This window comes from Durio zibethinus, chromosome 16 (genome assembly GCF_047325235.1).
Source record: "Durio zibethinus cultivar Kanyao isolate XHJ-2024 chromosome 16, ASM4732523v1, whole genome shotgun sequence".
Taxonomy (NCBI): domain Eukaryota; kingdom Viridiplantae; phylum Streptophyta; class Magnoliopsida; order Malvales; family Malvaceae; genus Durio; species Durio zibethinus.
In genome coordinates, this window is record NC_143177.1 from 7,470,302 (window position 1) to 7,542,390 (window position 72,089).

Below are 72,089 nucleotides of genomic sequence, written 5' to 3' on the forward strand. Positions count from 1 at the left end.
CTAATTCACCATTTAAAAATGTCATCTTTACATCCATTTGATGTATAACCAAATTATAAATAAAGGCAAGTGAAATTAGAAGTCTAATTGTAGCAATTTTAGCTACTAGAGCATAAAGTAATCTATCCCTTGCTTTTATTAAAGCCCTTGGCTACCAACCTTATTTTAAATTTATCTATGGTTCCATCCACCTTCATTTTCATTTTGAAAATCCATTTATGGCCTATTGAATTAGAACCTGGTGAAAGGTCAACCAAAATCCAAATGTTATTTCCCATTATTGGGTTCATTTCATCATTTATTGCTTCTTTCCAAAAAGCAAAATCTTAAGACTTCATTGCTTCTTCATATGTAACAAGATTAGACTTCGCATTAAAACAATAAGGAATTTTATTATTTATGCTTTCAGTAATCCCTTCCACAAAGAACATAAAGAAATCTAGTCCAAAATCTTTTGCTTTTCTAACCCTTTTATTTGTCCTCATTTTTTAACAAGATTTATCACAAATTTCAGGTTATTCTAATGGATTTGAAGTTTTTTTTTTTCCACTTGTGGGATGAATTGCTTGTAGTTGTCCCGAAATAAATTTAAATCTATTTTCATAAAAAATTGCATTTTTTGATTCAGTAATAGTGTCAATTAAAATTGAATCATTTGGTTCAATAACAATGAACTTATATGCTTTACTATTTTGTGCATATCTTATAAATATGCATTCAATTCATCTTTCACCCAACTTTTTCTTTTTAGGTTCTGGAATTTTAACTACAGCTCTACATCCCTAAATTTTTAAATACTTAAGATTTGGCTTTCTTTTCTTCCATTACTCATATGGGGCTATTTTTGTTTCTTTGATAAAAATTCTATTTAGTATATGACAAGCTGTTAATAAAGCTTCACTCCAAAATCTTTATCCAAGACCAAAATATGATAACATTGCATTTATTATTTTTGTTAAGACCCTGTTCCTCCTTTTAGCTATACCATTCTGTTGTGGTGTATAAGAAGCAATTACTTGGTGGATTATTCTAGTGGATTCAAAGTAACTTGGACTGTAATATTCTTTACCCCTATCCGCCCTCAAGCACTTGATAAAAGACTCACATTGAAGTTCAACTTCAAATTTATATATTTTAAACTTATCAAGTACTTTATTTTTGGAATATAACAGATAAACATAACAATATCTAGTATAATCTTCTACAAATGTGACAAAATATTTCTTTTCAAATATTATAGGAATACTATGCATATCACAAACATCACTATGAATTAACTCAAGTAACTTTGTATTTCTTTCAATGTTAGAGAAAGGATTTATGATAATCTTAGTCAATATGCATGTATCATAATTATTAATGTCTTGACTAAATTCAGAAATTAACAGATGCTTACTCATATCATGTAATTTTTTATAATTTAAATGACCTAATCTATAATGCCATAAATATGAAGATTCAACCATATAAGCAGAAATAACATTCTTTTTTTTATTAATAATATTGAGTTTGAACATTCCTTCATACATATACCCTTTCCCAACAAATATTTTTCCCTTAGACAGAATAAATTTATTTGCTTCAAATACAAGTTTAAAACCAAACTTGTTCAACAGACTTTCAAACATTGAGCTCTTCTTAACTTCTGGTACAAATAAACATCATTCAAAGTTAAAATTTTTTCAGAAGTGAATTCAAGGTCAACAATCCTTTTGCCTTTGATTGTTGCTGTAAAACAATTTCCCATGCATAGGACAGTACCATATTCACTTAGATTGAATGTTGTGAACATGCTTTTGTCTTTGCACACATGTTTTGTTGCCCCATAATCAACCCACCAAGATTCATCATTTTTAAGCATGTTGATCTTGAAAATCATGGCAATAAATTTTTCAGAAGTATTCTCTTTTAAGGAATCATTTTTTTTTATGTAACAACCGACATTCTTTCTTGAAATGTCCTAACTTACCACAATGGTAACATGAGCCTTTCTTATTCTTTTTGAATTTAGGCCTATTAGCATTCTGCTTGAACACGAACTTCTTTTAGTCAAGCATTGTAGTCTACCTTTCCTCCAAAACATGAACTTTGGCATCACCAAAACCAAAATTTTATTCTTGCTTTCTGTGTTCCTTTTCTATTTGAAGATAATTAGCCAAAGCTTCAAGAGTGATTTCTTCTTTTTTATGTTTCAGACTTCTTTGAAAATCCTTTCATGATTGAGGAAGTTTGTCTATTACAGAGGACATAATAATTGTTTCATCCATACTCATATTATATTATTTAAACTGATTAAGCATTCTTTCAATTTCACCCAATTATTCAATCACAAAACGTACATCAACCATATAATAATTATTGAAATGACTAAAAAGAAATTTCTTACTTGTTGCATCCTCAGTCATATATCTAGTCTTCAATTTGTCTCATAACTCCTTTGTAGTAGCCTCGTCTTGGTATGTTTCAAATAGGCTATCAGACATACCACTTAGAATATGGCATTTACATATGTAGTCTGCATTATCCCATTTCTGCCTTTCTCTTATTGCAACAATAGATTCTTCTATTTCATTTTCTTTTGGCCTAGAAATAATCAGAACATATACAACCTTTAAGGTTGAAAGTAGGAAATGCATCTTCTTCTACCATATTTGAAAATTGCTACTATCAAAATGATCCAATTTGACAAAACTAAAAGCTAATTCCCTGAGCATTACTTCAGCAGCAATTGTTGAACTAAATAAAACCTTAAAATTGTTGGATCAAACAGTGAAAATTTGGAATTACTGCTTCTAATAAATATGAAATTTTGAGGAAAGGCTCAAAAGCGTGTAACGGTGCCAGTTTTCTTAAGTTTTTAATTGCCCCTATCATATTATTTACTTAGTAGGTGTGCAAAAGGGTTATAGGCAATAAACCTTGAGGATACAATAAAGCTCAGTGACTACTGCATTTTGCACTGAAGAAATCAATCTACCATGCAATCACCGGCGTATCACAAGATCACTAAACTTTATAAAAGTTTTCTACAACAAAACTTTTATAAAAGAAATTTGGAGTTTGAAGGAAAAAAGTGAGTTTCAAAAATTATTTTCTATATGTTTTAAGAAAAACAAAAGAACTTTTATAAATAGATAAGTGCCCTTTCCTATAGACATGACTATCTATTTTGAATAGGCAAAAACTGTCTGGTTTTGAAAATTTGAAATTGTTCATTTTAAATAGACTTATCTGTCTATTTTGAACAGACTATATCTATCTTTATTTTTCTTTTTCAATGTGGGATTATTTCTAATATTTTATTTTAAAAATCTCTAGCAATTATTTCCTTAAGCCAGGTATGATTTTTTATTGTTGTAATGCTAAAAATTACCAATAGATTGAGAAAAGTAGGGAGGAAAGTTACCTATGTTTGATATAATTTCACTAAGAGTTTTCTAAGTATAATGGGCTGTGACAATTGAAACGTTGTTTGAGATGATTGATCTTTGCAATATCATTTCAAAATCCATTTACTTATCATGAAGTTTTTCATAAAAAATAAAATTTACTTTAACATGAATTGCAACTGCAAGTTTTTTAAATTTCATTGAGAGGTGGATAACAAGATCAACTTTAGATACAAGAGAACTAATAAGCACCAATTCATCAACTATGGTCTTAAATTGCTTTAGTTACTTTGCTATAGCTTTATCATCTTGGGAGGCCAAAGAAAGACTTTCTTTTAGAGATATGATGCGAGAACAAAAATGATTGGCAAATAACTTTTCAATTTTCTACCAAGCATCTTTAAAAGTGGTTGTCGAAGGAATCAGAGGTAAAACTGAGTTTGACATTGAAGTTATAATGGCATTTAAGAGCAATTAATCTTGGTGACACCATAAATATAGGTTAGATTTGGAATCTACTGATTGTTCTAAGTGATAGTTTGGGTAGGTATTTCTTTTGAACCATCAACAGAAATCAAATCATATCCAAGAAAAATGGTTTAGTGAAATGAGTTTCATGGACATGAGCTATTTCATTAATGCAAATAAAGCCAATATTAGAATTTAAATTCATAATATTAGTAGTAAGTTAAGGAATGAAATTGTTGGATGATAAGTTGGCCATTAGAATGAAAAATCAGAATGATGTTAAGCAATAAAGGCTCTGATACTATATAACAGTAAAGAAAATGAGTAAGACTCAAAATATGATTTTATTTATACGATCTCTGTATATATATATATATATATATATATATATATATATATGCACACACACACAGAATACAAGTCAAGATAATGTACAACGTTTACAAGAGTTATCAAATAAACAAAAGATAAACAATTCTTAGAATAGATTAGATTAAATGAAAAACTAAATATTATCCTCTATACTATTATTGTTCTCTTATTAGCTAAACCCATTATATTCCCACAAGTGTGTTAGGATAAGACTTCTCCATTTCATCTTCCCGATAGGATATCCTTTAGAAATAAAACTAGCTTTGCCCCTTACTATGGATGTCTTTCCAAATTGCCGACTACAAAGGTCTTGTTTAAACATGGCATCATGTACTAACGCATTGGTTCTTATAAGGAAATATATAATAAGATATTTTTTTGCCTTTTCAAGTGATTTTTTTAATTCTTCCATGTCGTATCTATAGTGTTGCAATTCATGTCTGTTAAGATACAAATTTGAGCTCTTTGATGCATATAGCTAGGTTGATAAAAAACCATCATGGATTCTTCACCAAATAATAGGTTTTCTAAAACATTGCAAGGTCAAGAAAGCTTGAACCATAGACACCATATTAAATATTAAACTCCTATCACTAGGATAGGATCAAACTAAGATAGGTTTTGGTAAGAGACAACTTGCAATAGGTGATTCAAGAAGAAAAGAACATGAGTCCAACATTGATGTTGGGCATGGGATAAACACACTAACAACTCACAATCGAGAATTGATGATCAAAATATTTAAAAGTTTAGATATTGTCATCAATAGAATTTTGATTAATAGATAGAAAAAGTTCACCACTAATGTCAAACAAGGAATAAACACACAAGAACAACTCACAAATGGGAATTGATGATCAAAAGATTTAAAAGTTCATAAATTGTCACTCAAATTTTGATTCATAGTTTAGAAAAACTCACCACCAAGATTAAATCACTAAAAGATATAGGAAACCATCACCCAAAGGATATTAATCAAGGATACAGAATTAATTAACTCACCACTCAATGAAAAAATAGCCAAGAGATATAGAGTTGAAAGATTACAATATGAAAGAGACTATATTCTAGAATTACAAAACAAAAGTTCTCATTCCTTCTACCTAAAACTTAAAATAAATATTACAACTTGAAACAACCCTCAACATATGATTTTTATGAGAATAAATCATTAAGCCATCATTGTAGCCTGAAACCAAAGGAATATAATGTAAACAAACATTTTCCTTAAATCTCAAGTAGGTTGACCAGATGATCTATCTATGATAAATTAGCCATAACTTTTAGTAGGAATGTCAAAATGACAAGCTTTAAAATGAGCTAGAAAGTTAAGAGACAAATCTTTCCAACCAAATATGGTAAACTTGCTAACTTATTTCCAATCAATATAGATTTAATCCCAAAGTCATAAAATGTGCAAAATTTTTACCAATGGACCTATCTATAATAAATCAACCATATCTCCCTTTAGGAATCTTCATATGACAAGCTATAAAATGGGCTATAGAGTGAAGGGATAGATATTTCCAATCATGTATGGTGCACCTACTAATTCACTCCAAACAAATATAGATTAATTTATCGATTTAGCCCTTATGTAGGAATCTACTACTCAACATATTAGAGTTAGGATTTGACCTCTTTTGCAACTTGATCTAAAGTCATGAGCACATACACTTTTGTGTCAAGCACCAGTTTCTTGGACACTTCAAAAGTTTTAAAAATTTGGTCTGCTTTCTGTTAAGTAGAACACTTTCAACATTGATCAACTGAATACAAATAATTTTGGTAAAAGACACACATTTAGGTTGCTTGGATGTCCTCAATTAGGATTATTTAGAACATAAGTCCTTTAGTTAACATGTTTAGAATAAAAGAAAAAAATACATTACCAAGATTGTTTTTCAGTTAGATTTAAAGCACTTGGGGGTTTACAACAAACCACAAGGTTCCAACTTTCAATAGCTACTAAGGAAATGGTTGTTGCTTTTACTACCTCTAACACATACCAAAATGTTACCTCATGTGAAAATTTTGAATTCATAACCTATATCTTTGCACCTAAGAGAAATGGTAAAATCTAAAGAAGATGGTATCGACAAACATTTTGGTATTTCCCTTGTCAACAATACAGTACCGATGGAACAATCTGGATCAAATACAAATTCAATGCCCAAGCCACTTAGGCAAACCATTGCATAAGATCTTTTACAAGATTTAGGTTGTAATATGATGTTAAAGTAATAAAAAAGTTCCAAGTGTGATGAGATTGCACTAGCAAATGATGAACATGGGAAGCTTATTCACACATCAAAATAGGTTTTTGGAAACATTTTAAGAAAATTTTAAGGTGCTTCAACTAGAACATGCATTAAGATTTTCTTTGATTCAATCAATTTCTCATTTTTGTTCAAGAAAATTTTATTAGCCTGCAAATTTAACTTGCATTTTCCTTTTTTTTTTTGTAAGGTTCACAAGCAAAGGATTGTTGTTGGGCGGTAAGTGGACCTGAGCTAGTTCAATGGCTATGATGAATTGAAAGCGAAACTAATGGCTATGATGAATTGAAAGCGAAACTAGATAGGATTTTTTAATTTCATGGTCAATTAATCAATGCCACCAAGAAGTGGTGGTTGTTTTTACTAACAATAAGGATGATTTAATGCTTGTAGTGATGATCCCTGTTAGTAAATACTAATAGCATGACTCGACTTACAGCTAATGATTGCCTTAAAATTACTATTTAAAGAATAATATCATTAAATGCAATTGTTCTTTTAAAGTTTATAGATACTAGGTGGGACATTCATGCATTACTATGGGTCAAAATTTTGTTTTGTCATTTTTATTCATCATTTTTTTATTTTAGTTAATTTAAAAATAAAAGAAAAAGACAAAACGTAAAAAAGACCTGAATGGAGGTGAACATGGATACCTAGATTAGCCTCTTATTCTCATAAAATATAAATTATAAATATAAATTTTTTTAATTTTTTATGTGTGGGATCCACTCAATTCTAAACCTTAAAAAACTGATGAATACATAAATAAATATAAAATTAACAAATAATAAAATATATACTTACATATATCACATGGTGGCTTAAGGTAAAAGACTAAATTCACTTTTGATTCATCTCAAATTTCTATTAAAAAATTGACTTATTTAATATCGACTTTTTACAAAAACACTCATATTGAATTAAGATAGATAGAAATCTGTTAGAACTAATTATTTTGTCATCCTTATAAATCGTCTCATTTTGTTGTAAAATTAATATAATTAAAAATACAGAAAGAAATAAACAAGCAACAATGCTACTTGGGCACCTTTATTAACATTATTTTTTACAAAAAATAATTTAGTTGGAAAACAATAAATCAAAAATAAAAGAAAATCGAAAAACAAAAAAGATAGAAAAAAATGCTTGCTATCATATTGAGTCGAGTTGAAATCCATCATATATGAATTATTTTGTCTATCCATCGACTCATTTTGGTGCAAAATTTAGATAACTAAAAAAACAAAATAATGGAATAAAAAATAAATTAAGATGCCATTTAGACATCTTAATCATAGTTTTTTAAGCAATTTTATTTAAACAATAAAACAAAAAAAATTACAAAAAGGTGAGTAAAAAAGTTTTTAGAAGGGAAAGAAACATAAGGTATAATATTGACATATTGAATGAGGGTGAAAAAATAAGTCAAAATAAGTAGAATTTATATAATGGATGAATGAATACATGGATTATACCTTAATTATTTATAAATATAGCATTTTTATCCCTAAAAAAGTAAAACAAAAAAAAAATAATGATGTAAAGTGGGTCATACTTTTCAAAATAAAATCTATTAGAAATATTTATTAAATATAAAAATTTTGACAAAAAGATAAGGAAAACAAAAAAAACTAAAAAATAACGGAGTGCCACATGGCACACCTTGGTCATGTACAATAAAAAAGGTAAAAATACAAAAAAAAAGCTTAATGTAAAGTGAGTCCTCTTTTAAAAAATAAAATCTATAAAATATTTAGTAAATATAAAAAACAAAAAAAAAAGGAAATGAAAAATAGACATAAAACAAAAAGAATAAAAAGGAAAAAAAATAAAGGAAAAAAATAAAAGGATTGCTAGTGACACCCTTTAGTCATGTACTGTTCATCTGTACATCAAAATTTAGTCTTTAGATTTGTTCTTTTGAGCAAATTTTCATTTTGTATGATGTAGGGAATTTTGTAGCATGGTTCGTAGGATCTTCATCTATACTCAAGAAGAGATAAAAATGACGGGTACATAAGGGAGAATATTAGTTGATTTAAACCAAATAAATCAACTTAAAATTGATAATTCAATTAAATCAGATTCAATTTTTTGATTTAGGCATTTTAATCAATTTAAAGGTCAGTTTAGGCAGTTTAATCGGTCGATTTGCGATTTTAAATCTTACAAATCGAACCAATCAAAAAATTTGAAAAAATAAAAATACCCATTTTTTGAAACCTTAAAGGGGCGTTTTGTTCAGAGAAATATAAAAGTTTCTTTAGAATCTTAATTATAGATATCTATTTGTCACATTTGGTTCAGGGTTATCTTTTTAAAAAGCAATGTTTGATAATTAAATGAAAATTTTTTAAAGTCAATTATGACATTTATAATGAACAAAACACAGTAATTGTTTTTTGTGTGGTTTATATTCCATATTTCTATTTTTATTACTACATTTTGTTAAAAGTACGTAGTAATTGTTCTATGTGTGGCTTTTGTACAAACCCTATTACTGCTTTTTTTTTTAAAAGAAACACAATAATTGATAATATTTACTGTGTTTATTTGAAAAAATGCAATAATTAATTGAAGTTTTTATTTCAATTTTAAATTTAGAATATTGTGTTTTTATTTAACGTAGTAATTCTTATTACGAATTACTATGTTTATTTGAAAATAAATGCATTAATTGAGTAATTTAAAACTTTTTTCCCTTTTGAAAATCGTGTTTCTTACATTATGAACGTTAAAATGTCTAATCAAAATCAAAAGAACATCTTTTTCATAACTATTATAATGTTTTTACATAAGAAATAGGGTAATTGATGTATTCATCATATTTGAGTAACAAAGACTACTTTCTGATTTTTATTTCAATATAGCAGAGCTTTAAGCAAATACTTTTCTATTTCAATCAACATCAGTTTCAATGTTTATCATTTAATCTTCGTGCTGTTCAATTTATCTATGTTTTTTTTCTTCAATAAGCGATATGTCTACTATCTATTATATAAATATCTAGTCTGCATTATTTATTTGATTTAAATGTTTTCTTGTTTTGTTTGTTTAGATCTCATTTAGATGTTGATTGAAATATGTTAATATATCAAATGTGTTATTCATTTTGGTTTTAACTCTTTCATCCATAAATGCTTTGTTGTTGGTTTATATTTTGGTTTTGGATATGTGATAGATTCCATTTACAATATGCAAAGATTTGCTTTCTAATTATGTTATGAACATTAACAAGAATCTTTCATGTAAACAGTTAAGGCTCTTTTATCATTAAGAAAGAAGATGCAATTAGTTATAGTGCTTGTTTTGCTTTTGAACCAGATGAAGTCTTTGTTGCATGTGTTGCTTATTATTGTTCTGATATTAATTACAATGAAACTTAGAAAATGACGTAGAGTATCTTATGGTGGAACCTCTTATGATAGGTTATATATTATAAAGTTAAACTTAAATGCAATAGTTTTTTAAAGCGATAGATAGGGTGTAGATAACACTAGAATGGATAAAGTAGTTTTTGCAAAATTTTGTCATTTGCTTCAAACAGAATGGGGATTATAGGCATTTAGACATATGTCAATAAAAGAACTGGTTATTGGCTTCCTTCACATCATTGCCTATTATACAAAAAATAAGATTATGAAGTATTAAGTAGCTAGATCTAGAAAGACAATTAGTAGATGATTTCATGCTATATTGAATTCTATTTTAAGACTGTATACCCTATTATTTAAAAAACCCAAAATGATACTGAAGAATTCAATAGATAATAAATGAAAATGATTCAAAAGTTGTTTATGTGCCTTCAATGGGACATAATCAAGGTCAAGGTAAACGCAGTTGATAGGCGTAGATACAAGACATACATTAAGTTATTTTTTAAAATAACATATTATAACTTTTATTTATTCGTTACACAGTAATTGATCATTGTAATATTTTTAACATTATCAATTATTACGTTTATTTAAAAAACAACACATAATTGTTCATTATTTTTTTTTTAAAAAAAATCTATTACTGTGTTTTTTTATATAAATGCAGTAATTGATACAATTTAAAGTTTTTAAAAAATTAAATATTGCTTTTCTTTTAAAGATAAAGGTGGTAATTGATTACTATTTCATTTTTTTATAATTGGCCCTTGAATACTGCATTATTTGTTGATTTTTTAAACAAAATATTATATTTGTTATATTGTCAAAGATATTATGATAAAAATACATAATTTAATAAACTTAAATTCAAACACAAGAATTTCAAAACAAATTGCCATGAAAATCACATTTTTTTCTAGAAATCACATTTTTTTAATATTATATTTTCTCCTAAAATCTAATATTTTTCAAACCAACCTCTCTTAAATATAAAATCCTTACTCAAATATTCCTCCCTCACTCTCTCTCAAACTCTTACACCTCTTTTTCTCTATAAAATCTAAAACCCATTTTCTCTTTTTTCAGATTTTTTCCCTTACGCTTCTTTTGCTACCACTCGAGCTCCATTTCGTCACCATACTAAAGGCACTTACATCTTCTCTAACCTCTTACAATCATGCTAAAAGCCACCAATGATGCTCGAATCCACCACACGATGGTCAATCCAAGTAATCTTTCATCATTTCCCTTATTCTTTTGCCAAGCAGCCCAAGCTGAAGCCAAGTGTGTGCTTCACCATTTTCCCTCACTCGAAATCTAACGTGTTACTAGTCATTAGTGTTCGGATTTATCTTAAATCTCATAATCCCACATTGAAAGTTAAGTGAAGTTATAAGAATTTAAATTTTTCTTGTATCCCATATTAGGAGTTTAGTATAGGTATAAAGGGTTTCACACTTATAAATAAGATATTTTAGTTTTCGTTTGGTAATTCTATACAGTTAGACACCAAAAAAATAGCTAAGTGGGTAGGTTATTAAAATGGTATAATTAGGTTTTGGGTTAAGTTTTGAGTAATGAGTTTTTTGTGACTTTTCTTATTCCAAAAGTCTCATAGTTGTAAAGATTTATTTGTTAGTGGATTAAGTTTGGAATAGGTCATTTTGAGTTGAACCGAAACAAATATATTTGTGTATTTTTATTCTTAATTTGAGATTGCTATTTTGTGTGTGGATTTTGCATATGTGTATTGATTTCTTAACAAGTGGTATCAAAGCTGAAGGTTCAAGATGTAGGAAGAGTTAGGAGTTTAAGGTTCGTGGGAATAAGAGATAGGCCTAAAAGATCGTGAAGCAAGTATATCAAGATATTTGAAGAGGTATGTCTAGTATGCCTATGCCTAAGTTTGAGATTACATTATTTGATGAAAATAGTAATTTTATGTTATGGCAAAATATGATTCAAGATCTATTAGTACAACAAGAGTTGGATCAAGCATTAGAAAGTAGTAAGCTTGAAGGAATGTCTAATAGTAATTGAAATAGAATTCAGAAGAAAGTTGTTAGTATTATTAGATTGGCATTAGCCCCAGAGGTAAAATATAGTGTGTTGATTAAAAGTATTTCGAAGAGTTTGTGGAATAAACTTAAAGGAATTTATGCATCGAAATTGTTGATTAATAGATTATGTTTGAAGATGGATCTGTATTCTCTAAAAATGAAAGAAGGTACAAGTTTTCATAATCATCTATATGAGTTTAATAGATTGGTTTCTTAATTGCTAGCGATTTTTGTTGATGAGTTAAAAGATGAAAAGAAGGCTTTAATTTTGCTGTCATCTTTGCCCAAGTCTTATGACCTTTAGTTTAGACTTTGTTGATGGATAAGTCTACTTCAAAGTTGGATGATGTGACTATCCTATTGTAAGAGAATGAAAAGTTTATGGGAACACATAACTCATTACCTGGAAGGAGTACCTTAGTTGTAAAGAGTTTTGATTGATGGAGGACTCAAAAAAAGATTGATGGATCAAAAGAGAGACTCGAGTCAAGAGACAAAAATTACAGTGATAGAATGTTATTATTATGGTGAAAAAAGACATATCCAAGTGCACTGCAAGAAACTAAGAAGAGATATAACTGCTTCTAAAAGGATGAATGATGAGAAAAAATTGAATGAAAAAAAGAGTGATACTGCTGCTATTGTGTCTAATGATGATGATGTCATTTTGACGACTTGTGTAGATGAGACTCAACTTTGAAAAGTGATAAAGGTTGGGTTTTGGATTCAGTTGCTACAGTCCATGTATGCAATGATAGGAGTTGCTTTGTGGAGTTGGAAAAGAATGAAAAGTATGGGGATATTATGGTTTCCAACAACAAAAAGTGCAGATTCAAGGCATTGGGAATATTCACCTTAGATCTCACAATGGTGTTGTTAGGATGCTTCATCATGTAAGGTATGTACCAAGTTGCAACTAGAATTTGATTGCTTTAGGTGAGTTAGCTTCTTGTAGGTACACATATTATGGTAGTAATGGTTGACTGAAAGTATACAAGAATGGTAGTGTGATTCTACAAAAGAATAGAATCAAAAATCATTTGTTCATGCTTGATGGAGACTCAATTGTTAAGATTCCTATGGTGAAAGAAAAGAAAAAGGGCAAGCATATCAGTATTACAGATACTGTTGAAGTGTTTAGAGATTTAAGTCAATGAAAGATTTACTGAAATTTGTCTTGAATCTCATAATCACATATTGAAAGTTAAGTAAAGTTATAAGAGTTTGAATTTATCTTGTATCCCACATCGAGAGTTTAGTAAATGTATAAAAAGTTTCATCCTTATAAATAATATATTTTGGTTTTGATTTGGTAATTTCAAATATTTAAACACCAAGAGAAAAGGTAAGTGAGTAGGCTATTAAAAAGGTGTAATTGGGTTTTGGGTTAAGTTTTGAGTAAGAAATTTTTTGTGATTTTTTTCATTCTAAAAATCTCATAGTTGTAAATATTTATTTATTAGTGAATTAAGTTTGGAGTAAGCCATTTTAAGTTAAACCGAAACAAATATATTTGTGTGTTTTTATTCTTAATTTGAGCTAATTATTTTGTGTGTGAGTTATGCATGTGCGTATTGATTTCCCAACGATTAACTTAGCTAGCTGTTTGATCCATTAGCTTAGCTACACAGAAAAGATGTTGGATGAGTTTTTTGCTTATTCCAGTTCAGCTAATCAATTAGCATTGCTTGTATTTGTACCTGATATAAAATATGTTTTTATTTTTTTATGAAAATAGGATTCAGCATATATGTGTTCAATGTTTCAATAAACAACGATTATAGATTCAAATTAAGATTTGAAGCATGTTTGGCTATTTCTTAGTAAAAAATAATTAAAAAAAAATTGTTAACTAAACTGGATGCATAATAATTTTCATTATTTATTTATTATTATTATTTTTTTACAATTTGATTACAAATCAAAAAGACTTACTAAACCCACCGTTTTAAGTTGGTTTGGTTTATGTCCATTTTTTATCTTTTAATCAGTTGGTTTGATTTTTTATAAATTAAGTCAATTAAATCAATTATTAATTTTTATAATCGAATTAAACGAGCCGATCGCTTGCTCCTCCAATCCAAAAGTGAAAGAAAATTCACGGGCGAAGACCAGATAACAGTTTTACTACGAGTCGATAGTTAGATGCATTCTGCGAGTGTTAGTGGCTACATGGACTCAATTTTGTGTAAATGCGTCTTTTGGGGAAGGCAAAGTGGCATGTACGTAATTCTATGAAGCTCTGGACTCGTTCTTTCTGGGAGAGAGAAATCCAAATGAATGTGAATGCGATTGTGTAATGTGAAAGCCTCTTTAATTCATTCAATATCAAATCTTCCAAATGATGATGGAATTAGTCAACGAAATTGTCTCCTATCTTGTTTGGAGCGGCATATCTAGCGTATAATATGGTGGGTTTGCGATTATCCTTTATTATCAGCTGTACTGTACTGTTTCAATTTTTTTCCTGTCTCGTCCTTTTCTGCTGGAAACATCTTGGTTTGTGATATTTCATATTTTCGGCCATTTAAATTATCCCTAAGATCACTGTTAGCCATTGTCCAACATATGCAGATTTAGTAATAAGCATCAGAAACGGATACTTACCCTTTCTGGGCATGGATTCTTTCCTAAACCAAAAAAAAATTTTATAATAGAATTCGAATTTTTGGTTTTGGTAAAATTGATTACCTCAGACTCGGAGTTCAATTTTATAGGGTCAGTGCAAGGTCTATCAGAGTTTATTTTATAAGGTCAGGGCACCTGACCATACTTATATCTTTATTGTATTTATTTCATGTTAAATATATGTAAATAACAAAATCATTATATTATAATTTATATCAATTTTTATTAAATTTATATATAATTTTTGTTCAAATTTTAAATCATAATATTTTTGTGTTTTTTTTTTTTTTCATATCATGTTAACTGTAGTGAATATGGTTGTGTACCATGACAAGCCAACAAAAGGTATTATGTCAAGGATCACTGAATTTCTATTTGCAGAATGAAGCCAAATCATTCCCAGAACCACCGTCAGGTACCAACTCGGACAGATCACCGCTCTCGAAAAAGGATTGGTGAAGGGCCCTCACACATTTTTCAGCTTCACTATCATCAACTATCAGTGAGATGTTCACCTGTTCAGTTTCCATAAATTACAACTATCAGAAAACTGAAATAATAACCAATACTGCAGAATTATATGTAAGAGTTATAATTAATGAGGAGACCTTGGATGCCCCTTGGGAGATCATCTGGACATTTACTCCATTGGTTCGAAGAACATGAAATACCTGTCGAACTTTGAATTAATATAAAAATGTGATGAATGGGAAAGGGAACTTTTGTTGTGTATAATGATTCAATTCTTGAAACTCTTGGCAAGAAACAGTTTTTGGTAATCATCATGTTGATGGTGTAACAGACAATTCATTTATTTTGTATAAATTGGTAGGAGAAAAATCCAAACCTTCTCCAGTATCAATGAAGAACGTTGAACATTCCCGATAAGAGAGATGATAGATCTATGCTGTAAGAGATTCACAACAGCAATTTTCTCAAGCTCTTCTACTACATGGTCAAGTTCCTGCACAGATGAGAATCTTCTTCAAATGGATTTTAACTCTGAAGAAGAGAAGAGTTCAACAAGAAAGAGTATTTATAATTATGGCAAAAAAACCAAGATTCCAACCATAGTTTTCAAGTGGCATGGTGGATATCTAAACCCTATATGAAACATTGAAAAAAAAATTCTAGGCAGAATTCCAGTATGCCAAGTGCAATTTTTACTGCCCAATATCGGCTTTGGTCCAACTCCCAAAATTATGGAGTAATAAGCACAAGAGATAATTCTCCTAAGACACATCCACTCATAGCTGCGCTGGAATTTATTCATAAAATCAACTCAACTAGAAAACTCATAAGCAATTATGATTCAAACAACATAAGATGTTTCTCTTGCCTGTTGAATCAATTCCCTACTCCACAGCTTTGATGGGTCCAATGTCAAAGATATACTAACTTCACTCGTAGCAACAACATCCACAGATATACCCAAATCTTCAAAAATGGAGAACACCTGATTGGAGAGAAAATTTATTAAATTGTATTTACAGCTTACAGTATACAATGGCTCATGCAGAACCATGACATCATCATGTCTCACCTTAGCAAGGAAACCAAATTGACCAAGCATGCGGGTACTAACTATATCCAGCATGGTTACATTCCTCTTCAAAACTATGCTGGTCAGCACGGCCTGTAATTGAATTTTGGGTCAAAAAACATAAGCTTTCTCAAACTATGATATAATCTTCTAAAACTCAGCTGCTAAAAGACCTTGCTCATATCTCTTGCTTTAGTGATGAGAGTTCCAGGAGCTTCAGGATTGTAAGAGTTCTTGACTCGAACAGGAATATCACCCTCTCTTGCTGGTCTCATTGATTGTGGATGTAAGACCTGCAGAAAAATGTATAGGCTAACATTAGCATTTCAGTTCTCTCTGCGGATTCCATGAAAAGTTGGTCACTATAAAATTTTAATTCTCTGCTATTTTAGATCAAGCAATAAACAAATTCCCTGCATCTACAATGGCAACTACAATGTTTGTTGCACATATAGTCGATCAAATTATTCAAAAAGTGCTATATTATTATCACATTTGATCAAGAAAAAAAAACCTCTGAGCACATGAAAACTCTTTCTATCTCAGGGTGTGTAACACTTGAGGAAACACATATACAGGCATTAAATTCCTCTAGCAGTGTATAATGTTGTTTGAACAATTCTCAGCTGCCTACAGCTTGATGAAACCAAAGAAATGAAAAACAAGCCACTGATTCCCCAACCCTGTTTTTTCCTCTAATAAAAGCTTTATAATTAAATGTTTTTACAGGGAAACTAGTTTCTTAGGTATCATGAAAGTTAGAAACTGCTTTTAGTTCATCTCTACATCACTAGTAGGTATACCAGCAAGAGGGAAGAAGCATTTAACCTGAGCACCAAAGTAAGCAAGCTCAGCTGCCTCATCAAACGTCAAATATGGTACAGGTTCTGCCCGTGGATAAATAGTAGGATCACAGGTTAAGACACCATCAACATCCTTCCACACCTGTTCAAATTTCGGAATAAGCTGCTAGATATATTGGTTAAACATATAAATAGCAATGAATAATTTTAGAGAATCCAAAAATCGGGCCGCCAACATTAGTGAACTATGGAACATCAGATATAATATCTTGCAGGGTGGTGATGTATTTGCATGACAGCATGTATGAGATAATAAGAATTCTTGATGCAGATGCTTTCAGTTGCAGTGCCTAATCTGACCTGAATCTCTTGCAAGCCTAAAGCTTTACCAATGGTTGTAGCAGTTAAATCGCTTCCACCCCTACCAAAGGTAGTAATTGCACAAGATTTCCAGCCCTGAAGCAAGAACATAAATTGTGTTGGTGACATTGTGCCTATAAGCTTCAATTAGGCAGTTATGATATTTTGATCTAGAACACAAATCCAACAGCTAAAGCAGTAAAACACCATTCCAAGGAAGCCAGTCACGATGGGAATTGCAGGATCATTATCCCAGTCACCGCATAATCTCTTTGCAACGGCTGGGTAAGTTGCTTCCAAGATGTCTGCATTTGTGAAGTCATCAGTGGTAATGAAACCAATTTCAAATGCATCATACTGCAAAAGAGTATTTAGTGACATAGTTAGCTTATAGGAAGTAATCTATACTGGCAACAGATAATAAGTCTAAAATCACAATGTGAAAAGTGGCTAAAGATTCTAGTTGACATACTTGGCGAGCTTTAATGCCAATTTTATTTAGATAAGCAGCAAAGATTCTTGTAGATAAGCGCTCTCCGAATGAGACCAAATAATCCCTTGTGCGAGGAGTTAACTCCTTCATCACTGCTATTCCCTTCAGAAGTTGCTCCAGTTCTTCTAAATGCGCTGCAAAAAGCATCAGCAAGAAGATAGGTTCAAATAGGATAAGAACCGACTGATTCTTCCAAATCTACTGGTATTTTGCTTCACTTTCAATTACTTGGTCAGAAAATAACCTTTAGCTCAAACCCATCAATCAATATGAGAACAAAGAAAATGAAAGTAGTTAAAAGAAAAAAGATCCTCACTAGAAATGATAGAGGGGTCAACTGCAAGTTCATCAACAGTCCTGAACCAAAAAGAAAAAACAGAGCAAATTAAGGTTGATAAGCAATTATAATACCCTAAAAAAAGCGCAAAAAACCAAACCTGACATGCAAATCCTTTATAAAACGCAACTCCTCAATTTCGGTGGCATTCGATACACCGCAGCTTACAGCTTCCTCTCCTGCCTAAATCGAAATGGATAATCGCATAATGAAATTAAAAATTGAAAAAAAAATGAAATAGCGGTGGTGGTGCATTACTAGCAAAAGTTTGTTAGTGGTTTTTCCCATGGCAGAGAGCACAATGACAGGCCTTTCTTCATTGAAACTCTGAATCAAATGGGCGATTTCTTTCATTCTCTCTGCCGATGCCACCGACGATCCCCCGAACTTCATAACGTAAGTGAATGGCTTCACAGTTTCATCGGAATTTTCCTTGTCATCATCCCTCCTTTGCTCTTCAATAACCGCTCTGATTCCTCTTTCGTAACCGACTCTGAAAGCTCTACTATTCCTGCACGCACCGCCTCCGATCGCCGACAACAAATCGAAGGACGCCAAGTATTGGATGCGAGTGGAAGATAGCGAGAGCAAGCGCGTGTTGAAGAATCGCAAGTGGGTTGGAGTTTTAGCGCTGCAGAGTTGCAACGAAGCGGCCATTTTGCCGTTGGAAACTTGGAATAGGAGATTATTTTGGAAAATGATTAATGCATTTAAAAGATTCTGAGAATTCAGTTGTTTTTAAATTGCTTGGGATTGGAAACAAAAGAAGAATTTAGTAGAGTGGAACTGAAGCGAAGGCAGCAGCATGAGGCAGGAGGTGGATTGTCAGGACTCCCAGCAAACAGAGGGTAACTGGGTAGTACTTGACTCCGCTCTTCGACGAATGAGAGAACTCACGTGTGAAGTTCATATAATATTTTATTAAAATTGATTAAATAAATTTTAAAATCCAAAAAACCTTTAATAAAATTTTTAACTTCAAATAAATATCAATTAAATTTTGATTATGAATATTATGTTTGCCTGTATTATTGATTTTTTTCGTTAAATTTTTTCATTTATAAATTTTTATTTTCAAATAACTTAAATTTTATGTGATAAAAGAAAAAATATCAAAAAAATAAAAAATTAATTTAAAATTATAATATTTGATTTGTATTATTTTTTTTATTCAATTCGAATTAAATTTAGATATTAAACTTATATATTAGATTTAGAACAGATATTAGATTAAAAATTAAAAAAAAAATTGAATCGAACTAAATTATATATTTTTATTAATTTATATATATTTTTAAAATTTTTATAAAATAAAAACAATATTTTATATAAAAAATTATTTAAATATATTAAAATTTTATATTAAAATAATATATAAAATTAAAATTTAATAAATAAAATCAATAAAATTTAATTTAAATCAAATAAGATTAGATAATATGAAATGTCAATTTAAATTTAAATTAACTTTTAAAATTTTATAATATTATATTATTTAAAAAAATAATTAAATTTGATCCGATTTGAATGATTATCATTTTTAGATAAAAACATCATGAATTTTCCTTAATAAATTTTATTTAAGTTTTAAATGTGGTACTTTTTTAATTGTAAATATTGTAATACTTTAATTTAAAAAATTCATGATATGATTTTTGTATTATCCTTTTATATATTAATCTGATTCCCGATATTAATACCATTAAATGAGATCGATGATGTGTCTATCATTTAATCACGTGATGAAATATTTTATATTGTTGTCATATCATTATTTAAAATTAATTTTTATATTTTAAAAATTGAAAGTACATATTTAATAAAATATAATTTTTAAAAAATAAAAAATAAAATTTATATTTATTTTGAAAACTCTTAAAATTATATTTTATTTTTAAAAATTTTAAAAATTTAAAATATCTATTTTATTATTAAGGAAGAGTAAACTAACTTTGGGATGACAATTATTTTCAACCCGACGATATTGAAAAATAAATGGATTCGATAGCAGTGTCGTAACGAGAAAAAAAATTTTCAGTTGAGTTATATATATAATGTCAAATCCATAATATTTTCAGATATATCTGCTTATTATGAATATAAAAAATTGTTGATAAATTTATTAATTTTATTGATAAAATGGGTATTTAAAGTAAATTTTGGGGATATCTAAAAAAAATTTTCCTTCAAAAATTTTTGTTTTCCAATATTTAGAGGTGTGGACACTCTAATTATGCAATTTGGATCCGGTCCTGCATGTATATAGCAACTTTTATTACAAACACGATATTTTTATTCATTATACTATTAAATAAACATTTTACACTAAATCCAAAAATTATACATATTTATATTATCTTGTTATTTTTTATTAAAAAATTACAATGAGATATTGTCTCATATATATGAAATAATAAGGTTTGATTTGTACGAGTTCAGATTGTTTTGCTACATTTTATTTTTAAAAACAAAAAATAACTATGTGTTTTGATAAAATAATAAATAATAATTTTGAATGAATAAAACTTAATTTATAATAATAAATTATATAATTATATATAATTATATATATTTCAAAATAATATAGAACAATTATAGTTGAATTATTTTTTAATCAACTATACTTATTACTTATGATCATATTCATATTAATAAAAATATAAACTTTTAAAGATTTTTTATGTATTATTTATTACCACTAAAAATATATTTGCACGTTATCAATGGTTAAATTTTTTATTTGCAATAAACAATATTTATGATAAATTTAATAAACTAATAAATATAGTGTTGTTTATAATTTTTTAATAAAACAATGAGTGGTAAATTTTATCAAATAATTTGTGTATAATCTATGTATTTCATTCACACCATATATAACAAATCAATTACGAATGTATTATTTCAAATATATCTTTTCAAACATAGTTAAGAAATATTAAATAGATAATTAAATAAAGCTAAAAATTGAAAGTGGCTCAAGAAAAAAAAAAAAAAAAGGAAAAAGAACCAAATTAGGATGCCATGTGAATACTTCTACTCAAGGATAACAATTGGTCGAGTCAAGGTGGGATTTTCTTACTCTAACTTCGTCACTACTCTTTAATAATTCAACCTGACTTTGACTCAAACTTGGCATCTAGTTATCATTTTATATCCAATCCTAACCTGACACATATGTATAATCGCATCCAACTTGACTTAATCCAAAATGAATATAATAATTTTATTTTAGTTAATAATATTTATAAAAATATTGTTTTTAATATAAATTATATTAAATTATATATAAACATATTATTTTTATCTAATTAAGGTATTAAATAATAATTTTATTAATATAATACATATCTATAAATATAAACTTAAATCATAATAAAATATATGTTTTTTATATATCCCGAAGAAGATCATGGTTGAGAATCCCAAACTCACTTTAAACTTAATTCTTATTTTAAAAAATGATGTTTCTTCCAACCCAAACTTGATCTCGATTTTGAAAAGAAAAATTTTGTTCTAGTGAATTGAAAGGGGTAGAATCCATTGGATTCTGCTTATCTTTCTATTTTGATCTCTAGTGATCCATTTTCTTCTAAATTTTATCTAATTAAAAAAAAGACAAAAATAAAAAAAAAATCGAAAGGCAAAACAAGAAAAAAAAGCTAAATGAAGGTGTTATATAGTCATTTTTATTGACCATTTATCTTTCTAAACATAGTTAATAATATTAAAATAAATAATTGAAATAACCAAAAAAAAAAAAACTCAAATAAGGTACCACGTACAAACCTTTATTTAGATATAGCAAAGGTTTGGGTTGTGCGACCTTAAGCTCATCCCGTCATTGATCTGGCTCTTTAGTGATTTTATCCAACTCCAACTCTTGCCTGATATTCGGTTTTTTATGCTCAACTTAAACCCAATACATATATGTGTAACACGCATCCGATCTTATTTGATCTAAAATTAACTCAATAATTTTAACTTAGTATAATGTTCATAAAAATATAATTTTTTAAAATAAATAACATATTAATTATATATAAATATAGCATTTTTAATTAATGTATTAAAAATAAATTTATTAATATAATGCATAAAATTATTTTATGCATACCCCAAGAGGAGCACCCTAAACTCACCTTCGATTTGATCAAGATTTAAAAAAATAAAAAAACCACCCACCTAATTAAGTTTGGGTTTAAACAAAATTGCCCTTGTTAGATTGAGATGGGTTGAAATATGTTGGAAATGGATAATTTTATCATCCTAATCTCCATTGACATATTTCTTATAAAATTTATCTAATTAAAAAATTAAAAAAAAAATAAAGGGAATACAAAAGGAAAAAAAAAAAAAAAAGGAAACCAAATAGGGGTGTGGCGTGGATAACTCCATTAGTTTCCTTTCCATACAATTTAATGTATAGATTTAAAATAAACTAAAAACTAAAAAAGCCAAAGAGATGAAAGAATTGGGTGCTGCTCCATACCTTCATTAATTTCTTTTCTTACAAAATAATCTAATTAAAAAAAGAGAAAAAAAGAAAAAAATTTGTGATCAATACTATGAAATGAATCTCACACAAAATTTTTAAAAATTTTCAAACATAATTAAAAAATACAAAAATAAACAATTAAAAAACAAAATGAAAGTTAAAACTAAAAAATAAAAAAAAGGTCAAATTGGAGTACCACATGGACACCTCAATTTATAATAGAAACAGGTTGGGTCAGAGCGAGTTTAAGATCGCCTTGATACCAACCCGACTCTTTCATAATTCTATCTAATTCGAACTCGACAATATTTGTGTCACATGCATTTGATCCAATTTAACCTATAATTAATTTAATAATTTTAATTTAGTATAACTTTTCTTAATAAATATATTTTTAATATAAATTACATCTTAATTATATAAATTTAGTATTTTTATTAAAATAATGTGTTAAAAATAAAATTTATTAATATAATAATATATAAATATAAAATTAAATAAATAATTAAACATATATTTTTATATATAATCCAAGACGGAATACTCTAAACCTGTATATGACTCTATCATGATTTAAGAAAAAAAAAAAACCTCCATCAAATCACAATTAAAAAAAAAAGCAAAAAAAAGATAAAAATTCAAACAAAAAATGATGTGAAATAAGATCGCCATGTGACCATCTTAATTCGCCTCTTTTTCTTCCTAAAAAGTTATGATCTTTCCAAAAATAATAATACCGAAGATTCATAAGCATCAAATAGCTTGTATAATAAAAAAAAAAGAATGCTAAAAAGGAAAGAGAAAAGAACCCATGCAAAAAAGAAATAAAGACCAAATTATGGTGCCATGTCCACACCTAAGTTTACTTTTTTTTTACAATATTTTTATCTAATTAAAAAAAAATTAAAACTAAAAAAAGGTTAAAAAAAAGAAATAAGCTGAATGGAAATGCCTCATGGACACCTCAATTCATTTTATTTTCTTATAAAATTCTAATTAAAAAAGGAAAAAAAAAAAGAAAGGGTGGAGTAAAAAAAAAAGGTATTATTTTAGTCAATAATATCAAACATATTCCATATATAAATTTTAATAACAAAAATAAAAATCATATTATTTATTAAAAATGGAGAGAAAAATTAAAAGAAAAAAAAAAAGAAAGAAAGAGCACATGTGGTTAAAAAGAACACGCTTCAAAATTTTCCTTTTGAATATAACACTTAGTTTCCATTTCAAAATTTCCCTTCATATGACAAATGAAAAAAATGATAAAAAAATTGACACATGAATAGATCGAGAAAACTTAAAATTTTACAAAATTTGTATGAATGGATGTGCAAGAATTGTATTAAAAGGTATGAAAAACAAAAATAAGCTGAAATTAAGAAAAAAAAATGACTTAAGAAAAATAATAAAAAAAAAACCAAATGAGAGTAATGCATTGACATTTATATGTACTTTTGTTTATAAAATTTTTCTAATTAAAAAATTAAAAACAAAAAGAAGCAAAAAAATAAAACTAATAAAAGAAAAGCAGTCAATTTTAGGCCTTTACAGACAAATCCATTAACTTTTTTACATAATTATCTAATTAAAAAAATAATGGACCAAAAAAATAAAAAAATATTTTTAATTAATAATATTAAATGGATCTCACCATAAAATTTTTAAAAAATAAAAATATATTATTTATTTAAAAATAGAGAGAATATAAAAGAAAAAAGAAAAGAAGAAATAAAGTAAGAAAGAAAAAAGAAAAAGAAAATAAAATTAAAAAAAAAGGGAAAATGACACTTGGCAAGTCCTTAAAATGAGCAACATATGTAAGATTAATATTATAGATAGAATATAAAAGAAAAGAAATTTTATTTATTTAACCCACTTACTTTAGGATTTTAGAATTTTTTAGTGGGGTCAATTTAATGAAACTATAAAAGAATGCTATTGCTTTCCATATGTATAGACGATATTGTTAGAGTTTATTGATCCCACTAAACTCTATGTAGCTACACTTTTGGTTGATAGACTTCATTTGTAAACAAGTTAGGTATATGATTAGATTCCAAATGGTTGGACTTATAGCTAAAATCCAAGGATCAAGAGAACACTAAATCGAAAATTCTCAATGCCATAGTTGGTATAGAAACTTTGGTCAGTTGTTGTCCCTATTTCTTTCTTCGATAAATCAAACAACTTCTCCAAAACAAAGAAAAGAATTTGGTTCTCTAACATGAGTAGGTCTTAAACAAAAATCGAGATTTGCCATTAGGGTTGAGCAAAAAAATAAAGAAAACCAAAAAATCAACTTGAGAGAAAGAGCTTGGATTGGTTTGGTTCAAATTTTAAACAATGTGGTTTGTATTTGGATAGATGTGTTATCAAAACTATAAACACTTAGACCAATTTGATTTTTTCAATTGAATTTTAGAAAAATCGAATTAAAAGCCTAAAAAGTTAAAGTTCAAAATTGGATAATGGCTCAAAAATCCAATTCAAATTTAAAGGTTTTAAAGCCCAATAAAAAACATTTAATCTTTTTACTCCACTTGCCTATTTACCCAATTCCAATTCCAATTGCCAAATCATTAACTTTTTTTTATTAAAAATAAAAAAATTCAAAATCCATTCTAATTTCTAAGGCATTCCCATTTTCTATAATAACATAGCTTTAACCTAAGTGAAAAGTCATTCTTTTTTACTCTCTCACTCTCATGTCACTCTCTTCAGCTCCCAAGCTCTCGCGTTATCGCCCTAATTCTCTCTTAGTTTCAATCTTTGACTCTTTTAATCTATCACTCTCTCTTAGCTTCACCTCATGCCTCACACAAAGTCATAGTTCCTTTTACTCTTGCAGCTAGCTCCAAAGAGCATCATAGATCTTTAAGCATTAGTAGAAAACATCCCTTTAGCGATGAAATTATTAGTGACATAAATTTTTTGTCATGAATAACCCTCTTTAGAAACAAAATCTCTACAAAAGATCAACGAATTTAGTTTTAGGTTAATTAGAATTTTAGCGACGAATTTTAGAGGAAATAGTGATTGAATTTTGTCGGGAATAGGATAATATTAACGACAAAACTAGATTCAATCGCTAAATCTCTTAATAAATTTACTTGCCAAAAAAAAAAAAGATACGACACCAAAATTATCAAAGAAATTAGAGAAAATTTTTTTTTCATTAAAAAAAAGATAAAATTTTAAAAAATAATTTTTAATGTCTTTTATAAATTAAAAAAATAAATGTAAATTTTTAAAAATCAAAATCGGGTTTTATAAAGCTTTAGTGACAAATTTTTTAGCAATAGAATTTTTTATCATTAAAACTAAGTTTTTAAAATTTTTAAACCCCTAACTATTCCCTTTTTCCTCTTCTCTCTTCTTGCTTTCCACTCTTGCAGCCGCCTTACCAGACACTAAAATCCGCTCAGCTCATCACCCATCACTTGCCACCTAATCTATAAACTATCAAAAGTAAGCCTACCACAGTCACACCTGATCTACAATTGAATCGGCCATTTGAAGCTCAAACCACCTTTAAACTAACCCAAACAAAATCCTCTTTTTTTACCAATTTTCGGCCACCCATTGCTAATGCTCTAGTTCCTTCGGCCTTAAAAATTTTACCTTATTTTTCCTCCACTTTTTAACCTTAAAAATTTATTGGTAAATTATTTATTTTTCTTAACAATTTTATTTTTTTTCAAATGTTTTTATTTTTTAAGCTTTTTTTGTTTAAGTGTTATTATAATTAAAAAATTATTTTAGATGTTAATGTATATAGAATTATTTTTTAAAAATTTTATTTATTTTGAATTAATAATTTAATTCATTTTTTGCATGATTTAAAAGCTTCATATTCAACAACACTATGGTAATTTCTTTTACTACTAATTTTTAATTTGTTTGAATCATTGAAAAATTATGATTTAGGGTTAGTAATTTTTGAATTTTTTGGGAATTTATGGAATTTAGGTATTTTGTGAAAGTTGTGTTTTGTGAAATTTATATGATTATTGTGGAAATTGGAAAAATATGAATTTTTGTAGAATTTGTGAATTGTCAAATTATGGAATTATGAAAATTGTAAATTTATGAAATTATTATGAAAATTGGGAAATTTTGATTTTTTTAGGAAATTTTTGGGGAAATTATAAAAATGTGAATTAATACGAAAATTGTGATACTTGTGAAAATTGTAAAATTGGGACTTTTTTGGCAATTATGGAATTTGTGAATTTATGAAATTATTTTGAAAAGTATATGTTGTAATGTATCAGTCTAGAGACTTGATCGCTAGACATAAAAATTTGAAAATATTGTGAAAAACATAAGGAGTTGCCACCAATATTTTTTAGGGGTGTAATTGGCAACCAAAAAATTTTATCTTTTCAATAAAACAATAAAACGGGTTTACAGCTTTATTAAAAAGACGATTTTCATCTATGAAAATAAGATTGGGTTCAAGAGTCGATTATGTATGAGAAAGAATTAGCACGCCCATAAAATTGGTACCAATTAATTATGTGTCATTGATAAATTTGGACAAAAATGGTTTTCTATATGAAATTTAGTTATAATTCCATTTGTTTGTATGAAATAAAATTATTTAAAAAATCTTTTATAGAGGAATATTAAGAAAGTCTTCAAATTAAAGGAATACCCTCGAAGACTCTGACATAAAGACAGAATTCAAGATAATTTTTTCATTTGAGATTTATCATGACATTCCTTATAAAAATAATAAAATAACATTCTTTGTAAATAATAATAATTAATGTTTTCCAATATATAGGCAGAGTACCAATCAATTATATTTCATAAAATGCTATTTTAATTTTATTTGTTCAAAACTAAAGATTTTAAGAAAAATTGTGATGTGGTAAAAAAATTGAATATAATATAATTAATGTTAAACATCCATTACTAGAGCAAACATATATATATATATATGCATTATAAATGAAAACATTAATTTAAGAATGAAACATATGTAAAATGATGATTAAGTGTGAATTTAAGAATCAAGATTTCAAATATAAAGAAAACCACCTAGACTCTTCAACATCTAAGCAAAGTTTAGATGTGAATTTTTATATTTAAAATCTCATTCGATTATCTTTTATTAATTTAACAAATTTTATTTTAAGTAGCGGAAATGTATGAAAATTTTCAAGAAAATAAATTTTTTTGAATATTCCAACATTTAGGCGGCATTCAGGAATAGATTATTTCATAAAAAAGTTTTCATGCAAATACTTAAAATTTTCAAATTTTAAGAACACTTTTATGTGTTAAAAAAACAAAAAAATAATTAATATTAAACAACCATAACTAAAGCAAACATATATGTATGCATTATAAATGAAAACATTAATTTAAAAATGAAACATATGCAAATAATGATCAAATACGAATTTAAGAAAAATCGGGTCTTCAAATATAAAGAGACTACCTGGACTCTTCAACATCTTGACAGAGTTTAGGTGCGACTTTTTAAATTTAAAAATCTCGTTCAATTATTTTTAATATTATTGTATTTTTATAATCAAGATATTAACAAAATGAATTTATTTTTTAGTTGTGAAAATGTTTGAAAATCCTTAATGAAATAAAATTTTCTAAATACCTCAATATCTAGGTAGCATTCAAGAATAGATTACTTTACAAAAGGTTTTCAAACTCTTCTAAATTTAAAACGAGTTTTAGGCTTTAGGTAAGTTCATGTTTTAATTTTAAGAATTTATGAACTTCTTTAAAAGTCTCTAGTCAGTAGACTTTCAGAGTAAGCTTGTTTTATAATTCCTTTAAAAAGGATTTTCATATGCTTATATATTTTATATATATTTATTGCTTACTTGAAAATATATCAAACATGAATGTAGATATGAAAGATTAAATTAAAACAAGCATGAAGATCCAAACAATAAAGAAATCAATAACACATAAAATTAAGCTTGTAATTGAATTTAAGCTATCATGCACAAATTGCATGAGTATAATTAAAATCAAACACACCTAAAAATAAACTTTATTGAAAACAAACTTTAAATTTTATATTTTAAAAATTTATTTGTCACAATATTAAAAGTTACTACTTTATTATTTTTATTATTATATTCATATCAAGGTTAAAAGAAATATATGAGATCCATTACCGTGGTCCCACGTCATCCCCTTTTACTGCCTAAATGGTGTTAGCATTCCATTTTAAACCAATCCATTAAAAATGCAAAGAAGAAATAAAGAAAGCCACAATGGTCCCCACGCCATGGCCTTTGTTACTTCTTCATATGTGGCTTTCTTTGTTTGACACTATTCCTTTACAATGAAATAACACAAGCAGCCTACATGCAGCAAGCAACGCCTCATACAATGACTACAAACCAAGAAGAGAAAACAATGACCCCATCAAGGTCGCCCAAGTACACCCATTACCGCCCTACCTTCCTTGAGACACTACCTACATATTACATCTTTTCTATTTCATTTTTTAAAACCAATCAACATGAAACAGTGAAGAGACACTCAGCTTTGATAACAAGGACAACAAGAACCGAAACTAGATGGCACAAACTAGTAAAACAAATCAAAATGGCCTAAGCTTTCCGACAAGTAGATGCATGGAAAATAAACCATAAGCAAGGGACATGTTGAAACTTTAAGTCTCTTTAAACACACAAGATAGCAAACATATGAATGATGGAGCTTTAAGACATGCAACTTGGAACTTCATGGCTTGTACCAGACCCACACGTGAAACTAAGAGCTAGAAAAGAAAGAAAACTCAAACTTTTAAACATTTCTTCCCCTCTAGCAACTTACCTCCTTACTTTAGAAACCACTTTCTGTTAAAGCCTTCTTTCCTCGTCAAAATGGAAGAGGCTGTATACATAAAAACATCCAAACTGTGACTACTTATAGAAGCTAAGCAGCACGGTTTGGCAATAGCTTTCCAGGTCTCTTCTTGTTTTTCTCAACTCATACTAACTAAAGGATAGCCATGAAAGATGGAAGAGAAAAGGACTTGTCAAGACTTTATAGGATTAAGCCGATTGCTGCAGCTGCCATTGGAGGAGGCAGGGAGCATTCGGCTGAACCAGAAAATAAGAAATGGAACTCCAACTATTTGGTAAAAAAACAAAGAACATGTAAAGCTTCAAAATTTATCAACATTCATACCAAACATAAAGCGTGTAAGGAGCAAAAGGAACACTTTACAGAAAAGACCATGAACGGTGCAAGAATAGTGTAAAAAAAAAACAGAGATGTAAACGGCAGCATATGCCCTTGTATTTGTATGGGCTCTCACCTTTAAACTGTTTTTTTTTTGTTTTCAGCTTTCTTTCTTTTTTTTTGATGTGTTTTCTCTTCCCCCTTTTTTTTTTTTCAGATGCCTCTCTTTCCTCCCCCTTTGTTCCAGCAGCTTCCTTCCAGCCTATACATAATCGGCAAAGCCTCCAAGATCAAGGTCCTAATCTTGATCAATGAGGGCCCTTAGATGAAATCTCATCCAAGGGCCAAAATCTCTCCTTTTCTATTTTTCCAAGGAGCCACCTTTGGCCCTTGGATCAAGAAGCAACAAAAGATCTAATGGCCCACATTGAACACTGCAAAAGTTGAATTTTTAAGCTCCTCAAACCCATAAAAAACCATTTTACCTCTAGTGCAAATTTTTGGTTTTTATGGTCATTTTCTTAGAAATCAATGTTCCCATGGTTATTTTTGAGATTTTCAAGCATTAAAAATTATAAAAAATTATGAAATTAAAATTTAAAAATTTTCGTGAAAATTCGAGCTCAGAAAAGGCCAAATTATGAAAATACCCTTATAAGGGTATTATGGTAATTTTATCAATTATGATTTTAAGTGCACCAAAAAATCATAAAATATTATAAAATTATGATCTAAAAAGTTTCACGAAAATCCAAGTTCGAAAAAGTCAAATTTTAAAAATTTCTCCTATAAAAGTATTTTGGTAATTTTGCCTTTCTCGGGGCACCATGAAAATTTTAGTGTTTTGAAAAAAATCTCAAATTCAATTTTACACTATATTAATTTCAATTAGGTTTTGAATTTTCAAAATTGATCTGGCTCTCATCCATTTTGATCAAGTTTTGTGCAATTTTGACTTAATTTGATCGGATTTAATCTAAGTTAACTTTGAATTTCTGAATAACTGAATTTATGAGCTTTTTATAGGTCGTAAATGGTTTTTGCCCATGTTTGTAAATGAGCTCCGGATCAATAATGTTGAAAAAATATTTTGGACAAAATTCAGTATCTACACCTGCCTCTCTTTACATACTTTTGAGGATCAAAAGTGTCCTCAAAAGTAATGCAAATACATAGACAATAATTTTATCCGGATAATGATTATGAATGGGCAAACCCTTGCTTTTCTTTTTTTAGTTTTTAGTTTTTTTTTTGTTTTGTTTTGTTTTGTTTGTTTTTTGTTTTTTTTTTTTTTTTTGAAAATAAAAAATGATTAAGATAATACCACAAGTCAAAAAATAATAAAATGATCGAAACAACACTTCAAGTTGAGAAATGAATAACGACAGAATGACATTGCAAGTTGAGAAATAACAAAATGACCGGAATGACACCATAAGTTGAGAAATAAATAATGATGGAACAACACTACAAGTTGAGAAATGAATAATGACAAAACGACACCACAAGTTGGGAAATAAATAACGATAGAACGACATCGCAAGTTGACAAACAAATAACGATAGAATGACACCATAAGTTGAGAAATAACAAAATGATCAGAACAACACCACAAGTTAAGAAATAAATAACGACGAAACAACACTGCAAGTTGAGAAATGAATAGCGATGTCATGACACTGCTAGTTGAGAAATAACAAGATGACCAAAATAACACCGCAAGTTGAAAAATAAATAATAATGGAACAACACTGCAAGCTGAGAAATGAATAACGATGGAACGACACCGTAAGTTAAGAAATAAAATAATAACCAGAATGACACTGCAAGTTAAGAAATAAATAATAACAACATAACACCGCAAGTTGAGAAATAATAAAATGACCAGAATGACACTGCTAGTTGAAAAACATGATCGCTAATCTGGATTTATGTGTCAACTAATCTAGGCTTAAAGTTTGCATTGGAGCTAGCTAATTTAGGCTTAAATCTTTCTTTGAAGGTTAGTTAAACTAGGTTTAAATCTTTCTTTGAAGGCCAGCTAAACTAGGCTTAATATTTCATTAGAGGCCAGCTAATTTGAGCTTAATATTTCATTGGTGGCTAGCTAATCTAAGCTTAAATCTTTTTTTAAAAGCCAGCTAAATTAGGCTTAATATTTCATTAGTGGCCAACTAATCTAGGCTAAATTTAATCTTGTATCATATATCATATTTGAACAATCCCTTCATTTTTTGCAGATAATTTTTCTTTTAATTTTTCAAACTATTTTTTCTTTTTTTTTTTTTTTTTTCATTTTTCCATAATAGATCTCATTTTTTTTCTTTTTTTTTGCCCGTTTTTTCTTTTTTCTCTTTCTAACATTGATAAACATAATCGTGATACAAATGTCTATTTTCATGAAATTATGCTAATGCCAAGGTCAGTGCAAATACAAGTATCAATATAAATACAAGAATGTAAATGCTTGATACAAGTACAAGACTTTTTCACAATGCAAATGACAATGTTCCTTTCATGTGAATGCCTCAATAAATACTTTTTTTAGGATGCAGATACCATGTTGCAAGTGCAAATATCTTATATAAAGCAAATGCAAATGTCTTATACAAGTGCAAATGCAAGTGATGTAAATGCAAATGTCTGTTTTGTGATGTAAATGCAAGCAATGTAAATGCAAATGTCTTTCATGATGTACACATAAGTGCACATACGAGTGATGTAAATGTGAGTGATGTAAATGCAAGTGAGGCAAATGTCAATGCAAATGTGAATGTCTTTTTTTTTTGTCAAATAAATTAGGTTTAATATTTCATTGGGGCTAAATGATCTAGGTTTAAAATTTTCTTTGAAGGTCAGCTAAACTGGGCTTAATATTTTTCTTTGAAGGCCAACTAAACTGGGCTTAATATTCCATTGATGGCCAACTAATTTAGGCTTATAACTTTTTTTAAGGCCAGCTAAACTGGACTTAATATTTCATTGATGACTAACTAATCTAGGCTTATATCTTTCTTTTAAGGTGAACTCAACTAGGCTTAATATTTCATCAATGGCCAGCTAATCGGCGCTTAAATCTTACATCATATTTCATTTTTCAATAATCCCTTCTTTTTTTGCAGATTGTTTCTTTTTCAATTTTTCAAACTTTTTTTTGACTTTTAGATCTCTTGTCAAAGTATTTTTTCTTTTTTCTTCTTTTTTGTCATCTTTCCATGATAGATTTCTTTTTTTCTTTTTTTTGCCCTTTTTTCCTTTTTCTCTTTCTAATATTTATAGAATTGACAAACATAATCATGATATGAATATCTATTTCCATCAAATGATATGAATGTAAATGTCGATGTGAATGCAAGAATGCGAACGCTTGATGTAAATATAGGTGTCTTCTCCATAATGCAATTGCTAATATTTCTTTTATATAATGCCCCACCAAATACTTTTTCTAAAATGCAGATACCCTAATGCAAATGCAAAAATCTTATATGATGCAAATGAAAATGTCTTATACAAATGCAAATGCAAGTGATGCAAATACAAATGTCTCATCTGTGATGCAGATGCAAGCAATGCAAATGCCTTTTTTTTATGATATAGATGTGAATGCAAATATCTTTCTCATAATGCACATGTGAGTGCAAATGCAAATGCAAATGAGGCAAATGTGAATGTCTTTTTCCTTTTTCCTTATTCTTCTTCTTTTTTTTTTTCTAGATAAACTAAGCTTAATATTTCATTAGGGCTAACTAATCTAGCCTTAATTTTTTTTTAAGGCCAACTAAACTGGGCTAAATATTTTTTTTGAAGGCTAGCTAAACTAGGCTTAATATTTCATTGGGGCCCAGCTAATTTGAGCTTAAATTTTTCTTTGAAGGCTAACTAAACTTGACTTAATATTTTTTTCTTTAGGATCCAACTAATCTGGGCTTACATTCCCGAAAATTGATGATCTCTATTAGAAATGAAAAATAAAAATTCTTTTCAAATGGGCTGAATGGTTCTGTATATGAAGATTTTTGTTTATTTAAAATGGTTTCGGCACCTGCAGAAGATAAAAAAGGTATATACTTTTTTCATACAAGTTCACAGATAAAACATATATTTTTTCAAAAACATGAATTCCTTAAAAATCAAACATGTTGAACACTTTCTTTAGTTTCTAAATGCAATATTTTGATGTATGTCAAAGTTAGCTATAAAAGCTTAAGATTTTGAGAGGTTTCTTTTTTTTTTTTTTGGAAATGGACAAATGTTGAGATTTTCAAAATCAACTTATCTCAGACTTCTGTGACTTTGATGTTTCAAATCTTTCAATAAGGTTTGGCTTATCTTGGTTTAGCATTTACCACATTTAGCATTAGGAGTGACCTTTAAGGTTTGCTCTAGACTGCCTTTTTTAGGGTTTTCATCCTAGAGCCACCTTTATCTCTATTTTTTCATTTTTTGTTTTTTTTTTTATTTTTTTGATTAATGCACCATGCACTTAAAAAATTCAAAACAATTCGAAAGAGAAAAAAATTTTTTTCGAAAGAGGTTAATGGTCCAAATAGGAAATTATGTAATAAATGGGGACTCAAAAGATTTATGATCATTTTTCCAAGAGAAACCTTCAATTTTAAACCTCCATGCTTGATCAAATATGAACTTTTCAAAGGTTGTAACATAAGTTAAGGTTCAGGGTTGTCAAAAAAAGGATAGAAAGGCCCAAAACAAGTATTTAAAGGTATTAAAAACCAAAGATCATTATTCCATTTGAAGGATACACTCTAAGGTCTATTCCTTTTTGCTTACCACCCATTCATTTCTTTTCTTTTTCCTTAATTCCTTTCATCATTTCCTTTATTTTTTTATTTTTTTTCTTTCTCTTTTTATGTTTTTTTTTTCTTTTTCTTTCATTTTTTTCTCTTTTTTTTTATTGAATGGATTGAGAACTTTTGTGAACTTTTATAATGGGCTTTTGCCCTCATCTCATGGGATTCCATTTGGACATCCCCATTCTTAACTTCTAACTGCATTCATTTTTGCCTCTCAGTGTGGAAGGTGATCCTTAGTTGGGGTTTATTTTGAAAAAATTCAATTAAGCTCAAAGGGGTAACAATGGATAAATTTCTACATTTACGAAAGGATAATGAAATATGGCCATTTGTCATTTCAAGTATAAAAACTTAAATTGAAGAACAGTTCCCTTTAGGAAAATGATATCGAAGAAAGGTTTTCACTAAACAGTTTATTTTTTATTTTTTTATTTTTTTTGTTTTAACATTTTTTATTTTGGGTTTTTTTCTTAAAATTTGTTCAAATTTCCTGAGTGCATGATGTCGTAATCATTTGTTTTTCTTTCCATTTTTTTTTACTTGCTCCCCATGACTCATGCATTTCATAGAAGATGCCTAATTTTAACAAACCACCTTTAATGAAAATTATTATAAGCAAAAGAATCATGTGAATGAATGAGGAAAGAATCATGTGAAATAAATCCATTTAAGGTATCAGATAATCTAAGTTACTCAACAAAAGGAAAACAAAAGAGTTGATTATAACTTATGTTGTTTTAAGGGCAATGACGATTTTTTTCATTGGCATGCCCCCGAGACGCATGGGTCAAGCCAATTTTGAGATAAAAAACTAAAAGGTTGGTAAGTTTCATGATCAACATGACCTTGATGACATGTAGGTTAGGCCAAATTTTTAGGTAAAGAGGCTAAAAGGTTTGTAAATATAAGAAACATGCCCCGAAAACACACGAGCTAGGCCAAATTTTGGGTAAAGGACTGAATAGTTGGTAAGTCTTTGATTATTTTACAAGAATTGGTGTAGTTTGGATTTTGAAAATTTTTGGAACTATAGTGGAACATTGACACATCAAATTATCACATTTGAATTTTTAAGAAAAATGTCATATTTGCTTGATCTTTTAGGAATCCAGATTTTTTTCTTTTTTTTTTTAAAATTAGGCATTTCATTATTCATTGCCATGAAAAAGAATATCACATTTTAATATCATAACGTTATTATGTGAAAGCAAAGTTCATGAATTCAACTTTATAGCTTTTGAGGGATCATGGCAATTGAATGGAATTATTTGAAAGGCATAAGAAAAAGAGTTTAGGTATCTGACAAATCCCTAATAGTGATCGTCAACTCATACGAGACTCAAAATTTTTTTTCTCTTTTTTTTTGTCTTTTTTTTTTTAAATTTTTCAGGGCACTTCTCTTTTTTTTTTTTTATATATATCTTTGGGACCTAACTATGTAAGGCTTTATTTAAATCTAACATTTTCCTTTTTTACCAACCACAAGTATAAAATTTAACGAAAATTGAAAATATGAAATGATGATATAAATCCACGGAACACACGATGCACAAGATCTATTCATGCAATGCAAACATTCAAACATGACCCAATAATTCATATTCCCAATAATATTTTTGAGATGACATTCAAACTTACAAACAAAAGTTTCCCATTCGATGATTCAACTTAGCATCATTGACCTGTAACTCTCCCATTATCAATCATCAAAATCATTGATCAATTCTTTAAATTTTATGAGATCTGCATCAATTGAAGCCTGAACTATATCCTTGAAGGGAATGCCATCTTTTATGGAATGTCCTTTAACCTCATCATGAAACTCACACTTAACATTGGAATTATACCACTTCGATTACGGAGGCTTTTTAGGTCTTGTAGAAATAACTGATCATATGATTCTTGACTAATAAGGTAAAAAGCTCAATGTAAGGCATTAAAAGTGAATGATACACCTCAACTCTCTTTCTCTTACGGCTTCGTGAATGGCTTAAATTGATCTTGGGTTCTATAAATGTTTGTAACAAAGGAATTGGAGCACACAGATGATGTGGTTAAGAAAAATCATTGGCCTAAAATGTCGCTTAAGGACGATATGGTGTTTCTCAAACAAATAAGGAAAAAGTTTTCTAGATGAAATGGGGAGAAAATGCAACTATTTATTTTTCTTAGGTAATTTTTAGGCAACAAGTTAACTAGGAATCTTAGGATTTGACAGTGGTGCAAAAGGTTCGAACTTGAGCAATTGGCTAAATAGGTGGTTGGGGAATGGAAAGCTGAAGATTTTGGTTCAAATATGGACTTCTTGAAGGTTATATGAAGTTTTAAGGCCTGGTCGTAGATATTTGAAAAGGAAACCTGAAAACAGTCATGAGAAGAATTTAAGTGTGGGTTTGGGATCGCAATGGTTGGTGAGGGTTGTTTAGTTAATTCCCTCATTCCTTTCTTGAGCTCGCTTAAACTTTGGTCATTGTTTGAATCACCCAATGCCTTAGTATGCTAAAAAAAAGTATTAAAACCAACCAAAGCCAATTGACTTTGATTTGATGGAATCAAAAGTGACAACGATCCTTGAGCAGCAACAAATTCACCCACACCACTACCTTTAACCATTTTTGCTAATTGAGCGATTTATTGTTTCATCTCCTGAAGCTCGAGCCCAAATTTTTCTTGATTCAATTCCAATGCACTAATCTTTCTTTCCAATTGATCTCTCATTTTCACCATTCTAATTTCCACCAAGACAAACACTTTATTCCAAGACTTAGGCCAAAATTTTACATTATTACCCTTATTATATGAATGCCACAAAAATAATTTTTAACTTATGTGACACACAAAACATGTTTATGAACACATGAATATGATAAAGATGTAAAAAATGTCATGAAATGCGAATATGCCTAAGGCAAATGAATTTTCACATGTACAGGCCTCAAATAATAAAAATTTCATTATCTATGAATGTGTCTACAAGGAATGTAATGTTATGTTGTAGGGATGGTGGTATATGAAATGTAATGCATGTTCTATAAAACCCTATCATCCATGAATCCTTGTGCATGAAATGGAATGACATACTTACATGAGTGATGAGATATATTCCTATAACTAATGCAACATACTTGTATGGAATGCATGAACCTATCAAGTGCACATGATATTTCTACATGGAACACAATGCTTATGTTATATCAACCTAATGAAATCGACAGTACCTTAAAATGTGTAATGAAATGGAGAGTGCGCACTATCTATTAAGATGCGCATAGGAGGCATGTGCATTTATCAATATGTGTATGAAATGGGTTGTATGTACTATCCACTATGTGAATAGGATGCAATGCATGTATTATCTTATTATGATGTGCATCAGATATGATGCATGGGATAGGGTGTATATACTACCTCATTATTTCTTTTCTTTTTTTTTTTCAAACATGTTGAAAATGTAAGTAAAAGATCAAATGAAAATGTGAAAGATTTAAATTTAAAATTCTTTTTTTTTTGTTTTTTGGTGACTGTCCTAAAATAAATACTCCCTCTTAAAACATAATGCCTATATAATGTAAGTAACAAAATAAAATGACTCAATAATTCAAAACATACAAGTAATATAGCAACCATAGAATAAAATAATAGAATATATATAGTGTCCTAACTTTTGGTAATTTTCTCAAAAAGGACAGCATGGCTCTATCCTAGGCTAGATCTTTAGGGTTCATGATATGCTAGGTAGGGATTTAGATGTCTAAAGGTTTCCAAATTATTTTCTCACATCATTGTTTATCATAGACTAGTAAGGCTCCCTGATTCTCATCTATTACAAGCTACAAATGAAAAAGGGTTCAATCTGAGTAGAATTGTTTCGATAGCAAATGCAGAGGTTATCACTCACAAGAGCGTAGCTACTTCACTTCCTCCTAAAAAGGATAGAGCTCAGGTCTAGAACTTATGCATGTAAGTGCATATGCAAAGTGTGTGCAAAATGACATATTAATCAAAATATCTTTAATAAATCAATATCATAAATAAATCATAAGCACAAAATCAAAACAAAATAACTAACATGCAATTTATTTTATTTATTAACTTGTACATATTTTTTTTGAAATATTAAAATAAAGGGAATTAAATTAAAAATAAAATAAAACCAATTAAATCCAACAATTATTAATAGCACATAATTAAAATTTTGGCCTGACTCTCAAATATCCTCAGTGGAGTCACTAAGTTGTCATAACGTGTCGGTCTGGAGACTCAATCGTTAGATGTAAAAATTTGAAAATATCATGAAAAACACAAGGAGTCGCCACCAATCTTTTTTAAGGGTGTGATTGGCCACCTAAAAATTTTTTCTTTTCAATAAAACAATAAAACGGGTTTGAAGGTTTATTAAAAAGATGATTTTGGTCTGCGAAAATAAAATCGGGTTCGGGAGTCGGTTACATGTGAGAAAGGATTAGCATTCCCATCACATCTATAAAAGTGGTACGAATTAATTATGCACCATTGATAATTTTGGACAAATATTGTTTTCTATATGAAATTTAATTATAATTCCCTTTGTTTGTAAGAAATAAAATTAGTTAAAAAAATCTTTTATAGAGGAATATTAAGAAAATTTTCAAATTAAAGGAATACTCTCGAAGTCTCCGATATAAAGGTAGAATTCGAAGATAGTCCTTCCATTTGAGATTTATCATGACATTCCTTCTAAAAATAATACAATAACATTCTTTTGTAAATAATAATTATTGATGACTTTCTAACATTTAGGCAGAGTACCAATCAATTATATTTCAGATAATGCTATTTTAATTTTATTTGTTCAAAACTAAAGATTTTAAGAAAAATTCTGACATGGTAAAAAATATTGAATATAATATAATTAATGTTAAACATCCATTACTAGAGCAAACATATATAAATGCATTATAAATAAAGACATTAATTTAAGAACGAAACATATGCAAAATGATGATTAAGAGTGAATATAAGAATCAGGATTTCAAACATAAAGAAACCACATGGACTCTGCAACATCTATGTAGAGTTTGGATGTGAATTTTTATATTTAAAATCCCATCCGATTATCTTTTATTAATTTAACAAATTTATTTTGAGTAGCGAAAATGCTTAATGAAATAAAAATTTATAAATATTCCAACGTCGAGACAGCATTCGGGAACAGATTACTTCACAAAAGGTTTTCAGTCATTCTAAATATAAAATGAGTTTTAGGTTTTAGGTAAGTTCAGGTTTAAATTTTAAGAATTTACGAACCTCTCTTAAAGTCTCCAACATCTAGGCAGACTTTTGGAGCAAGCTCGTTTTTATAATTCCTTTGAAAAAGATTTTCATATGCTTATATATTTTATATATGTTTATTGCCTACTTGAAAATATATCAAACATGAATTTAGATATAAAAGATTAAATTAAAACAAGCATGGAGATCCAAACAATAAAGAAATCATTAACACATAAAATTAAGCTTGTAATTGAATTTAAGCTATCATGAACAAATTGCATGAGTATAATTAAAATCAAACACACCTAAAAATAAATTTTATTGAAAACAAACTTTAAATTTTATATTTTAAAAATTTATTTGTCACAATATTCTAAATGAAGAAAGTTACTATTTTATTATTTTTATTATTATATTCGTATCAAGGTTAAAAGAAATCTATGAGATCCATTACCGTGGTCCCACGTCATCCCCTTTTACTGCCTAAATGGTGTTAGCATTCCATTTTAAACCAATCCATTGAAAATGCAAAGAAGAAATAAAGAAAGCCACAATGGTCCCCACGCCATGGCCTTTGTTTCTTCTTCATATGTGGCTTTCTTCCTTTGGCACTATTCCTTTATAATGAAAGAACACAAGCAGCCTACATGCAGCAAGCAACGCCTCATACAATGACTACAAACCAAGAAGAGAAAACAATGACCCCATCAAGGTCTCCCAAGTACACCCATGATCGCCCTACCTTCCTTGAGACACTACCTACATATTCCATCTTTTCTATTTCATTTTTTAAAACCAATCAACATGAAACAGCGAAGAGACACTCAGCTTTGATAACAAGAACAACAAGAACCAAAACTAGATGGCACAAACTAGTAAAACAAATCAAAATGGCCTAAGCTTTCCTACAAGTAGATGCAAGGAAAATAAACCATAAGCAAGGGACATGTTGAAACTTTAAGTCTCTTTAAACACACAAGGCAGCAAACCTATGAATGATGGAGCTTTAAGACATGCAGCTTGGAACTTCATGGCTTGTACCAGACCCACACGTGAAACTAAGAGCTAGAAAAAAAAGAAAACTCAAACTTTTAAACATTTCTTCCCTTTCTAACAACTTACCCCCTTACTTTAGAAACCACCTTCTGTTAAACCCTTTTTTCCTCGTCCAAATGGGAAGGGCTGTATGCATAGAAAATCCAAACTGTGACTGTTTATGGAAGCTAAGCAGCACGGTTTGGCAGTCGCTTTCTAGGTCTATTCTCTTTTTTTTCAACTCATACTATCTAAAGGATAGCCATTAAAGATGGAAGAGAAAAGGACTTGTCAAGACTTGATGGATGAAGCTGATTGCTGCAGCTGCCATTGGATGAGGCAAGGAGCATTTGGCTAAACCAGAAAACAAGAAATGGAACTCTAACTATTTAGTAAAAAAATAAAGGACATGTAAAGCTTTAAAATTTATCAACATTCACACCAAACATAAAGTAAGGAGCAAAAGGAACGCTTTGCAGAAAAAACCATGAACGGTGCAATAATAGTGTAAAAAAAAAATAGAGATGCAAATGGTAGCATATGCCCATGCCCTTGTATGGGCTGTCACCTTTAAACCTTTTTTTTTTTGTTTTCAACTTTTTTTTGTGTGTTTTCTCTCCCTCTTTTTTTTTTTTTTTTCAGATGCCTCTCCTTCCTCCCCCCTTGTTCCAGCAGCTTCCTTCTAGCCTATACATAATCGACCAAGCCTCCATGATCAAGATCCTAATCTTGATCAATGAGGGCCCTTGGATGAAATCTCATCCATGGGCCAAAGTTTCTCCTTTTTCTATTTTTTCAAGGAGCCAGCCCTTGGATCAAGAGGTAGCAAAAGAGCCAATGGCCCACATTGAACACTACGAAGGTTGAATTTTTATTCCCCTCAAACTTATAAAAAGATCATTTTACCCCTTGTGTAAATTTTCTGTTTTTATAATTATTTTATTAAAAATCAATATTCCTATGGTTATTTTTGGGATTTTTAAGTACAAAAAATCATAAAAATATTGTGAAATTGAGACTTGAAAATTTTCATGAAAATCCAAGCTTGGGAATGCCAAATTACGAAAATACCTTTATAAGGGTATTTTAGTAACTTCACTTGTTGTGATTTTAAGTACAAAAAAAAACATGAAATATTATAAAATTAAGATCTGAAAGTTTCATGAAAATCAAAGCTCGAGAAGATCAAATTACGAAAATGCCCCTTATAAGGGTATTTTGATAATTTTGCCCTTTTTGGGGCACCATAAAAATTTTAGTGTTTTGAAAAAAAATCCAAATTTTGATTTTAAACCATATTAATTTCAGTTAGATTTTGAATTTTCAGAATTGATCCAAGCTCTCATCCATTTTGACTAAGTTTTGTGCAATTTTAACTTAGTTTGATCGAATTTGACTCAAGTTGACTATGGGTTTCTGAATAGGTGAATTTATGAGCTCTTTATGGGTCATAAATGGTCTTCCTAAATGGTCTTAGCCTATGTTTGTAAATGAGCCTCGGATCAATCATGTTGAAAAAATGTCCTGGACAAAATTTGGTGCCTACAATATAAAAATGAATTTTTGTAGAATTTGTGAAGATTGTGTAATTGTGAATATTTGAAATCATTGTGGAAATTATAAAAATGAATTATTGTAGAATTTGTTGAGATTGTATAATTTCCTGTTTCCATTACTTTCCTTTCCTTTTCTTCCCTTCAATCCAAACATAGTGTAAAGTTGGTTCCATCGAAATGTAAGCATAAAACTACAGGGGTTTTGGTTTTTAGTGGTGTTTTTTTACCGTTTAGTGGTGTTTATTAATGCCACTATAAGGTTTGTGGCATCGGTGAAAAATGCCACGCAGAGTGCCATCTATACACGCTCGCGGTAAATAGCGGCATTTTCAAAAAAATGCCTTAATATTAGCGGCGTGTATATCTTTGAGACGCCACGACTTTAGAGGCGTTTGAATATGAAAATGGCTCAATATTAGCAGTGTTTTTATCTTTTAATCGCCGTTAATTCAGTGACATTTTTATGAGAAAAACGCCATTGCATGACGGCGTTTATAACAGAAAACGCCATTACTTTAGAGGCGTTTGAATATGAAAATGCCTTAATATTAGCAACGTTTGTAACTTGTAGGTACTACTGATTCAGTGGCATTGTTATGAGAAAAACGCCGTCGCTTTAGTGGCGTTTCTATAAAAAATGCCACCTAACCAGCGGTGTTTACTGGAAAGAGTGTCGCTACTTATAGTGGCATTTTATACTACAAACGCCACTAAATTATTTATTTAGCGGCATTGCCTAACGCAAACGCTGTCATTATGTAAAATTATATATATTTTTTCATTTCTTATAATAAATTTTATTTTCAGTGAAGAGCTTAAACTAAAATTAATATTAACTTCATTCACGTTTAAATATACATCTAATTAATACAAAGTTTAATAATTAGTATAATAACATTCAAATATTTTTAATACATTAACAAAATAAAAAATTAAAATATATAAAATGGATGATTGCATACATTTTGCTGGCTGCCAATTGATAAAAAAAATTTTTCACCTTAATCACTAGCATGCTTAAGAACCTATTGAATAATACCATATAATTTTTAACACTTTATTGTATCTTTTTTTAATTTAAAAATTTAAATATTTACTAAATATAATAGTTGAGTTGGTGGAGCACCAAGATCATTTCCTGAAAATTGTTGTTGCACAAAATTTATAAGATGATCAAATCGATCAAGAAACTACTAAAATTTTGCACGCTCTAGCTATATTCTAGCACGTTCTTCTTCAATTTTGGCATGCTTCTGTTCTCTTTCTACTTCCATTTGCTGAAAATGTTGTTACATAGTTTACAACTCTCCTTTGAATATTGAAATGTCTCGCGAAGATTGACTTGCTGAGAGTGTAAATTGCAAAAAGTTATGTCCATAGTAGGCAGATGGTGTTGGACCCAATCCAAGGCCTCATACCCGTCCATGCCTTTCTTTTCTAGCAATTTCTATGAATATCTAATTTTTCATTTCTTGCATGTTGAGAGAACCTTCAGATGCTACTTTAATTTCAGCAACCATTTTTTCTTTCGCTTTCTCCTATGAATTTGTCATATACAACTATCAAGTTTAATGATTAATTGATTTTATGTTAAAAACAGTAAATATTTACTTTATGTTAACATAGATGATACAAATTACCATAATTTCTTATGTTTCGACATTCATGTAAGATCCGTCTTTTTTTGTGTGTGTTATGTGAAAAAGTTTCACATGTCCAATTGTATCGCCCATCTCATTCTCCTATATAAAAACATATGTTATTTGATAGGATACATATCAACCGTAACTTATTTATGCATATCAATCATGGCAATCAAGTACTAAAATTTCGAATAATTTTAATCTCATTTATTTATATTTTGGCCCTGTAACAACATAATAGTCTTAAACATACACAAAGAATAAAAGCATTTTAGGCTTTCAAACATATCGATCATGAAAACCAAATTCAATTATTTTCTCCCGATTTAATATGAAGGATTGAAGCCATTCAATATGTTGAAAGGCGTCTAAAATTTATTTATATATTTTCCTTTTATATGCAAAAATATTCCTAAACAAACATAACTAACAACTTTTTCTCCCATATCAACCATAGAAACCAAGTTCAATCAATCGAACATACTTAATATCAAGTATTGAAGCTATCGAAACTATTAAAATACAACAATAACAACAACCAGATATTAAAGGAATAAATATACGTAAACAGTAACTTTTCATCCATATAATCTGTGTAACTAAGTTCAAAACTTTCGATAAGTTTAATATCATGTATTGAAATAATTAAATCTATTAAAACAAAACAACAAACGTTAATTTGCATATTTACCTTTTAATGGCAGAAAACGTTCATTCATTGGAATAAGTTAATTATCTTAAACTTACGATTTCTTTTTGCTTTCTTGCAAAACTTTTTGATCCACTTGTGTGGCTATATTTCTGTTGCTTTCTACTACCAATCCCAATATGTTCTCTTTCCTGTCATAAAAAATAATTATGTATATGATAGAAATACAAATATTACCAACTGAAACCATCAAACACTTTCATCATTTCATTATATTATACAAAGTTATAAACTAGTACCTCTCTTTTTCTTGAGAACCAAAATCTAACCAGTCATTCATATTGCCACTTAATCACATTATGGGGTAGATTTTACATCATCGTCTCTACAGTAGTATTTCGATCGAAATACTTATTCTTTAAACTATGCTTATAATCTTTCCATTTCTTTCCCAATTACTTAAGCACAAATGAAGTTGGTATTTCAAGTACAAATCTTGACTATAATAATACAATAAGGAAAGTTTGAATAAGTAAACAAAATGTAAAATAAAAAATTTGAATATATCTAATTAAGTATACTAATGCCTTAATAAAGTTTAAGGTATCGGCCTTAACTTCTTTTGGAACATTATGCCATGTTTCATAATGAATAGGCAATTTCATTCCATTAAAGGCTAGCATGCCTAGAAATCTAGCTAATAGTTGAGCCTCTTCACCAATTGGTTGTCTGTCAAAGTTTGCAAACACTACAATACGCTCGTTAGGAGGTAGTTCAAACAATTCCTTTAAAGTTGTCTGGCCTCTGGTCCTCCGTTGACCATTGTTATCAATTGCAATAAATAAAAAATATATTTGTAAAATCGTAACACTTTTATCATTATACTCGAATTCTAAAATTGGAGTATATCATACCTACATTCAAATTTAAAGCATAATAAATTGATGGGGTACTATTTAAACTTAGACCTCTCGTATTACCATATCTAATATCAGTTAAAGGGTTAGAAGTGATGGAGTTAGATCTGACAATACGTTCATTTGCCTCCAAAGGATTCAGTCTATAGCCAATATCTACAGGTGCTACAGACGGTTCTGAACTAATATCTCTGATATGTTTTCCTTTCAACCTACTTCTCTGTATTGTAGCTTACCTACATCATAAAAGCGAATATAGAAAAAATGTTAGTTCAAAAGATATATAAAGACATTGATAATTTAAGAAATTAAAACCTACGATATATAAAAAACATATCAATTTAATTAAATCAAAATATAATGTATGATTTAGAAGACAATAATTATACAATAATGAATGTGACATTATTTACATAATATTATTTACTACATTATGTCTTAAACACTCGAATTACAAATTATAGATGTTCATAATCATGGTTCGTAAATGTCTTCAGTAATATCTTCACAAACCCACTAAGCATAGGTACTGGAGATATTTTCATCCAAGTTTTATTCAGTAAAAGGATAACATTCAGTTCCATGTTCAACATCATCTTTGGTATCTAACCCCATATCAAATAAGTCTCTAGGTGTATTTCGAAGAACAACAAACCAACCCAATTCTTTCGGATCTTCAGAGTAAAATACTTGTTTGACTTGAGATGAAAATACATAAGGTTCATTGATGAGTTGTTGTCCAGTGTGAATTAATCGAGAAAAATTCATAAGTGTAAATCTATACTGATCTTTCTTAAAACCCCTCACACTATTCAGATCAGCCCTATCACACCGAAATAAGACAACTTTTCATTTACCATAATAATCCAACTCAATGATGTCATTAATCATGCCATAATAGTCAACATTTCCCTCTAAAGGGTTTGTGTCCCTAGCACTAGCATAGCTAGTAGTTGATGAAGTCACAATAACTCTTGAATTTTATGTATTTCTAAATCTCTCAAGGGATTTTGTGTGAAATCTAAATCCATTGATGATGAAACCTTTGTATTCTTTCACAATCCAGTTTGGATTGTGTGAAAGACACTTCACCTCTTCACTAACAAGCGTTCCACTCTAAACCTATAAAAGTGGAATAAATATATATATGTTATTAATGTTATTTTTACCATAAGCATTTTATGTAGATAAAAAATAATAGAAAGTATGGCATTACTTACAGTTGCTTCTAACCATTCATGAAAGTTTTCAGCGAACAACTTATCAAGGTTTTGAGGGTTTGATCGTCGATAATGTATAGGATCTCTCAAATTCTTTCTATACTCACTATAAAGCATTATGATAAAGTATTAAAAATAAAAAAAATAATAATAAATTATGCCTAATGTAATGAATAATTTCGTTGCTAAACAACTTACGTGCGAAATGATTCAATTGAGTTATGATGAAAAAGAACATATCGATATGCTTGTGCCTAAGATTTATCATCTAACTCCACCAATTTAGCTTTGCCTATGGGTTGTCCAAAACTTTGAAAAAGATAATTATAGGGTGAGTTTATATGCTACATACCAACATTTCTCAAAGCTCTATTAAATCTCATTTCAACACCTTCCAAATAACGAGAACAAAATGTCATACACTCATATGCTAAATATCTTTCAGTAATAAAACCTTTCAGATAGTGTTTGTTGTGACAATAAGACTTTAACCTCTCCAAAAACCTATAGCATAAAACATTAGTCATATGTTATTTTAAGTAGATTGGCTTAATAATCAATAAAAACATAATCAATCTATTAACAAATAATACCTTTCAATAGGATACATCCATCAATAATAAATCGACCACTGACTTTTACCTTATATGAAAGGTGGATAACCAAATACATCATAATAGTGAAGAAATTTGTAGGGAAGATCTTCTCTAAATGGCATAAAGTAATTGCGGCTCGATCTTGAACTTTGTCAAGCTCTTCCACATTCATACATTTCTGACATAGAGATTTAAATATGTTACTCAATTCAATTACCACAGAAGTCACTTGCTTTGACATTAATGAACGTAAAGCAATTGAAAGTAAGTCTTGTATCAAAATGTGATAATCATGTGACTTCAATAAAGAAAGTTTTCGCTCTTTCATATTCACACATCTTGATATATTTGATGTATAGCCATCCAGAACTTTGACATTTTTCAAAACCTTGCAAAACACATCTTTTTCAGCTTTAGAAATCTTAAAACAAGTAGTAAGCAATCGATATTTGCCATTAAGAAGCAACATCGGATGAAGGTCTGGGCGAATCCCCATATCAACTAGGTCAAGTCGACTCTTTAAGTCATCCTTGGATCTTTTATTCACATTGAGAATTATCCCGATAAAATTTTCACAAACATTATTCTCTATGTGCATCAAATTAAGGTTATGGCATAATAAATTATATTTCTAATAAGGTAACTCAAAAAATATACTTTTTTTTCCATAACTCATACCCATTGGGATCATCTGCTTTATCATCTTCTTCATCACTTTGAACATCAAGATCACCAACTTCTATATGACTATCACCAACTTGTATAATACGAGTCCAAACACCTTTAAAGATGTCTTTAACTCTTTTCCTTGATAGAGTCATTTTTTCATATGTGAAATTGATATCTTTTAATTTTGATAAGATATTAGACCCACTGATAGGTAAAGGCGATCTCTTTAACTCTTTAGTTCCATCAAAGAGATGTTTTTGAAATCTAAATTAATGATTATCATCTAACCATCGACGATGTCCCATATAACAAAACTTCTTACCATTACGTAACCACGTCGAACATGTCTGTGCGGCACAACATGGATAAGTATAATGACTTTGTGTACTCCAACCAGATAAATTCACATAAACAGGAAAATCATTGATAGTCTATAATAAAGTAGCAGCATATTAAAGTCCTCTGCTTTTGATGCATTATAGGCCTCAACTCCTTCTTATAATTACTTTAACTCGTTAATAAGAGGTTGTAAGTAGATGTCTATATCATTACCCAAACCTTTTTCCCCAAGACATCATAGACAATATAAATGACTATTGCTTTATAACAATCCATGGTGGCAAATTGTAAGGAATCAATATAACTAGCCAAGTACTATAAGAAGTACTCATCATTTTGAACGGGTTGAATCCATTAGATGTCAGTCCAAGTATAACATTTTGAGGATCAGATGTAAAGTCTGAAAGCCTAAAATGAAATGACTTCCATGCCAAAAAATTTACAAGATGCCTTGATGATTTATCATCCGTCTGTTTCTCATGATGCCACCTCATTGAATCTGCAGTTTTGAAAGACATGTAGAGTCGTTAAAGTCTTAGTATTAATGGAAAATAACGTAAAACCTTAATAGTCTTCTTTTTGATAAATGCCTCATCATCATCATCCCTCAACCTTTCATCGAAGTTTTTGTCGACCCAACGAGAAATACCAAATGACAAGAGTCTTGATTTTTTCTATCCCACTAATACAACAAGCAATCATTGAGACAACTATGAATTTTCTCATATCTGAGACCTAAATCCTTGATCATCTTCTTTGATTCCTTATAAGATTCAGGGATTTTTGCAAAAAGAAACATTTCTTTCATAAACTGTAATAATAAAGTCAGAGAGTTTTCCACCTATCCACATAAGCATTTCAAGTGAAAAAAATGAACATAGAAAGACAACCTTGAATGCTTTGATCCTTCAAAAAGTTTTTCATTCATTTTCTGAAACAACCTATAAAACTTTGATGCTTCTCTTCTAGGTTATTAGTCATGTACACCTGTCGCAAGTTCACCAAATTCATGTATTTCAACATTGGACTGATTAAATCCTTCATTTTGGGGAGAAAGATTATGAAAATTTTGGTTATGAATGTTAAAAGCATCTCGCAATATGCCTTCAATGTCATCTATTATAAAAGGATCATGTTGGTGATGGAGAGCCTTTGATGTTGAAGAAACTGTAGTGGAAAACCTTAATGGTATAGACTCTCCATGAAAATACCAATTAATAAATCTTGATAGAAATTCAATAGAAATTAAATGCTCATAAACAACTTGACGCATGTGCCATTCGATATTAGCATATTTCACACATGGGCATAATATCATATTATCTTTACTTGTATTCTCAAATACAAAATTAAGAAAATTTTCCACTCTATCTCTATACTCTTGACTTAATCTTGACTTTTGCATGCAATTCTTATCCATTTATTAGTTGCTACATTATCAGACCAAATGTATATAAATAATTAATATGAAAATGAACATGTATAACACTTAAGTTTACTATATTTTAAACAAAAGATAATAACAAGATCAATACTTACACAAAACGAGAACTCATTGTTGTGAAGTAATTTATCAGCTACTAGATATTATGATTGTTAAAACTTTACAGCTAACGTAGATAGTACCTAAGAATATTTGTAGTTGGGGTTGACATAAGGTGAAATAAAGTGGGTTTTGGAGAAAATTTTGTTCACCAAAAAGAAAATCGTGAATTGCAAAAGTTGAAGGAATAGTCGAATGAAGTAAAAGCTAAAGTCAATAAGTAATGAATAGTCGAAATAGGGTTCTAAAAAATAATGCTCGAATACTAAAAGCGATAGGAAACGAAAAGTAAATTGTACTTAGTTTGGAAAGAGAAATAGTATAATAATGAAAATGAAACTTGAAGTTGGTGATTGGATGTGTTAAGTTTGGGAAGATTTTTATTGGACAGGATTATGGAAGGCATTTACTAACAAAAAATGTCAACAATAATTCCCTTCTAAATATTTTTTGAATATATTATAGGCACATTGAACATATCACCACACAAATTTTAACACGGTTATTGAAGGCGTATATCCAAGAAAGACGCCTTTAATAATTTCTATTCCAATTTATAGACAATTAGTGAAGGTGTTTTCTACATTAACAACTTTAATAATTTGCTTAACAAAAGTTTTTCAGCTTATTAAAGGCGTATTTTATTATGAAACACCTTCAATATACCACGATGGTTATAGAAGGCATTTATTTGAAAAGGCACCTTTAATATACCTTTAAACTTAGTAATTCATTACTGAAGGCATTTGTTAATAATAGACACCTTCAAAATTTTTCCACTAAAAATTTTAGGAATCATTAAAGCCGTTTTCTACTATAAAATACGTTCTATATACCGCCACACAAATTTTAACATGGTTATTGAATGTGTATATCTAAGAAAGATGCCTTTAATAATTTCTATCATAGTTTGTAGATAATTAATAAAGGCGATTGCAGATAAAAATACCTTTAATAAATTGCTTAACAAAAGTTTTTCGGATTATTAAAGGCATATTTTATTATGAAACGCCTTCAATACACCACGATGGTTATAGAAAGCGTTTATTCAAAAAGGCACCTTCAATATACTTTTAAATTTGATAATCCATTACTGAAGGCATTTGTTAATAACAGACGCCTTCAAAATTTTCTCATTAAAAATTTTAGGAATCATTAAACGTGTCTTCTACTATAAAATACGTTCTATATACCGTCACACAAATTTTAACATGGTTATTAAAGGCGTATATCCAAGAAAGATGCCTTTAATAGTTTCTATCATAGTTTGTAGATAATTAGTGAAGGCGGTTACAGATAACAATGCCTTCAATAATTTTTTAAAAAATTTTTTTTAGATTATTAAAGGTGTATTTTATTATGAAACGCCTTCAATATACCATGATGGTTATGAAAGGCGTTTATTCAAAAAAGGTGCCTTCAATATACCTTTAAACTTAGAATCCATTACTGAAGGCATTTGTTAATAACAGACGCCTTAAAAAATTTCTCACTAAAAATTTTGAGAATTATTAAAGGTGTCTTCTAATATAAAATACCTTCTATATACCGTCACATAAATTCTAACACGGTTATTAAAGGCGTATATCCAAGAAAGACACCTTTAATAATTTCTACATAGTTTATAGATAATTAGTGAAGGCAGTTACAGATAACTTTGGAAATCCATACTTATTGAAGGTGATTTTTACTGAAAATACCTTTTATAATTTTTAAGAATTAGAAAAGGCATTTTTTTTTTTATAAAAAATGCCTTTAATAAGTTGGTTGGATAATTTTAAAAGCTTATAATTAAAGGCATCTTTTTTGTAAAAAATACCTTCAATAATCTCCAATAAAATTTTTAGGTGATTATTGAAGATGTTGTTTCATGGAAATACCTTTAATAATTAATTTTATATTCATTTCCCTACCTTGAACATAGAAATTTACAGAGGGTTAGTACACAGAATGATTAAAAGTTGCGTTATTCAACCAAACAAACCAAACTCTTAAACACATTTTTAGCATACCATTTGTTATATTCTCCCATTCGTCACCACCGATCCTCAACAAATCATCGCTGCGAACCTCTGTTTTAATTGGTAAGTCTTTTTTTTAGTTTACTGTATTATTTACAATATTCAATAAAAATTTTTTGTTTTTTCGGTTCCTTAATATTGACATATGCGTTTATATATTTTCATTAACATCACCGTCAGCATAGTCATCCAAGATTCTATTAATATTGCAAGTATGTTGTTCTATGTAGTACGTATTAAATATTATGGTTTACTGAACCTTGTTGACAGATATTGTATTACCGAATGGTATTGTATGATATTGGGGGTCTGAATCATATTTCATGCCGAATGGTTTGCTGAACCTTGTTGTCTGATATTGTTTTACTGAATGAGTTTGAACGTAATTGGAGGGCTGAATCATATGCTGAATGGTGTTTTTGAGTGGTTTGCTGAAGGGTGTTTATGAGCACATTGCTAAATAGTGTGCTAAATGCTGTTTTTGTACATAATATGGTATTAGTTGTATGAAATTAAGTACAATGATCAATTTAGAGGGTCATATTGTGTAATTCGTATAATTATGATCAATATTGCAGGTATTATGGACTCTGAACAACATCATTCTCCTTCTAATAAACATACAGAAGAAAGAAGTGTAGGTCAAAAAAGAAAGAGAAAGGGCCTAAATAAACAAATCAAAGTGACTGACATAAAAATTCATGTTAATTTTAATTAAAGTGGGCAGTCTGGGTCGGAAGGAGCTGCCAAGATGGCTACTCTGGAGCCATTGTCCATCAAAAGATTTCATTTACGTACACCGATTGGCGATGGGTTTTTGATGATCTCAAGGATGAGATATGACAGTCTGTTGTGGTATGTTTATTCAACTATTCTGTAAAATTTGTTAAATGATCATTTAATTGAAATTCAATGTGTTGATACTAATTGTGTTAACTTATTTAGGAATGGTTTCACATCCCAATTGAGTGTAAAAAGATTGTGTTGCAATTGCTGGGAAAGCTTTCAGGGACTTTAAAAGTAGATTGACAACCTAATATATTTTACCGCTGGCTGGTGAAGGTGATGTTTTGGTTGTTCCACCTATAACATATGCAGATGTCATAAGTATTGAAGATTAGACAAATTTTGTTCAATCTCGGCTTTTAAAAGATTTCTCGATACCCAAACCCATTACCAAAATAGTCTAAGTTTATAAGTCTTTATGCAATATAACCTTTGATCTTCATATGTGATTAACGTAATTTCTTAATTTTATAGAAAATCAAAGAACAACATCGAGACATTTGGGCCAAATAGCAATATCACCATCGGACAACAAGAAAAAGGATATGCAAATGTGAAGTATAAACTTGTATGTATTTGCACACTTGTTTTATACTCATTAAGGAATATTTATGAACATTCATTTCATACATTCTGATTCTTTTATTATGGTAATTTAATAGGAATTAGTGAGCTCAAACACAGAAGTTTTCAGATAAGATGTCTGGAAACAAGGACATTTACGGAAGGATGGATCTTTCACAGATGAAGCAATCGAAAAAATGGCAAAAAAGATTGTATGTATAAATATTTTTTTAATATAATGTATGATTGACATTGTGGTTGTATGCATAAGTGTATACTAGCTTTTGTATATTTGTTCTAATAGCCTAACTTATTATTATCTTTCAGGATGATTATACTGTCAAAGTAAAATCTGGTGAACTGACAATCCAGTATTGTGAAGATCCTTTGTCTTTAGCATTAGGCACTAAAGAAAGGCCTGGTTGGGTTTGTGGGCTGATAAATATGTCTTGCCATCAACGTATTTTGATAAACAACCAAAAAACCCCACGAATGAGAAATACATAATATGAAGCAATAATTGAGTAACAACAGCAACAAATTAATGACCAGGAGCAACGCCTCAATGACCAACAGTAAAAACTCACTGTTTTGGAGTCCATGTTGGCAGCAATGCAGTAGGTTATACGAGTAGCTCGACCTAATAGCATCATCCCCATACGAGAGGCTTTCGTTGCTCCTAAGGAAGCGATCCCATCATTCGCTACCACCCAAGAAGTATGATATTATTTATAATTTGAATATTAATTTGTTTATTATATTGATTGATTTGGTTTTAATACTTATATTTCATTAAATATTGCAGGAGGATGTTTAGACTCAAAGTATGACCCTTGCCCAGGCTTCCATGGATGAATTAACAAATTATTTGCTGGAGCATTTATCCGACAGAAACTTCATATCCATTGAGTTTGAGGAAGACTTATTCGATAAACAATCATTTTCTTTCATTGGTGTGGAAAAGGTGAAAGAATTTTGTGAAATGTATACATTATCAGCTGCTGAAATCATTGCTTATATGAGGTTAGCTTATAAATACAAATATACATATTCAATATGTAGTAAGTTAGTATTAGGGTGTAATACTAACTAACAGTGTTGATTGTTATCATGTAGCTTCTTATATAGAGAGCTGAAGGAGAGACAGTTGAAGAACATATTTAGATTCATTGACCCCAACTTCATTAGTGAATAGAGTGGCACAGTCATGTATCATGCTAATCATATGATCCTATGGATGAAAAAACCAACTGATTATTATTTACTCCCGTATAATGCGTAGTAAGCTATATTCCAACTTTAATTACTCTAACCTGCTCTATTCTATGATCTGATCCGTATTCTGAGTATATCATTGTTATTATTTTACAGTCATCATTGGGTGCTTATTGTGATTGACACCAAATCCTTAATGCCATACCTTCTTAATTTAGTTAATCCAACGTCGATGCCTAACCTCGATATTCAAACTTTTATAAAAAGGTATTACATTATTTTATTATATTATATATGTTTTGTTTCTTCGTAAGTAATTTTATTTATGTTCCCACTATTTTTTTTCTTTTCAATTTAGGGTATTATCTGCATTCAATAAGAAGATAAAAAAATCGAAATGGGTGTCATTACCGGTAAATGTGAAATATATTCTTTTAATGCTAAGTTTATGTAGATAAAAATTTTCTAAATTGACTCAATTTAATTTTCAGGTACCTTATCAACCCAATAATACTGAATGTGGATATTATGTCCTTCGTTTTATGTGAAAGATAGTGTTACATTATTTTATGACCACACCATTCAAGGTTAGTATAAATGTCATAAACTTGTTATATATTCTTCAAAATAAAATGGTACATTATGTTCTCATTTGTTAACATTTATTTCTGATTTTTTTTTAGTGGAAAGGTAAAGAAACCTTCACGACAGAGGAGCTAAATGAAGTCCGTAAAGAATGGTTGATTATATATTGTCATTTATCAATGTTGATAAACCTTCATGTTAGGCATTGTTGGTTGAATGTAAATATATATGGAACAAATTGTTATAATGTTTTTAACATGCCATGTTGAATGGAAACTTTAAGTTTGTACATTAGGAGTATTGGTTTAATATTATTGTTATACATAATATGAATACATATGTGTACTTAATAAATTACTGAGTAAGATTATTTCATAAAAGTATATTAATATGACAACGTTATCAATTTTAATTTTGGATGTGTGGTCAATTTATTGAGATACAACAATGTTCATTATGTAAATTCCAAAATGTAATTCATAGTATCAGATAGATAAACCAAATGTTTTCTGGGCATAAATATACAACTAACAACAAACATTTTTTCAGGCATAAACTCACAACTAACTTCACATATACAGTATGAAATATGTTTTTTTATGCAATTAATGAAGGCATTTTTAGTAAGAAAACACCTTTAATCACCTCTAACAGAAAATATTGAAGGCATTTTTTACCAAAATCACCTTCAATAGTCCCTCTAGGAAATTATTGTGTGGAATATTAAAGGTATTTTGGGCAAAAAATGCCTTCAATAATACCAACTAAAAATTAATCGAATGGATTATGAAAGGCGTTTTCCTACAGGTAATGCCTTCAATTATCCCTAACAAAATGTTTATGAAGGCGTTTTTGGACATAGTCGCCTTCAATAATCCGACTATTAAAATTTATCGTTGGGAATATTAAAGGTGTTTTAAGCCAAAAACGCCTTCAAGCATCCCATCCAAGTTTTGTCTATGGAATATTGAAGGCGTTTTTTACAAAACCACCTTTAAAAATCACAAAAAAAAATTACTGATTGGATTATAGAAGGCAAGTTCGGCCAAAAATATCTTCAAGAATCGACTCTATATTTTTCCTATGAATTATTAAGGGCATCTCTCCATGAAAAATGCCTTCAATATTCTATGAAAATTTTTTTAAAGCAATTGGCGAAGGCCTTTTTGCCAAGAAAATGACTAGAATAATCAATAACAAATAATCTGTGCAAAAACCCAAAAAAGGCTAAAGGATGGATCGAACCAACAACCTTATGGTAAATATCCATACGATCCAAACAATTTGATAAGCTTAATATTGAATGTATTTTGGAACAAAATAAATTCAATAAGCCTGTAGAATTTTTTGGTCCAAATATTAAAAGCATTTCTTGTAGACAACGCTTTCATTAATCTCATACAATTTTTTATGTCATGATTATTGAAGGCATTGTCTGCCAAAAATACGCCTTAACTATTCATTAAAATTTTTAATAAAAAATATTCAAGGCGTTTTAGTCGAGAAACACCTCTAATATCAAGTCTTGGGTGGCATTTATAAGTAACAATGCTGCTATTTGAATATTTAGTGGCGTTTGGATAATAAATGCCTAAAGGTTTATAAACACACGGAAACTAGTGGCGTTTATAAGTGAAAGGCCGCTACAAAATTGTCGCTAATATGTCATTTTGCTATAGTGCAGTAGTTTCCTTCTAGCCTATACATAATCGACCAAGTCTCCATGATCAAGATCTTAATCTTGATCAATGAGGGCCTTCGGATGAAATCTCATCCAAGGGCCAAAGTTTTTCTTTTTTTTATTTTTTCAAGGAGCCACCGTTGGCCATTGGATCAAGAGGTAGCAAAAAAGCCAATGGCCCACATTGAACACTATAAATGTTGAATTTTTATGCCCCTCAAACTTATAAAAAGACCATTTTACCCCTTGTGTAAATTTTTAGTTTCTATGGTCATTTTCTTAAAAATCAATATTCCTATGGTCATTTTTGGGATTTTCAAGCACCAAAAATCATAAAAAATTTGAAATTGAGAACATGGAAATTTTCATGAAAATCCAAGCTCGTGAAGGCCAAATTACGAAAATACATTTATAAAGGTATTTTAGTAATTTCACTGGTTGTGATTTTAAGAACACAAAAAAACATGAAATATTATAAAATTAAGATCTGAAAAGTTTCATAAAAATCCAAACTCGAGAAGATCAAATTATGAAAATACCCCTTATAAGGGTATTTTAATAATTTTACCCTTTTTAGGGCACCATAAAAGTTTTAGTGTTTTGAGAAAAAATCCATAATTTGATTTTAAACTATATTGATTTCAATTAGATTTTTAATTTTTAGAATTGATCCAGGCTCTCATTCATTTTGACTAGGTTTTGTTCAATTTTGACTTAGTTTGACTGAATTTGACTCAAGTTGACTTTGGGTTTCTAAATAAGCGAATTTGTGAGCTCTTTATGGGTTATAAATGGTCTTCCTAAATGGTCTTAGCCTATGTTTGTAAATGAGCCCCAGATCAATCATGTTGAAAAAGTATCCCAGACAAAATTTGGTGTTTACAGTATAAAAGTGAATTTTTGTAGAATTTGTGAAGATTGTGTAATTATGAATATTTGAAATCATTGTGGAAATTATAAAAATGAATTATTGTAGAATTTGTTGAGATTATATAATTTTCTGTTTTCATTACTTTCCTTTATTTTCCTTTCCTTTCCTTTTCTTCCCCTCAATCCAAACATAGTGTAAAGTTGGTTCCATTGAAAGGTAAGCATAAAACTAAGCTAAGTAAAATAAAAGAAATTATAAAAATAGCAACTAAAATAAAATGCATTGCACTATACATTAATTAAAATGGAAATCTAAACTAAGAACTGAAAATGGCAAGTAAAAAGTTTAACAAAAACGGTAACTAAGTGAACATAGCTAAAATAACTAACCTTAACTAACTTTAACTAACTTCAACTTCTAACTAAAGAAATTTCTAAAAGTACTCAAGAAGTAGTCAAAATAAACTAAAAATTAACAATAATAGTAGTTTAACTAAATATGAAAACAAAATTGAAATAAGGATTAAGAAATGAAATTGCAAATTTCAAATAAACATGCAAAACCAAAAATAATATGTAAACTTGGAAAACAAAAAATTAGACAAGAAATCTAGCTCTAAATTGTGTAAATTGACATGAATTGAATTGGAAATTATAATAACATTGAAAGAACTATAAGAGAAACAAAATTGAAGAACAAAAATTGATAAGGAAGTGCAAGAATTAACGAAGAAGCATGAAGAACCAAAACTAAGTTAAGCTTAGTAACTACCGAGTCAAGAATTAAAAAGGTAGATCTAGAACTTTTTGAGAAGAACAAACTGTAAATGGGCTAAGGCAAGCTAAATCAACAAGAATACAACATGAATCAATAAAGAAATTGCATCAAAAAATTGAAATTCAAGCCTAATAAACTAAGATTCAAACCAGAAACTAGAAATTTAGAGCAAGTGTAGGAAAATTCATCCAAACAGTAGGTAAATGCAAGAAATTAAATGCAACAAAATGAAAATTAATAAGTAAACATATGAATTGAAGTGTGTGAAGTGCAGGAATTTCAAACCAAATGCCAAGAAGGAGAGAAGCGCCTTGATATGCTATTAATGATTCAAAGTTCAACTCTGCCAACTAAGTTTAGCGAAAAATTTGGAGCTAGATCTAGAATTTTGTTGATGGAATTTGAACAAGTTTTTTTCCAAATTAAAATATATATGAGTTAGTAATCTGAGAAAAAAATTTTGGCTCAAAACAAGTAAGAATTGAGCATGAACCAATCAAAACATTACAAAGAGGTCAAAACTAAAAATCAAAAAACAAATTTGAATAACACTTGAAGTCCATTGAAATTGAATAGGAATTGTAAAGATCTTGATTTTTTATTAAAGCAATCTTAAAGAGAATTTGAAAACAAAAGAAAAGAAAGTAAATTTACCAAAAAATAGACTTTGTTTTCTCCCTAAACAACCCTTGAAATGAATAAGAAGGAAATTGTTTTAAGAGAAAGAAAGTAAATTGAAAAAAAATGTAAAAACCAAGCTACTTCTCTTAAATGGCCAGCCCCTTTCCTCTATTTATAGATAAATGGGAGGTGCTTCAACCTTTAAAAATGCAAAAAAAAATCCAAGTAACTACTAGCTTTCTATATCCTTCTTCCTCCCTTCTTTCATTTATTTGCTTACTTGTTTGGCTCATTTAGTCCCCTCTATTTCAAGCCCTTTTCTTATAATCCTTTGAACTCCAAGATGTCCAAATTATGACCAATGGGAAACCTTCAAACAACCAACTCAGCAACTCCATTTGATCTTTTTTGAATCTCCAAGAGTGGTGCCAAAATGCATTTAATCATGTGATGCTTACATATACAACACACTTGCACTTTTGTTGCTTCATTTTTGGTGGCAATTTGTTCATTCATCTTGCTACCAAAATTCAAGCCATTAAGTGAAAAAATTTTACATTATAATCACTAGAAAAATTTTGAAAAGTTACCAATTTAAAGTTAACTTCCAACTACCTAATGTATCTATTACCTTTCAAGCATGTATAAAAATACTAAAAAGGTAATAATTCATTATTGAGCTATGGAAGACAATTCTAAATGAAAATTATGAGAATTTAGACTTGAAATAAGGTTCCATGAAGTTCTACTGAGCTTAAGAAATCATAGAAAAAAAGGTTAAGAAAAATTCCCATAGATGATAATGTAGCACAAACACACTAGTTATGGCATTTTCTAGCTTTTAGCACTAAAAATCCTCTAAAAATTATGTACTAATACCATAATAAAAAATTATGTATAATAAAAATATCCAGTATGACATTAAACCATGGATAAACTACACGACAACATATGATTCCTAAAGAAAAAGAGATGTTATTGTCTTAGATAAGATGCTATTAAAAAGGAACATTATTTACTCCATTCTGCCATAATTATTAATTTTTTACAATGTGGTAAGGAATATTTTCAAAGTTTATCCAAGCATAATCACTTCCTTGAATGATCAATGGCTTAGCTAGAAATTCTCTTTAATAGGATAAAAAACTAATGAAATATATTATCTATCAGACATAAATATAACATTCCTCATATATATAATATTATAATAATAACAATATCATCATTAGAAAAAAATGCAAATAAAAAATTTCACATAAAGATATTCCTTTAACAATTGTTTACAACAAGTTTTAATGTTTTGAAACTATTGTATAATTGTTTCATTATCAACAATTTTAAATGCATATTTTTTTAATATATGTAATTAAACAATCATTTATTAAATTATCTTCTATTCAATTATACAATTGATTTTTTACTATTTTCATTATTGAAAAATCTTTTCCAACACTTTTAGTTGTAGCCTATATGACCAAAGCTAATTTTATTTGAAAAAAAAAGAGGATAGACAATTTTTTTTTTTGTCGTCACTAATTTTTCAACAAAATAACAAATTTTTTTAACATAAAAAATTCATAATCATTGTGCATGTCAAGAATATAAGTCTCAAGTTGACTATCAAGTGCCAAAGATCCACTACTAAAAACTCATGAGCATAAAGCTATAAAATGAGCAAAACAAATTAATTTTTTCATGTTAAATCTAAAAATGACTTATTTAGATTAAGGCATACTGTAAAAAATGCAACTCAATGTGAATTTCAATGAAATGATTATTAAGCTCTTGAAGTTATCTGTCTATAACAAGATAAAATAAACAAACATGCTAATAATACAAATTTGAAATCCTTGTAACTTTATATCGTGACTTTTCAAGAGCTATATAGATTCCATTCATACTTAGAACAATAATGTCATGTTTTCATAGAAAGAAAAAAACTCCACAAGTAAAGGATCCCATTTATTATCTTTCATCTTTTATAGTCATTGCTTGTTATTTCAACTAATTTCATAGCATTAAGATTGAATCAGTTGTAATAACCCTTAAACTTTAACTCTCTATTTAGAATTCAAGCTATTTTCAACCACATTATCAAGTACATCAACAATAGATATAAAAAAAATGATATGTTTAGACACGTACTATTATTCGAATCCCGTCGGGTATATCTAATTGCATATGATTAGTTTCTTGGTTTAAGCCTCTTCCACTTGCAAGCTTTTCAGTCTTTAATACCTCAACTATTTCAATATCTTAACTATATCTGAAAACATCATAGTGTTAGCCTTAAATTGATTCCTATATTGAAATGACAAAACATTAAGTTAAATAAACTTGATTAAGATTTTGAAAAAGATTTCTTTAGTATATGTTCTCAAGTTTTATTATATTTTTTACTAAATAAATAATATGTTTTTCAAAGTGATATTGGAAATGAAAAATATCTTGCAAAAATGTTTTAGAAGATTGTTTTTAATGTTAATAAAAAAAATACAAGTTTCCAAGATTAACCATTATTTGAAAAATATTCTTAAGTTTAAACAAACCTTTCTTTATGTTTTTAATAATTTTCAAACCAAAAATATTTTTAAAAATTATTTATTTGAGTTTAAATGAAAGTCTAGTTGTTGCTTTTGAAGTGAACTTCTTTATCTTGGACTCTACATAATTTGGATAATATTGATTTTACGAAATGAATTAATTAGAGAAATTTGTTTAGTAAGAACAAAGTTTTCCGATATTGATGTTGATTTAATTTCTGTATTGATTAACAAAATTTTAATATTTGAATTATATATGGTTGAAAAACCATTAGAGTTTCCTTTCAATGGACAAAACAAAATTAAAATCCAAATTTTTTTAGAAAAATTTTTGAATTTTTACTAGACATTATGTAGATTGTTTAACAACAACATATTAGGTAGTTTTGAAAAATCATTATAATTTTTATACATTGAATTAGATGTTGAATTTTATATGAATAGAAAGCCCTTTATATCTAGTTTCTAAATCTTTAAATGGATTATGATTTAGATTTGTATAATTGAATATACGGTCAAATTAGTAAGTAGAGTGTAAAACTAGATTTAAGGTAGTCAATTGCCTTGTCAAGCAATCAACTACTAATTCATTTAGAACCACCACAAATGCAAAATCAGCATGACTTGATCAATCCCTTATAAAAATGGATTGATCCCTAAGCCTACTATAGTTAAAATTTGAATGATATTCATGACCCAATCGATCTCTAATGGACCTGATCGATCCTCTTACCTCAGACAGCTTTCAACTGGTAGCTTTTTAAAAGATAAACATCTCATTTCTTCTTCAACTCAATCCTAATGGATCTAGTTTATTTTATCTATATAAGAAGGTCTTTCAACACCTATGAAGAAGAAAAAAACAAGGGAAAAAGCTCATAAAGCCATATCTTCAAAATTCTCTAGGAAAGTTAAGAGCAATAAAGAGTTTAAATATTAGATTCCATATTCTTTGTATATGTTGTATCCAAATCAATTTGTCTCTCATTTATGCTTCATTAGGCAAACACTAAACCTTTAAGAAGTGTTTTTAGTTTGCAAATGATTACAATTTAATTGAGATCAAGAGGGTAGGTATCTCTTTGAATGATTTTAAGAGTTTTTATAGAAACTCACTTGAATGATTAAGGGTTGCAACCTTAGCCTAAAAAGTTAAGGTACCAAAGGTTGCTATTTTAGCCTAAAAAGATAAGAAGTGAGTGGTTGTACTTTAGCCTTGAAAGGTAGTTTGTAACAATGTTTAAGAATTAGTGAATTTGGATTCCTAGCTAGAGAAGCTAAAGGAAAAGATGTCAATCTCCTTTGGAGGACTAAACCTTTATAAATTATAGTCTAATTTAATAATAGCTGTAAGTGCATAGATCAAGTAATAAAGTGAAAGTATTCAAGTATCATCTCTTAATATAGTATAGATTGTAATGTCGGATGACTTTTAAGTGCCAAAGTTGAAATCCTAACCTCTTATATCTAAATAGATGAAAATTTAAGATTACGTTACAAAACAAGAAAAAAAATATTGAAAACAATGTAAGCTTAGATCTTAGCTCTACCAACTGTCAGGTGGTAAGTTAAAAATAGTAGCCATACTAGATCTAAAAGAACAAAGATTAAAAATCTTAGAAACAAAAAAAACTTATGATTGCAAAAAAAAAATGAAACATAAAGTGAGATTGCATGAACTAAAATTTAGATGAAATGAGTATAAAAGATTGAAACTGAAAGTTGTATTAGAAATATAGCATTGATCGAAACTTATAAAGCATTAATTAATGAATGTAAACAATGTTGCCAAGTAGAAAAGAAATATAACTTTTAAGAAAACTAAAGCTTGAATGAATAGAACTTCGATTGAAGAAAATAGTTGAGAAAACAACATTGTATTGGCAAATCTATCACTTGAGCCAATAAAAAGAACTATACAAAAACTAAAGAACTAAAAAAAAACAACTAAAAGAAAGGAAAAGAAAAATGAATTAAGAGATAAAAGATATGTGTTGCAATAGAATAGCCTCACTATTTATAAAAAAGGGTTCAGCCATTGGGGACAAGTGTATAAGAGTTCAACTTCAATTCAAATGTTGATGGATAAATGTTTATCTTGATCTTCAAATAAGGCATGCTGACTGTGGACTCTTCATTCTTGGAGGTTTGGCCAAATAGGGTTTTTAAAAAGCAATTTTGGGCTTTGATCTTACTAGTATTCATTCTTGATTAAAACTCCATAATAGGTTCGACTAAAATGAGATTGAAGACAAGCTATTTTCTCTTTATCCAAACTCTTAAAATTCAAAGAGATAAAGTCCTCATTCAATTTAAAGTCTTCAAAGCTAAGCAAAAGAATTATGATGAAGTTTAAACTCCTATAGTCGAATATACAAGAGCCATTTAATCTTGAATTTCTTGAAATGATACATCAACTCTTCTTGAAATAGGTGTGGCTAAATATGATAGAGATTAAGGAGTCCTTAAGCTTGCAAACTTCTATAAATGAGCATTATCTGCTCCTGTATTTGAAATGTCAAAATGAGATAGAGCTCTTATGCATGTCAAATACTTTAAATTTTCTTACCATAGCTGAATGGAAATAACCTTATGCATGTAAACTTCTCATTAGCCACATGGATGGATGATGAGAAGTAACTAAGGTTCAACTATTAACTTCCATGATAAAGCCAAATGTGCACCTTGCGAGCTTGCATGCATGGTTTTTGTGAAAATCAAGTCCACAATCCTTTAAGCCCTAAAAACATGAAAATAACATTAAAAGTACTAAAATCTATCAAAAATTTTAAAATTTAGCTTCAATTTTAACATGAAAAACACTATAATTCTAGGCGTTATCAATAAATCTTTATATTTGATCTCTTTACTCTACTCTTTTAATTTTCATTATTGTTCATTTATGCTTTAATTACATATATATTTTATATTTTTCATTTTTCATTTACATTTATTTGAAAATTTATTTTTGAGAAAGAATTTGGAAACAATCCAATTCACTTTCGTCTTGGATTATTATCTACATTTGAGCTAACATATAGTATTTGCATGAAACTCCAACAACATTTAGTAAAATACTAATATTATAAAAAAGTAAATCAACAAGATTTTCATTTCTTGCAATAGCTACAAGTGTTAATTAAAGTTAACAAGCAAAGCAATGAATATAAAATGCAAACTCATTTTCCTTTCAGATTAAACTTTTCAAACCATTGCACCTCACATATTGCTAATACTATCATAACATTGTCTATGTATTCTTAACATACTCAATCCACACTTGGAAAATAATGAGTTAATTGCTACTTTAAATGACAATATAGTAGTATCATAAACAAACATAATACCAAAAAATCATTCAACTAGACACAATTTTATTCATAAAGCACAAAACAAATGTTATTTCTGCCTTATTTGACATATCGTTGAAATTCATTAACCAAGATAAAAAATAAACTATTTCTTAAATCATCAATGATATCTTTTATTACCTTACTTGCTATAGCACTTATAGTGTCATATTAAATATATCGAGTAATCAATTTCAAATTGCTTAGAGTGTTATTCAAAACAAAATTGATTGAAAATAAAATGGAAAAAATAAAAAAAAAGTTCTTTGGTTTCATAATTCTTATAAGTCATTATGACAATAAAAATGTAACCCTAAATGTAAGAGAAATTGAAAACAATTTACCAAAGGATCAACCTAGTGTAATACTTAATTTTGGCTTGATTTGATTATTTAACTAGAATAGATTGAATGCGTTGACTTTGATACATCATCTTTTGATAATTTTATAGCTTTATAGAATTATCATATGATTTTATGATTTTTTTCTTGATTCTTGAGTAAATTCATGAATTTATACTCTTAAATGATGAAATTTCTTATGTGTAGATACAATTTATAAAATTAAAGAAAATGAGGCAAATATGCTTAATTTGGAGTGATTTTGGATCAATTTGGAGCTAAATGTACAAAGTGGTTGAACCTAGTGATGATTAAAAGTGAAATTCAGCAATAAATGTGTTTGAGCTAGAATTAAGCTAAGCAAAGAAGCATTGAGCTAAATTAGAAGAGTTCAAGTAGTGCTTTAAATGTTCAAATTGCTTAAAGACTTCATTGAACTAAGAGGAGAATGAAGGAATCAAAGGAAATTTTACAAGAGCTCAAGGAAATTGGTAGCTTGTATGTATGGTTAATGTGAGCTATTTGGGGTTGATTTATTTATTATTTTTTGCTATTGAAAGAGTGGCTAGGTGGCATTTCATGACCATTCATTAGCTAAAATATGAGAAAAAAAATCACAACATTTAGGAGCTAATTTGAAAAGAAATGGACAGCAAAAATAGTTTGGCAACTTAGGACAATTTTTCACTTGAAGTGTGAACACAATTTAAGCACTCCAAGAGATAAAGAAGAGAATGGTTGACCTAGCACTTCTATAACTTCCTATTGGCTAAATTTAGAAGCTTTTGGATCACCTAAATGTAGCTCAAAGCTCTTTAAGAAAAAGAAAAAACATAAGTTACTAAGAGAGAAAATAAGTTTCTTGTACACACTTCACTTGCTAAGTTGGGCACTTAGCTGGAGTTTGGAGCTCTCCCATTGGTTCAATTACACTCCCAATTGCTTATAAATACCCCTTATGTTGCCATATAAAGGGGAACTAGATTAGAGAACTGTTAGAAAAGTTAAATAGCTTAGTAGAATACGATTAGATTAAGAATAGTGTAGATTTACTTTCTTGCACATTTTCTTTCATTTTCCTTTTATCCAAATGGCATTTTCTTTTCATTTTTTCTTTAATTTCCCAGCACTTTAATGTTCTTGTTACTTGTGTTTTACATTTACTTAATGTTCCTTGCAAGTTTACATTCAATTTTCTTGTAATTTTCTTTCAATTAAGCTAAATTTTTTGCTCTTGCAATTTTCTATTTTTCTTACTTTCTTATCTAGAAAAAACTTAATTTTCTTGTTCATTTTCTTTTCAATTACTTACCTTTCAAGTCATTTTCAATTTCATTTAATGTTCTATACACTTTTTATAGTTGAATTTACTTCATTTAAATGCAAGTTTACTTTGATTTTCATTACTATTTTTGAATACATGCTCTGCTAAACTATCAATTTTTGTTATTTTTTCTCACCATGATTTTCTTGTGTGTTTTTTTGAAATCTTTACTGCAATTTCTTAATTTCTTGATTTACATTACTGCAATTTCAAATTCATTCTACATTGCTTGCACTAATTTGTTGAAGTTACAGTTTTAGTTACCTATTTTCAACATAACTAGTTTTAGTTTCTTTGTTCTTTAGGTCAATTTTTCTTCTATTTTTGCACTCATTTTCGGTTATTACTTCATTTACATGGTCATGCATTAGCTACTCAACTTAGATTTAAATTTGATAGCCAAACACCCTAAAAATTGATAGAAAATCGAATGTGGAGAGTGTGAATGCAAAAACTATTTTCATGTTCAATTGCTTGATGTTTTCTTGATGATTCTTGGCTGTTTGGTGATCTTTCAAGAAGGTTAGTGATTCTTCAAGGTAGTGGCAGCGCTTATGAGGTAATCTTTAACCTAAATCAAGCTTGTTCATCATTTACTTTGTCTTTTGGTTTTTAGTTTTCTACTTGTTTGTTTAAGTTCCTGTTTTGCAATTCATACTTACATTTTATATTTTGCTTTGATTTGTTGTAATTGATGTACTTAATTTTCTTTGTTCATTTACATTTCATGTTATTTACATTGATTTGCATTTTCATGTTCAATTGCTTAACTTTCATGCATTTAATTTTCTATTTTTACCTTGAAGTTTAATGCTATTTTTTGTTTGTTAATTTTCTGTTTTCAATTCTTTGATTTGGTTCTTGTTGTTTTTGTTTAATTTTGGTTTGTTTACTTACTTGCAATTATAGTTGTTAGATAACTGTTAAATTTGATAGAACCAACCATGGTTAAAGTGCTATATCTAGGATAACCCCTAAATCAATCCTCATGGAAATGATAACCCTCTTATTACTATTATTACTTAATATGGCCTATGCAGTTGCAGTTTACACCAATCATTTTTGCATTTCCTATAAGCTTGATCTTACACACTATTAGGACCATCAACATGGGTTTTAAATCCATCTTTTTTATTCTAATTGGTAAAACCTTTAAGAATAAATGAGTTTCCACTTCATTCCTTTCCAATACCGATTAGTGAATCTTAATCAAACCATGGATCTAAACAATAATACGAGTGCTTAGGGTGAAATCCGTACCACTCATAAAGGCTAACTATATTGGTGTATGCCCTAAAAGTAAAATCAAATTTGTGCCAAATAAATTATTTTATTGTAAGAATTAATTACTAATGAAAGATCTAAATTTATCAATAAATATTTACAATATTATTATTAATGATTGGATGATAAAGTTCTTGGAATAAATAAAGTCTTGCAAGTGAATTACAATAAGATGGTAACTATGAGATCATCATTTCATAAAAGCTATAATGCTCAAATGTTCATTGTCAATGCTTTGTCAAGAAAGCACATTGATAAAAGTTGTTGAGATCGACACATAGTTATGCTTTTATTTATGAAGCAAGTAACCGATCTCAAGTATTAAAGTTTGGATAAACTTGATTACCATGTCGGTGCTTGTTATAAGAATAAGTTCACTAAACATGATTTGATATAAGAATGCTATTTGGTAAATTACATAATGTTTATTGCAATATTTTCATGTGATACCTATATAAGTGATCTTTTAACTTAAGATTACTAGTGATCTTTTAACTTAAGATTACTAATGATCTTATATGATAAATATATACTTTGATTTTACCTTACTAATGGTTCTAGCCATGGATGCTCAAGTTAGGTATTGTTGGGTATAACATAGGCATATAAAGATGCATAAGTAATAATTATAGGATTCATCACATTGTGTGACAAGAGAATATATCACTTAGTATTGAATGAATTAACTCAAAAAATCATGGGCCAAAGTGAAATAAAGTTTTAAAACAATTTTAAAGCTTATTCGACAATTAATGTCAAACCTAAAACTTAATATGGGTTGAAGAAAATTAAGTAGACAATAATACATACTTAATGTTAAACTAAGTATGAAAGGATATTAATTATACTGAAAAATCAAGCACAAATAGGTATGTCAAACCATATTAACCTTCCTTGATAATTAAGGATCACGACATATTACTAGATGATAACTAAAATCTATAAATATAAGATTGATTAATTAGAGAATTAATGATGAACACAAATGGTTTGATTCATCTAATTTGAATTCAATTAAAGATTATAGTACTTATATTTATTTCCTATATGTTAAGAACTTAAAGGGCCATACACAATAGAATGTGATTTGTGATAGATTAAAATCGGGTTAAATTAAGTTAGACTTAATTTATTAGTTCAAGTTATATGAAAGTCCAAAATAGGGAAATTAGTAAAGGTCCAAACTTATTACCAAATGGTATGGTTAGCCACACACTAAGTTTCCTATTAAGAATACTACTTGGTTAAAAGAGTTTTATTGAGAATAAGACTTAGTCAAAAAGACAATTCTATTTGGAATAGAACTTGGCAATTACAATCCTTTTAAGAATATAACTTAACTAAAAATTCTTTCTCTATTTAAAAGAGTTTTAACCATCCTTTTTAATGCAATTTAAGAATTAGAATAGGTCTACTTTTATCTTATATGTTGAGAAAATTTGAGAGCAAACACAAAAGAAGGCAAGTGATATTTTACTAGCATAGGATTTGGCTAGACATTTTCCCATTCTTTGAGAAAGTTCTTTCCTTTTTGTTCATGTGGATTACAATTAAAGGTTGGACACTTGGACAACTGTTAGTTTGCTAAAACCAACCTTAAGGTTCTTAAAGAATTGCTCTTGACATCAGCAAGAAAACAAAGTAAGTAAAATCTATTCTTACTAATTTTTTCTATATGATTGTGTTAGTTCTTGTCAACGTGATCCATAATTTTAAGAATTAAACCAATTTAAAATTATACTACACTCTACATGTATCTTGTATGATCATTTTCTAACGATCCTATTGGTTGCCATTTTCTTGGCCTATTCTGATCCAAAATTGGCCCAAAACTAACTCTTTCTTCGATTGTAAATTTCTTACTAATTCATGTTGTAATATGTGGGTCCAAGAACCCGATTATAGAATATGGTAAAATAAAAAAATTTTCCAAAAGCATCAAATTATGAGTTACCATCAATCTTTTTTAAGATATGATTGGTCACCTAAAAAAATCATCATTTTAATAAAACATTAAAATGAGTCTAAAGTTTATTACAAATATGTTTTGGTCTGCAAAAATAGATTTGGGTTTAGGAATTTGATTACACGTGGGAAAAAATAGTACACCCATAACACCAATAAAAAATGATACCAATTAATTACATGTTATCCTTGAGTTTTAGTAAAATGATCCCAACTTTAGTGCTTACAAATTAATTCCTTAAATTTTGTTAATTTCTTCCAAATTTTTTCTTGAAAAAAAATCACTTTGAATCATATGTTTTATAAATAAAATATTTATTTTTTTTGAAATCTTGAAAAAAAAGATGACTGATTATTTTGGATTAAGATTAAAAAAGATGGAATTTCAAAAATGTCCCTAACTTTAGAAGTTTTCAATATGCCCCACAAAACCAAGATAATATTTAACATAAATGATAGCTGTTGAGAATCCCCTTATATTTAAGCCAGATTTCAAGGGTTATTTTTACTTAAAATATTACTTTATTTTATTTATTTATTTTTGAAACATTTTCTTAAAGCGCTTTAGTCATAAAGCATTTGAGCAATATGCATGAATATCATGATATATATGCATGATAATAAAAGAGAGAATGACAAATATAAATGCATGATTGTAACGACAATTCAAGAATGTTAATACACGTGATAATTTATCAAAAAAAAATGAAAATGAGTCTAAGGTAGGCTTTTAGGGTTTAAGTTAGTTTAGAGATTGGTTTAAGATTTCAATTTAGGGATATGACGCTCGGTTTAGGGTTTAAGTTTGGTTTAGGATTTGGGTTTTGGGGTTTGGTTAGGAGTTTGTGTTCAATTTAGGGTTTAATGATTGAGTTTAAAGATTTGATTTAGGTTTTAAGTCTGATTTAGGGTTTGGTTAGGTTTGGCGTTTGAATTTGATTTAGGGATTGCTTTAGTGTTTAAAGGTTGGTTTTGGGTTTAAGGTTGCTTTAGGATTTGGTTTAGGGTTTGGAGTTAGTTTAGGGTTTAGGCTCAGTTTAAGGTTGGTTTAGGGTTTAGGCTCAGTTTAAGGTTGGTTTAGGGTTTAAGGATTGATTTAGGGTTTAGGGTTAGTTTAGGGTGCAGGTTTGATTTAGGGTAAGCTTAGCTTTGAATTTGGGGTTGGTTTTAAGTTAAGGTTGGTTGAGGTTTAGGGTTTAAGTTTAGGGCTTGAAGGTTTGGTTTTAGGGTTTAGGTTTAAGATTAGGGATTGATGGGTTTGCATAAATAATGCATGTGACAAAATAAATAAACATGGTATTAATGCAAAATATAACATTTAATGCATGAAATAGGACTACATAGGAAAATCAAAACTTAAGGTAAATTCACAACTAGTTCATAAACTAACTATGTATGCAAAAACCTTACTAAAAGAAAATCTAATTCTAAGGGACATATGGAGAAACAAGGTTTGACCAAGCCATGGATGACGCCAAATCGAAACCTTCATGGCCATTTAAGCATTCTTTGTGTTGGCCAAACTGGGACTATGCATCCACCATTTTCATTCTACACAAACACATGAAAACAAGTTAAATCCTACTAAAACAATTCACTTATTCAACATTTTACCCTTTGAAAGCTTTATCAAACACATAGAAAACATGAAAACATAACTAGAAACAAAAACAAACAAGCATGAAATGTCAACTTCTTAGCCAAGAAACAAGTTGGAAGTCTCAACCAAGCAATGAGGATGCTAGGTTGAGAGCTTCCCATAGCCCATCCATAATCATTCCATCATTTCCTTTAACTAAGATGTGCATCAAACACTTAGTAAAGTATCTTGTAAAGGTCTTTTATTAGTAAAGGATTTTCATCAAACATGTAAGAAACTATTAAGAAGAAAAATGCCAGAAACATTCATACATGCCAAACAACAGCATAGCTCATCAAAGTAAGTAGAATATCATAAAAATAACCATTAATACAACCACATTTACAACATAATATATCAATCTGAGCAAGCAAAACACAAGATGCAACCAAGGGAAGGTTTGGCCAAGCTATAGAAAAGCATGGCCAAAACTTTATGGTGGATTGTGGATGATTTTTTATTCTCTTTACTTCAAACCATACCATTGCTTTGGTTGGTTAAATTT

The 72,089-nt window shown here is 28.9% G+C and overlaps 1 protein-coding gene across 1 annotated transcript; it reads right to left on the reverse strand.

Moving 5' to 3' along the window:
• Positions 1–14,773: 14,773 nt before the first annotated feature.
• On the reverse strand, positions 14,774–18,997 carry LOC111298465 (aspartokinase 1, chloroplastic-like). The gene is made up of 13 exons (XM_022893177.2): positions 18,371–18,997; positions 18,213–18,295; positions 18,092–18,132; positions 17,755–17,909; positions 17,490–17,639; positions 17,283–17,378; positions 16,948–17,064; positions 16,293–16,412; positions 16,120–16,212; positions 15,916–16,032; positions 15,424–15,540; positions 15,185–15,247; positions 14,774–15,091 (listed from the first exon to the last, which is right to left on the reverse strand). Exons 1-13 carry the CDS (start codon positions 18,767–18,769, stop codon positions 14,948–14,950), a joined length of 1,695 nt encoding a protein of 564 aa, XP_022748912.1. The 5' UTR covers positions 18,770–18,997; the 3' UTR covers positions 14,774–14,947.
• Positions 18,998–72,089: the final 53,092 nt, after the last annotated feature.

Excerpts from the sequence above, each read along its gene's own strand:
- LOC111298465 (XM_022893177.2), bottom strand. The coding sequence starts at position 18,769 with ATGGCCGCTTCGTTGCAACTCTGCAGCGCTAAAACTCCAACCCACTTG. Across the intron at positions 17,910-18,091 it reads TGACCCCTCTATCATTTCTA|CGCATTTAGAAGAACTGGAG; the intron begins GTGAGGATCTTT and ends TGCTTTTTGCAG. Across the intron at positions 15,092-15,184 it reads TCTCCCAAGGGGCATCCAAG|GTGAACATCTCACTGATAGT; the intron begins GTCTCCTCATTA and ends GAAACTGAACAG.